We start from the raw sequence: 72,089 nt of genomic DNA, 5'->3' as shown, positions 1-72,089 counted from the left end.
GCTGAGACAAGTTTGCTCAAATCGAATGCACAGTTAGTTACAGAAAAGCTCTCCTTCAACTCTTAAATCATTCAGAGGAAACAGTGAGAATGACTTGGATGTTTCCAGGATAACCTGGAGAGTCTTGTTTGGAACTGTAGTGTGACCTCCAGGATAATCTCCTATTTTAATACACATTTTTATCTGCACCCAGATTAAAACACACCTCCTGCCGTGCTACAATAACCTTGGAACTGAGATTATACTTTCACATTTGCCAAAACATTTTATTCCCCTCCAGATGACACGTTCTGCTGAGGTCTCCATGTTCCCATCTGAGCAGATGTAAAGCTGTTAAACTATCAGTTTAATCTCTCAATGAAAGAGACATCACACAGTTAACAATCCCATGCCACTGTGATGGTCACATGTTAGACACAACCCATCCCATTTCCCTCCTACAGTTCAAAATCGATTCTTAAGTACAGCCTCTGCTCTGTGTTTATCGATCATCACGGCTGAAGTTATTGACTGGTGCTAAGTTAAGATGTGCAGTCAAAGACCCATTGATGTAAAGCGACTACATGATTGCTGAGGCATTACTGGGCTTCACTCCCAGACTTCCCAAATCAATGTACAAATTCAACACAAAGCCTTTTCCTCTGTGGTCAAGTCTGAGCACATTGTCTTGTTCATCTGGACACATATTTCACAGTCTTGTCTCATTGTCTAGGCTGTTATGACAACTGCAGAGAGACCTCATGTCAGCTATTTAGTATAACATTATTTAGCAGAAACTGAAATATGCATAGCAGTCTGTGGACAGGATTTGCATATTTAACGCTGATATGTAATCTCATGCTTTTTTAAGTAGTGTGGAAGAAACAATTTGAAAACACAAAGTAATTTAATGTAAAAATTTGAATTTGCAATTGCATCTTTAAAATATAATTCTATACTTATTTATGCTTTTCTTGGAATTTCCTGTATAATTGTAACAATATAATTGTATAGCTATTTTTGCACATTTTTATTGTAAGTAACAGAGCATTTGATGAAATAGGTTTGCATTTGTGTAATTTTTTGTATTAATAAATGCATCATCTAAAATATACTCTATAATCTTATAGTATACTCTTTTTTTTTTTTTTTTTTTATTCATTTGGGAAAATGAATAAATTTTGAGTTCATTTCGTTTTAGACTGCGTCAAAGTGGGGTTAGATCATCGCTAATATTAGTCCTCTATGCAGGGTGTGATCCACAGGAGACTCCAGCTTTATATGAATGTGATCACGATCACAGATTAAAGCTGAACATTGTCTGAGGAGTTGATGGGGGAGGGAAGGATGCTTGTATACACACATGATACACACAAACAATGCATAAGAAACAATAGTGGTGGCCTAAAGCTGCAGTTCACTGTTACGTGTACATGCGCATATAGACATTCGCACACACATGCATGCGCAAGGGCAGAGTTTATTTCAATATGGAACAATCAAGATAGCTTAAAGCATAATCCTCATTGTTTATTGTTTTATATCAAGGTTGAGGAGTGAAATCCCTGCCAAAACTACTCGCACACACAAATGGCGCAGTTCCTAATATTATCTCCGTTTTCATGGCCATCTCTACGACCTCCTGTTGGGACAAGCGTGATACGGACATTATGTGAACAGGGTTGGTAAGATCGCAACAGGATGTATATACATGTTCCTCGACATCCGCTTATTAATTTTTAATCAGCATGCGAGGGTGCGAGGACAAAGGGCAGGTTGAGGACCCAAGATGTTTCCTCTCATGTTAGCTTGTCAATCGATCGCATATGCAGCAAACCCTAAATTAGCATCCGTCGATATCTCAGGCCTCGCTGGTCTGAGTCTCAGACGTGTCTGCCAGCACATAGACCATCAATCCATGGTGCTGCCAACGAGCGCGTTTGTGTCCTCTAATAATATCCTTCCCTTTTTCTTTTTCCAGCTGTATTTTGGGAGATATCGCCTTGGACGAAGAGGACTTGAAAATGTTTCAGATCGATGGAACGATAGAGCTTTCACATCAGTCACATGGGAGACAGGGACACACGTCGGGTAAGATACGCATTAGATATCACAGCACTCCGGACTGCAGTTGTCCACAATCATTGAAAATTGTCCGATTTTCAAACAAATGACTCTCATGGTTTGTGAAAGAACCCTTAAACTCACAAACTCAAACTCAGTAAACCGTCTACTACTACAAACAGCTGACTGAGACTTAAATGTGTATTCTTTTAAAATATTAACAGATTTTTACAGATGTATTACAGAGCATTGCTTCTAAACAATCAGCTTTGTTTTGTCATTTGGCCTTTAAAAAGTCAAACAGCTGCTAAATGTTTAATGCTAGTCCTAGCCAGTCTAGTCGTTTTTTTTCTGTCTCGATCCTACATCACACTTTAGACATTATAAATCTGTCACATAATCTGGATTTAAAAATGAAAGGTCCTCAGTTTGGTTTGAGGTTTTAATGCACATGTTTTTTCAGCTGAGTTCAGTAGCAGATGTGCAGCAGACGAGGTTAAAGCTGCAGTCGGCAGCTGCTGAGGGTTGAGGGTTGTTTCTGGTGCAGAACAACAACAATGACTCTTTCTACAGTGAGGTTCAAGGTTTGAGCTTCTGTTTCGCTCAGTCCTTGAAGCTGGCCATGTGCTTTTTTCGTCCCGATGTCATGTTTGAAGTCAGACCTTCCTCTAGGCGTTAAATGCTCCGATCTAGTGCTGGCCTCTGCGCAGTTTCGACTGCAGGGTGACACACAGAAACGCACACACACATACAGTAGTCTCTGTGGATTTTGTAGTTAAGATAATTGATCTCAGTCTTGATCAGTCTGAAATGCTGAGTTGTCGTAAGGATGCAATGAATGTCCATGACTGTTGTGTGCTGTGGATGATTTAAACGTATTAAAGTTGTATTGAAGTTGAAGAATGCGTGGGGATATTGGGAGTTTATAGCTTCAGGTGATTAGACTTGATAAATGCTCCTGTCTCGACTCCGCTGCACCATCAGCAAACAACTGTGTGTGTGTGTGTTTGCATAGCAAGGTCTTTGTCTTTTACTCCTTATGCAGTGGGAAAAGTGCACAAGCATATGTGTGTGTGCAAATGTTTGTTTCTTTGTGAGTTAGAATAAACATTGTTAACAAAATCCTTCCACGCTGATATCTAAACTGACCGAAGTCAAAATGTGCGTGCGTGTGTATTTCCCAGTGCCACATTGTTCAGGTAAACTCTCAGTGTCTAAAACAGGATACAACCGCTGCTATGAGTAATGGCTACTCGCAGACTAGCAGCCAAGTAAGAGAACTTTACCTTGCCGGGTAGCAGCATTGTCAGCAACATCACCTTTGCATCACAAAGATGGAAGTGAGGCCAAAAAGACGATAAGGATTCAGCTTTGTGTTTCCGTTCTGCCTGGGGTTGTTACAGGATATGCCACCGGGGCAGAAGGGCAAGCTGCATCAGGACCAGGAATAGCAAGAGAACTGATGCGTGTTCAAACCAGTCAGGACAGGTCTCTCTTGGATATTTCCAGATTCATCAGGACACTGTTATGGAGACAACAGCACACACTTGTACTGTATACCTGACACTGTTATGTGCATGAGATGTGTGTGCGCGTGCATCAAGCCCAAAGCTCAGACTTTTCCTGTGTCTCGGATTCAGAGTATTGTTTGTTCCTCATTTTCCTGTCCCCATCAGAGAAATTCCAGAGAAAGAGAGAGTCAGTGTAAGTGCAAAAGTAATATAGTAGAGGAATTGACATGTGTGAATAGAGATGTACAGTGAGAACCCTGGGAATGAAAGACAAGAGTAGGTGAGATGTCGAATGAGGGAGAAGAGGCGAATGGGGGAATGAGAAGAAGTGAGGACAGATGAAATAGGTGTGATAATGGCATAGAGCCGGTGATGAAAGTTTCTTGACTCACTGGCTGTGTTCTTGTAACATTAAAATGACACCAGTTAAACTTGATTTAAAGGGATAGTTTACTCAAAAAAATTTAATTCTGTCATTAATTACTCACTCTCACATCACTTCAAACTCGTAGACCTTTGTTCATCTTCGGAACAAAAAAGAAGATATTTTTGATTAAATATGAGAGCTCTCTGACCTTGCATAGACAGCAACATAACTGAAATGTTCCCAGGTTCAGAAATGCAGTAAAGACATTGACAAAATAGTCTGTAACATCAGTGGTTCAACCACAGTTTAATAAAGCCACATATAAGTCACATTGCTGTCTATGCATGGTCAGAGAGCTCTCAGATTTCATCAGTAATAAATTCATTTGTGTTCTGAACAGGATGAAGGAAGGTCTTACTGGTTTGGAGCAGTTAATGGGAATTTTCATTTTTGGGTGAACTGTCCCTTTAAGGAAAGTTTACTCAAACGTAACAAAAACACAGTGTTCTAATAAAATTAAAATATCCCTTTCACAGCATTCTCAAAATAACTTCTTTGTATGTTTCTCGCTCTCAGGTGGTCTAGGAGAGCATGATACCAGTAAGAAGAGAGGTTCATTATATCTGTTGCTGGACAGAATACGACGGTTAGGTTTTGGTAAGTTCAAAACACTGGATTATTTTTAAGCTTTTTTTCTTAAAGTGCTGTTAACTCCACAGCACTATTAGCAAAGCTTCAAGTAACCCAAATGGTGTTTGCATTTTGATTCAGTTTGAGGAATGAAGAACCTGTGTTTGTAAAAATGTGAAGCAAAATCATCAACGTTAATTACAATTGGTTATTGTGCATATGTATGCGTGCATACTCTCCCAAAAGGCTCTCAAAAACGAGAAAAGAGAAAAGTACAAATGAAATGGAAGAATGCAAAAATGCATTCTTGTAACATTTAATGCCTCCTCCATAAGATGTTTTCTATCATTCTACTTTTTCTGTGTAGAGTCGTGGCCAGTGAACAGCAGTAAAGATGTGTCGAGCTCCAAAGCTGGAGGGAAGAGTGTAAACAGCGGCAGAGGTGTGAAGTCTCGAGTGCCACGTGCTGCCACATCCCGAGCTGAGAAGATCTGGCCAGGTGGCGTCATCCCTTACGTCATAGGAGGCAACTTCACTGGTAAGGGCACCAGAGTGTCTGTGTGCTTAATATCAGTATATGAATGTGTGAGAATTACACATAACAATTTCTGCATGTGTTTTTCAGGAAGTCAGAGGGCCATGTTAAAACAAGCAATGAGACACTGGGAGAAACAGACATGTGTGACCTTCATCGAGAAAACTGACGAGAGAGCTACATCGTCTTCACCTACAGACCCTGCGGGTTTGTGTTTGTGTGTTCTCTTTAATTACATAACATTTTAGAATAGCAATGCGCTCGTTGATACTGTTTCATCCATCACAACACTTGTGCTTCTGACACCAAGCTACTCAGTAATGGTCCTTAAAGTTGGCGTTGGAGTTTACATCCCAAGTAATTAAACTTAGTACCGTCTTGACTCCACTATATACATTTGTTTATTGATCAGAAGTTATAATGAATCAGTTTACATTTACAATATATGAAAATGGAATCATTGAATTGAAGCCAGCATGAAATAAATATTAATCTTATCTATTTTCTAAATGCATGTTATAGATCTTATTGTGAATGATTATAAAATACATTACACGCTTCAGCGTTGGCTAAATCTAAATTAGAGATTCTCTATCTCTGGCCTCCATTAGTAGTTTAGATGCATTGGAGGTAAGAAAGGTTGAATGAAACACTGTGGTCATTAAGGAACACACTCAGATACCCAGCTTTCATTGTTACGAGTGTATCCTGTGAAGTGTGTATAAAACAAAGGTATGTATGTATGCGAGATTGAGGGAGCGAGAATCGACTGAGATGACTACAGTCGGTTTGGCTTTCCTTCCTTCCCTGTTACCACGGTGAGCAAACCGCCCATTGTTCTTGGGAATGGAATCCTAACAGTGTGTTAACAAGGAAGAGAGAGGAAGAAGGGAAGACGGAAATCACATAAGTCTAGATAAACATTGTTAGTGATTGTTCGTATCTGAAAACTTGGCTTTTAATTGATTATTTGATCACATATAACATTGTTCAGTACGACACAACACCTGATAAGGAGGTTTTTAATTTCTAATAAAAGTTTTATCAGTTCATGAATGTTATTAAAACTGGAATGAAGAGGAAACTGAGGATGTTAAATATTTCTGTGGGAATGATGCTGATGGAAGGTGAGGTGAAATAATGAGTCAGATCCAGACAGATTACAGAGAAATAGGCAGAATGACCATTGACAGAAGGACAGGGCTAGATTAGAGTGGAGGGGAGAGAGGTAGGGAGAGTATTACATAATATTATCCATCTCAGTGCGGTCATATCTGTCATAATCAGCAGACGTCACTCAGATGTAAACCTGCTGACAGACCAATGCATGCTTGCAGTGTTACCTTCTACTCGACTCTCTGTGCTTTTTAAACATTTGGCACATAGCTTGGGTCCATGTGTGTATGTTAGTATTGTGAGAAAGTATCTGGTTGTCTGATTCTTTTGCACAAGTATGCATTAATTATAAGGATATCTGTTACTAATTCATTTCAGTTCAACTGAATTTATAATACAAAAGGTTCCAAAGCAGCTTTACAGGAAATTTTTCTTTTGGCTTAATGCTATTCTTTCTTTTTATGATGTAGATTGGTGCATGTGTTTTATTTTGAGTCTATCCTTTTATTTGTTTGTATATCTCTCTGTTCATGTGTGTCTCACTATCAATGTCTATGAAATGAGGGATTAAGGTGTTCTAATCCAAGTTATAAATAGTGAGCGAGTGGAATCGAGATTACTGCTTTGTTTGTGGGTCTGTGAGTGTCTGAGACATGCTTAATGGTGGACTATTGAGATTCCACCTGGATTCCTCGAACTCTGACTTCACAGGTTTGACCTTACTTTGGCCCTATTGTTACATGCTATTGTTATTCAAAAAAACAACTGAGAAAATCAAAACGAGCAGCGCATCAAATACAATAAGCGATCTGCATATGGAAACATAGCTGACCAGAGCACAAACTTTAGAGTCAGCAGATTTGTGAGGCTGCTGGCAATATTTCTGTTAATAATAATCGGATTTGCGGGCTTATACAAACACCAGCTAGTGAAACAATTCACCTTAATGTGCCAAATATTCTCACCTGATTAATGCAACACACACACACAACACTGTCCAACTTGAATAGTGCTTTGCCGCACAATCATGTTTTTCTCACAATATTGCATCAATACTTTAGAAGTGTGAGTCATGAATGCTACAAATAGGCCACATGTCTGTTCTGAGGGTCATGGACAGCAAGGAAAAAAACAAAAAACAAATTTGATGTGAAAGTGGCCGACTTAAAATCTGGGTTCTTAAGCAGAACTGTCTTTTGGCACTTATTTTGGGACCCACCTGTTTCTTTCTCTTTCATCTTTGTCTCTCCTGAGATTTATTGCACGTGAACATTGTGTGCTTATTTGTTGTTAGGGAAAAATCTGAAAGCTAACCCCAAGTCACCCTAATTACTGTTAATCAGCTCTCATCATTTCACACTGTCCCCTGTTCACCCCACACTAAACTATGTTACCCCAAACAGCTAAACAGTAGTTCAGCTCACTGCCCATTACCCCCTCATTACAAATATTGACACTTCTGTGATATAATCAAAAGGTGAGTTAATCAAGAGTGGGGTGAGCCAACAAGATGCTGATGTTTTAGTAATTACAGACTTTTAACATTTTATTTATTGGTTCTCAAGGTGCTGCTCTTACGTCGGTCGTCGTGGCAATGGTCCCCAGGCAATATCCATTGGGAAGAACTGTGACAAGTTTGGCATTGTGGTTCACGAACTTGGACATGTAATAGGCTTTTGGCATGAGCACACACGACCTGACCGTGACGATCATGTGACCATCATTCGGGACAACATTCAGCCAGGTACTGCAAGTCTTTGCACGTCTGGTTCAATATTAGTGCATTTACACAGCTGTAGAATATGGATTCAGTCTTGATTCATAAATACAGCATTGTGCCAAACATTTTTAATGAACATCATTGATAACCAATAGGCAATTGTTTTCCCTACATTTTCATGAGTTATGCCGAGTTCATATGGCGTGGTTTTCAAAAAGGTCAGGTCACTGTTTTCACACTGCATGACCGTCTGGGGTAGAATACACGATGCATCAGGTTACACACTTCATGACTTCCCAAAAGGAAAAATCGCAGACAACACTGCCTGATCCAGGTTTGCCAGGTTTTCAAAACGAAATGTGTTGACATAAAAAACAACCTGGCAACACTGGGCCATAAACTATTCATATAATTCCACCCTGAACTTCCTGCTGCCCTGTATCTTGCTCTCTCATTGACTGTAGGTTATCACCGATGTACGTTTCAGTCAGAACACCTTTCACATAGCAGGATTGTGATTCCAGATATTTATCATGACAAATAATTAATGGGCGTCTGTGACGCATTGTCGATTGCCTCAGATCGCATCTTTGATCATTCCCTGATCCTCTGATTTCGAGTATTTGTCAGTGATTTATCAAAATCTGTCAGTGAGTGAAAAACCATGGTAAAATCGTGAACTTTAAGAAAAGACAGAAATTATAAGACGTTATTTGTTCATGCAGATAATATTTGAGCTGCTGTTGTATGAACAGGACAATTCGAGAGTAAGAGCTATTAGTAAATCAATTCTATATGCTTGCTTTGTAAAAATAGCCTGTCTGTTTTAATGAGTGTATTTGTGCACACTCAGGTCAGGAGTATAACTTCATTAAAATGGAACCAGGGGATGTAAACTCTCTTGGTGAGCCATATGATTTTGACAGCATCATGCATTATGCCAGAAACACTTTCTCCAGGTAAGTGTGTCACATTTCACACCCAGTAATTTCATTCAGAACTTTCTCTACAAATATATATATGTTCTCCTTTTTGTCTTTTTTCTTTCATAGAGGAATGTTTCTGGACACAATTCTTCCCTCTCGTGATGAGAATGGCATCAGGCCTGCCATTGGTCAGAGAACTAGACTCAGCAAAGGAGATATATCCCAAGCCAAGAAGCTATACAGATGTCCAGGTAGGACCAAAGTGTGTGTGTGTGAGTGTGTATAAGAGAGAGAGGGAAAATTTAAATGAAGGAAACCAAGGGTGTTAACTACAGGAAGATGACCTCACTTTATGTGCAGATAATTGTTTCTAGCCAATATAGTGTCAGCTTGCATGAGATCATTTGTTTTTCTCAGTTTTATGAAGCTCGTGAGCTTCTTACAGTGGCTCAGTGGGTAGGACTGTCACCTTACAGCAAAAAGATCCCTGGTTTAAGTCCCAGCTGAACCAGAAGACCTTCCTGTGTGTAGTTTAAATGTTCTTTCCATGTTGGCTTGGGTTCCCCCCGAATGTTCTGTTTTCTCCCAAAATCCAAAGACATTTGGAGTAGATGCATTGGAGACACTAAATCGCAACCCTACATAGGACAAATGGGTCAGTGGATGGATGGATGGATGGATGTGCTTTTCACTCAGGGAAGAAAAGAGGGCCACCCTGACATTTTAGGGGACAAAGAGCATGATAAGACCCTCTCGCTCTACTGCTTATGTGTGTGTGTCCATGTGAGTGGCATATAAGTGTGTTATTTTACTGCTGTATTGTTTTGAGTTTATGCAGTACTAGTAAGGGTGTGTGTGTGTGTGTAAATGTGTGACGCATGGCCTACTTCACATACAAAGACAAAGCACTCTCTCTTCCACAATATTCACTGTCTGTGACAAAATTTGTGGACCGAAAGCCCACGTCTGTTGGACATTTTGCCAAAAAGGAGTAGTGTACCCAGACTTTGTAGGCTCCAGCAATTTTTCTGTGAAGCACATAAAAAGGTCTGCTTTTCCCCTTAAGGTAGGCGGAGAGAAAATGATCAAAGACAAAAGGATATTAAAAGTTTTATAAAAGTAACCCAAATTACTTATTTGGTCATTTTTGGTTCCTGACTATATAAATCACAATTTACTGTCTTTGTATGGAAAATGCAGTTTGGATATCATGTCTAACATCTGCTTTTATGTTTTAGGCAAAAAACAAAACTAAATTGACAGGATAAATTATTTATAAATAAAAAAAATCATGTAATTTTCAGTGCAAATTTTGTGAACTGCTGTTGTAAGTCCAGAGTTCCTGTCTCTGTTGCTACATACAGGTTGTGAGTCAAAGATTAGTCTGAAATAGGGGTGACTCTCTCCACCCAAGTCAAAGATAACTGCCGCACAACTCTGCATCGGATTGTTGTGTGACTTGTGAATACTTCTTTATATTTCCTAGAAACTGACACCCAAAAGCACCTCTAAAGCAATCACTGTCCAATGTGCCGTGATGAAAAATAGAGGCCTCTAAGACAAATGTTTGGCCAACCGCTACATCGCTAATTGGGAGGAACATTTGGCAAATGTTAGCAGATGATTTGGCTTCTCTTGAACAGGGAATCTGCTCTCCTATCCTGTACTCTTTGGCTCCTGAGATCTCATTAGAACAGTCAATAGGTCTTTGTTATTTCATTGTGTGTGTGTGTATCTGTTTCCTGCACTGCTATTTAGCGGTGGCGCTCAGCCACTGCTGACTATACGGTGCTACGACGCAATAATTTTTAGCCGAGAAGTGAACATCTTTCCATTCTGTTGTTTTCCCGGCTGCATGACTGTTGACTGTTGAGTTGGTTCTTTGAATGAATTTGTCAAATAATCAGTTTGCAAATCATGCACTGAATCTTTCAAAGAGGTTACTATCACGCATAAATGGAATTTTTTACATACACTCATTAATTATGTTATTGTGTTGGTCTCTATCCAGCGTGTGGTGAAACACTGCAGGACTCGGTGGGGAATTTCTCATCTCCAGGATATCCTAATGGATACCCATCATATACACACTGTGTATGGAGGATCTCCGTCACACCTGGGGAGAAGGTAAGACACTTCTGTGTATTAATTGTGTAACTTTACAAAGATGCATTGTACTGAACTGTTCCACATTTATTTGTATCTGCAATTTTTAATCTGTTTCTTCCTGTAATTGTCTTGACTGTGAGGTTGTAGATAAAGAAACGCTGATCTAATGTGTGAAGTTTGATGTATATGACAGCTGCATGTGTGCTGACCGTTACAGATAGTGTTAAACTTCACCACTATGGACCTCTACAAGAGCAGCTTGTGCTGGTATGATTACATTGAGGTTCGTGACGGATACTGGAGGAAAGCACCATTGCTGGGTACATATATGCTGGTGGACTCTCACTAGGAATAATATGGAATATATTAAGCAATAATATGTATTACCATTATAATGCATGCTTATGGGGCAATTTTATTTATTGTGTGTGTGTGTGTATTCGTGCAGGTCGATTTTGTGGTGATAAAATTCCAGAAGTGTTAGTCTCTACCGACAGCCGGATGTGGATTGAATTCCGCAGTAGCAGCAACTGGGTTGGAAAGGGATTCGCTGCAGTTTATGAAGGTGTGTGTGTGTGTGTGTGTTAGGGCTGTCACAATATAAGATTTTCACTATATGGTCATCTTGGCCAAAAGATAACAAAAGATAAAATTATTGCAATCTCCATAGAAATTTTGATAAAAAATAATGTGGACAGTGAATCACACTAAGTATGTAAGTGTAGGCATGTAGGGAAAGTTTGTACCCATAACACCTGGTCTTTTTGCAGAATGTAAAAAAACTAATTTTCTGATTTATGGTGGGTGAAAACCAGCATAAGCAGCACAATGTGGATTTAATCAATTATAATTCAATATTATTTTAATAAATACTATGGTTTTAAGACATGCATTGAAAAATTGCATAAATATTGTTAATGACAGAGTAAAAGTCATATGCTGATGATACACTGGGCAGCTTTTGCAAATGTTGTTGTCAGTGGGCAACCAGGTGAAACACAGGGATCAACAACCGATCTAAAATATCCAGATAGAGATTGTTACCCATTCACAGTGTGAAAAGGATCATTGCTCTAAAAAAGTTGCCCTGTTTATTATTAGCCTAATTCTCCCTCTTTCTTTACTATGTGTCTGGCAGCAATATGTGGAGGGGAGATCAGTAAGGACTCTGGGCAGATCCAGTCTCCAAATTATCCAGATGACTATCGTCCATCTAAGGAATGTGTGTGGAGGATCACAGTGTCCGAGGGCTACAGCGTGGGCTTGAGCTTTCAGGTTTTTGAGGTGAGGTTGTCTCCTCTCTTTTGGCTGTGTTCTCTTTATTTATTTCCAGTTAAGTTCTGTTTTCACTTTAGCCTTCCTCCTTCCTTTTTGTAGCTATTTATGTGTGCGCTGTATAAAGTTAAACATATGTTAATGTTTATGATATACATGCCTATATAAACACACATCTTTGTCAGCTTGAATTTCCTACAAGATTGCAGGTACGTGAGGCCAAAAGAAAGGCACGTTTGATTATTTGTCTTAAGTCATACCGTAAGTATGTATGCAGGCCATTGTGTGTGTCAGTAGGTCAAAGGTGTTGAATTGTTCAGAGCGAATGAAAACACGCTCTCTGCCTTTGCATACACATATTCACACTTTCTTTTGCACGCATGCAGTCTATAAAGAGCAGGACGTGTACCAGACCTGAGAGCCTGGCATATAATATACACAGAGACGCCTGAGATCCTGTTTTTATTGGATTGTTTCCTATGAACTAACACCTAAGGTGCCATAGACATGCTAATGCCATTAACACGTATTGTATTGTGCCTGTGTTTGTGCAGATCGAGAGGCACGACAGCTGTGCATATGACTACCTAGAAGTTAGAGATGGACTAACTGAGAACAGCCCTCTAATTGGTCGATTCTGTGGCTATGATAAACCTGAAGATATCCGTTCCACCTCTAACACCCTCTGGATGAAATTTGTCTCTGATGGGACGGTTAATAAAGCAGGCTTTGCTGCCAACTTCTTCAAAGGTATACACACACGTAACAAAATAGTGCTATCAGATGCTGATGAGTTGGCTCTCGCCCATTCATCTGATGTTACTCTGTGTCTGTGTTATTAAAACAGAGGAAGATGAATGTCTGAAGCCAGATAATGGGGGCTGCGAACAGAGATGTGTTAACACATTAGGAAGCTTCAAATGTGCCTGTGATCCTGGATACGAACTGGCCCCTGACAAGAAGAGCTGTGAAGGTAAGAGAATGTTTGTGTGTGAATACACTGCACACAGGTGCTTCCGTCTGCCTGACTCAATCATGCTCAGCGGATACTCAAGCCATATTGAATGGTTCAGGAAAACATCCGCAGTCAACAGGAAAACAACAAGAACAAACAGCACTTAGTCGACACTCGCTCTGCCCAGAAACCATATGATTTCTGTTGTTAATAAAGTAAGATGGGGTTTTATTTGAATGCTTATTAGTCTGTATACTGCCATAGAATTTTGTGTTTTTATAGTTGTAAGATTAAAAGATGAAATATTTTAATTGATTGACAGCCCTAATATATATATAGTTTCCAAGGCAGCATTTCTTATTTCAATATAGTTTATTGTGACTAAAATAACTATAACCAAAACGTAGTTAAAAATTTTAAACATTATGTAGATACATAACCAGCACTAACTAAATTAAATAACATAAAACAAAAAACAAATAATATGACATGCAAATTTACAAAAAAAGTAACTGAAATTAAGATGACAAGAGAAAAAGCTGAATAAATAATAATGGTTCCCATTCTTTTTCTCTTTCAGCTGCATGTGGTGGCTTGCTGACTAAGTTGAACGGCACAATTACTACCCCCGGTTGGCCTAAGGAATACCCTCCTAATAAGAACTGTGTGTGGCAAGTGGTGGCTCCCACTCAGTACCGCATCTCCATGCAGTTTGAAACCTTTGAACTAGAGGGAAACGAGGTGAGAATCTGTGTGTGCATGTAAAATTTTGGGAGAGTTACTGTTGGAAAGAAATGGAAAGACAGAAAGATGGATGTTTAACATATTTTATTTGTGCAGGTGTGCAAGTATGACTATGTTGAATTGCGGAGCGGTTTGTCATCTGACTCGAAGCTTCATGGGAAATACTGTGGTACGGAGGTTCCTGAGGTTATCACCTCCCAGTACAACAATATGCGAATCGAGTTCAAATCTGACAACACAGTCTCCAAGAAAGGCTTCAAGGCTCATTTCTTCTCCGGTAAGACCACCGTGCCAGCGCTTTTCATTTGAAATGGAGATTTGGAGGTCTTTAGTTATGTTTTGACACCTCCACCCAAATTCATTTGTATATATGAATTTCATAATGGAAATTTCAAAAAGCTTTTCAAACATTTACAGAGGTGAAACACCCCCTTTCTTTCTCACGCGACTATGTAATGAGAAGTTCTGTGGGTTTGGTCAGAAATATTCAGGCCCTACAAAGACGTTAATCTAAACACAGGAATCTGGATTTAAGCACAGTTATGATTTTAATCTGTCTGGTTGTGTGATTGTCACTTGTAAATGTGAAACATAGATGTTTTGGGTTAAATAACATCTGGAAGTGTTTGTAAACTCGTTGACTGTGTAATTTGTAAAATGAAAAGTGCACTGAAACTTTAAATGTGTGTGAATCAGGGCATTCTCTTCCACAGACAGGCCTGCTCACTGCAAAGAGCACCTCTTTATATTTTTGTCCTGCCAGGACGTTGATAATGATGTGCCAGATTTGATTGGCCAGCAGGTCATGTCAAGGCGCGTTTCAGGTACAGCCTTCTCTCCCCTGATCGATTTTTTTTTGCAATGGATTTGCCCTCACATCTAAGGTGCCTTTACGAATCCATTCATCTTCTTGGAAACTGGGCTCTGTCTCTGTGGCAACAAATGTCCCATTTGTTGAACTTGCATGATAATAAGATTGCAAATGGTTAAGTATTATTTGCAACCATTTTTATTCTACTCTTAACATGATTCAGTTTTGTCTAAAGAGCTAACAATGTGATATATGTAGAAGATTCATATAACAGTATTATAATGTCATGCGTTATAGACTCTACAAGAGAAATGAAAAGATATATTAGTTTGTGTATGTTTTTAATATATGCTGATAATAGATCCAAAGTAAATATTCCAGTTAACATCATGAAACAAGCACATCAGTTGCCTCCCCCATACAGTGAATCCCTTTTTTTATTATTATTTCATAATCTCACACCCATGAGATGCAGAAAATATGAAAAGACTCAAATAGGTTGGCAAAGGTACAAAGAGAAAAAGATTTTCTGATTTCAGAAGATGAACCAGATAAACAACACGACTGCAATTAAAACTAAATCATCTCTTTGACAAGGGGATAGCAACATTTCATGTATTATTTTGAATAATAATAGGATTAATATTACATTTGAAATATAAAGGTGCTTTTGTCCTCATAACAGCACAGCATCTTTCCAGAAACCCACGTATTCAAAGACATATCAGTTAATCTAATCAGTGTAAACCCGAAAGACGCAAACATTTTCCTTGATAGCTAGTTTTTTTGATCACAAGGATCTTATAGTGCTTAAGCTGAAGCACAAGCAGGATCAGCAGTTTCATGATTCATCTGTTTATATTTGGATCTTCTGGGTGTATCTGTCCTGCATAAATGAAACGATCAAATGAACATTTAGCACACACACGCATGGTGAATGAGTAACGCTGTATCTGGGTGAGAGAAAGAATAAGCTCAACTGTCAATGAGTTATAATAGCGTCACTCTCTCATTGTCTGGAAGTCCCTGAGGTTGGATTTTTGCTGGCCCGGTGCCGGAAGACTTAGGGAGGTCCCCAGAGCTCTCCCACACACTCCTAATCTGTATGAATGTGTACTGAGCCGAATAAGAGCACTGAACTGGAAACAGTGAAAGAGCTGATTCATTTCTTGTATATGCACAGTAAGAAAGCAAGGTTTTGATACGCTGGACTTTTACAATAATTTTTTTGGAGTAGGGTTGATTTTTAAAAGGATACATTTAATTCTTCTCTTCAGCTGTGGCAGTTCATTATAAGAATAGGGTGCTCTTCAACGTAACATCTTCACACTAACAGTGGGATATCGTTAAATACATGCTTTGAAAACAGCATTAATTATGAAAAATGTGTGGTGACCCACAAAGACTTGGGTCTCTTTAACTCTCTCCATCTGTCATTCATTGGGTTTGTATGATAAATATGCTGGTTTTGAGCAGTGGTTGAAGTGTGATAATTAGCTAAACCTGAGACTTACATGGAAATAACAGCTTTCATGAGGCTTCTGACTCATGGGACACTGGAGGCGTACAGATGCGCAATGAAAAAAAAACAACAACATTATAAGGAGTCGTTTGACTGCTTCTGAACTTTAAACCATTAAATGACAATTCACACTTATCAAGCACACAGACTAAATATTTCATAACTTTTTCTTAATTATTTAGCGCTTCTCCCAACATTATACAGTATGATTTCCTCCTGCCTTCTTTGTTTTTAAAGGGGAAAAGGGGGCAGTTGTGTCAAATGAAATCTTGAGTTATTTGCAAGAGTGTTTTTGTTGTCTAATTAACTGCAGGAATTATACAAATCAGATAATGGTACATCTATAATAAATGCATCTATAATGAGCCTAATTTACATAAAATGAAGGTGTGCTATAAATGCCAATTCCAATGGCTTTATTTAAATTGGCTATTTATCTGTTTCAGTTTATTTAGCATGTGGTTAAATGGATTGTGGCTGGTTGCAGAAGAAGATGCAGGTTTTTATGGTGAAATATCACAGATAAAAAAAAGAAATCTTTGAATCATTTTTCGTCTTTTCTCACTGTTCTTTTCAAGATTTTCCGCCTTCTTTTTTTGGCTAATGAACTGATACAGGCATGTGACCTCAATCACTCGCTGTAATTGCACTTAACAGAAAAAATTAAATCGAACAAAAACAAAATCTGACTCCAGATGTAAGAATTTTTTATTACATCGAAGAGCACATTAACATCTCTTAAGCATATTTCAAAATTCAATGAAAGGATTTAGTCGAATCTTATATCTTCCTTCTGTTTCAGATGACCTAACCGTTCATTGCTTTCTTCTTTTTTTGTTACAGATAAAGATGAATGTTCAAAGGATAATGGGGGATGCCAGCATGAGTGTATCAACACCATTGGCAGCTACGTGTGCCAGTGCCGCAACGGCTTTATTCTGCATGAGAACAAACATGACTGCAAGGAAGGTATGTACAGGTACTCGCAAAAGACTAATAGTGGCTAGAAAAGGATAAGTGAGGGTAGTCATCTGGTGGTGGCACTTCTAGCATGTGTAAGCATGTTGATTTATACTACATTCTGCTGAGGAACAGCAAAAACCCACAAACAACAACAGCAACAACAAAAAAATCTAATGCAACTTTCTTCTCAGCATTTAAGATGCAGAGTAATGTCATTTTTGTGCTGAATTTCAATCAGACCTTAAGATTTCAATGTATACTTGTCACAATTTAATGCAGGCTTAGACTAAATTTTGTTATGAAGAATAGAGCCGGTATTATATACAATGGAGCCAATAACAAACCTATAGTGCATAGTTGACCAATTCACGTCCAAAGAGGCCGTTTACACAGGGATCTTAAAGGCATACAAGCAAAAAAACAACCCCATTTATAGAGTCAAAGTGAGGTCAGATAAAAGGAAAACAGACTAAATTTGAAAAACATTTAGTCAAATGTTTATGATAAAACTGTCTTTGTGGTCTTGTTAGTTAAAGCTGCATTTGTGATACAATGAATGAGGTGACTGAACGTAAAGCGTTAAAGTAAACCGTAAAACAGTTGTCCTACAGATCTCTGCACATGTTGAAGCATTTAGATGGTCTGTTATAGTTAAACAGTGTCTCCCACTAAACCTTGCCTTTCATACAAGCACTGTCAACCTCCAGTGCAGCTCTGCCCTGCAGGCCTTTTAACATTTTTGTGGGCTTTGGAAACTTTAAAGCAGTGTGTGTGTTTCTCTTTGAAAAGAAAAACAGCTAGACCTGAGGAGAGGAGGATAGAGATATTACCCTTTAAGCTCCAGAGTCAGGGTCAAGGAGTTAAACCAGCGGCATCCTGGAATACACACACACACACACACACACACACATAACACACTCACTCAGTCTTTACTGTCTCTTCAAGACTAGCTCGCTGATTCTGATTTTAAACATCTGGAGTTTCACAAAGCTTCAAAGTCTTAAACCTGCTTCTGTTTTCATTTTCCTTTGTGCATGTACATGTGTGCGCGCAAGATGTGTAAAAGTCTCTCTGTAGTAACAAACAATAGACCAATTTTACTAGTTGCCTGTATTACTAGTGTATTTATACAAGAGTGCCAGTAATCTGTCTGGTGTTTTGTGCCTTAAATGATGGTACAGTAAAATGAGTAGGCCAGTGAAAGTAAAGAGAGGGGGAGCAACACAGATAGCCTATGGGCTGATATAACACACTTAGAGGATATATGACCTAAAAACACACACAAATAACGCTATTCAAGTCACCTTAAGTATTCACATTCAAACACATACTGTAAAACCAATAGCATTTGAAGCAGTCATAGTATCTGAGAAACGTGTGTATGTGTGAACACCAGAGGCAGAACACTGAAAATACCTTTGTTCACTAATGCACACTGACCTGAATTTGAGAGTGAAGAATAGAGGCTTAACCAGACTTAGCGCTCATGTGTGTTTGTGTGTGCGTGTGTATTGTGATAGCGGCAATACTGTACGTGATACAGTGAGGCCTGAAAGTCTGATACAACATTGAAAATTCAAACCTGGAAATAAATACACATTTTAAAATGTAATTAAATAAAAACAATAAAAAATAAAATAAAACAATGATATAAAGTCAAGAAATATTATTTACAGTTCAGAAGATCTAGGCCACTAATCATATAAGCAAATTTGTGCAGTTGACCATGTGGAACAAATGCTACTATTAAAGCACATGATCCTGGAACATTCTTATATCATGCTGGATAAGATCAGGGTAAACACAAACTTGTAGAGTTCATATAGTTTCACCTATACTGTCATTAAAACATAAGGCAAGGAAAAAACAAATAATAAAAATAATTATAATAAAATGGTGCATAAAAATAAAACGCTATACAATAAAAACCGTGTAAAAGTAATAATTAATTAATTGAAGATAAATTAAATTAATAAGTTACATAAAAAACTACATGTTTAAAGACAACTGTGCTCAATCAAATAAAGTCTTGCACATGAATCAATTCTGCTTTTCACAATTAATATAATGCTTAATGCAAAATACAAGCATTTTCCCATAGTGGTCTCAGACTTTGGTCTGTTCTTTATGTGGAAAGCAACAGCAGGTCAGATTGTTCTCAGTCATTCATATTAGATAACACTTAGCAAGAAAGTTGCACACCCATTCTCACATGCATACACACTCAGCAGGGTTTTGGTGAAAATGTTTGTCTAACCTGGTTTCTCAGGGTCATAGCAGGTTTACTGACAGCATGGATCTAGCTGTAATCACTTGGCATTTTGAACGCACGCACACACACACACACACACACACACACACACACACACACACACACACACACACACATACAGTACACACACCTGCAAACACACATTTGGCCATAAATTCGAAAAGAATATTTTGAACATTTTCTAGTAAGACAACTGAGGATACGTTAAAGGAAGCTAGTCTTTTATCAAAGAGAACTACTCTAGCTTATTAGAAAGGTGAGTCTCAGGTAAACTCATCAGCCCAGGTAAACACACCAAAAGGTTAAGCATTCTGTAATGGTCTTTCAGTGAGGTGCACACCTCACAACCGGGGCAAAGTTCAAAGTATGAGTTGCTACTCTTCATTTGGACAGACGTGTCAGCATTGTGACCTACAGTGGATCCTTATCACAGATTGCGATGACGTTTCCACAGTTATTAGCATCATAAATCTAGCTAGTTTTATTATTTTCGTCTAACTTTTATTACACTATATTTTGTGTTATATTACCTTTACATAAAATGTCTCAAAAAGCAAAAATGAACATTTTCCTGGATGTACTCATAAGTCCCTGTTATCTAAACTGTACCACTCACGTGTTATTATTGTGCTGCATTACTATTTCTAACGATCTTTACCCTCTTCACCCCATGCTTGTTTATCAGCTGAGTGTGAGCACAAGATTCACAGCACAAGTGGAACGATCAGCAGTCCAAACTGGCCTGACAAATACCCCAGCAGGAAGGAGTGCACATGGGACATCACCGCAACCCCAGGTCACCGCGTCAAGATTGTGAGTCTTTATAGAAAAGTTTTGTTAAAGAAAGTTTACATTACACACAAACATCTCCTTAAACTTTACACACACTTCAAACAAGCAGCACACGAGCAGACACAAACACACATGTAATCCTACTCTCCTGTTTAAAGGCAGATAATCTCACATAAACACACGTATAATCTCCTCTCAAGCTAACAAACACACATTTACGCATGCATCCAAACCCCTCTCTCCTTTAAAACTATGTCTCACAAACATGAAGAAGATACAAGAAAAAGCAAGACACTGAGTGAAGTGCATTGATAAAGCTTGAGCAGTGCCTGTTTGCTCATATACATAACAAATTTGAACCTATTAAAAAACAAGTTAGCAGACAGCCATGGCAGGGGTTTAGAGGGTGACCTCACAAGTGTCTCCCACTGCTATCTGGATCTGACTTCTGAGTCCTCTGTTAAGACCTCATTCTAAATGGCCCTTGTCAGAAAGCAAGCGAAGTCAAAAAAAGGAGAATTTTATTGTTTGTTTGGGTGAGGTAGATGTGTTTTGGGGATTGATTCCATTAGAATTAATATATCATTTTGGCATTAACGTTTGAAGCACTCATTTTACTTTTGTAGAGTAACTTTATCGCCACGCTCATGCTTTTATTGTTCTCTCTCTGCCGTAACAGCTGGCTTTTTACATAATGATAATGTTGTAAACACTAAAGGTACAACTTTAAAACATGTCATTTAAACTCGTGTGGCAGTTCAGGGCTTTGCAGATGCTCTAACACAACCCAGTTTGAGGTTTTGTGAACAAGGCAAGCCAGTTCACTCAGTGGCTATCTTGGCAACGCCCTTAATTTTTGGTTTTGTCCCACAAGGAACTTATTTCCACAGAAAGCTCTACAGTGGATACAGAATTCACACATCCTGATTCTTGCTTATTTATTAAATATGCATTCCAAATTTGCTAAGTGCATTTGTACTGCTTAATATTGTTTGTAAAAAAATGTGAAGAACCTTTTATTTTTGCAACAATGCAAGTCTTTTCCTGTCACTTTTGATCAATTTATTTGCGTCTATGCTAATTAAAAGTATTAATTAACTATTTTTTTTTATTATGATTTTCAAAGATTTTGTTTCAGTATTGTATTGCATTTAAAACAGTTATTCAGTTTATGTAAACCGCTTTTTATTTAGTCCTGCTAATGTACATGAAACAAAGAAGGCCTCTATAAAAGTTGTCTCTTTTAACTGTAGATTTTAATAGCCACTGCAATGAAAATTGGCTTGTCACAATCACAGCCAATCATGGTTTTTCTGTTTCTTAAATATGTCAGATGCGTCCAACGTTTATCTGAGGAGGTCAAAGAAGAGAGATCTCCTTTTCCTACAGTTGATTGGCTAGAATTAATGTCAGTAACTTAACAGTAACTCCTAATATTTTTTCCTCTGTTGTGCCTTTGTATCTCTAGTCTTTTAATGAGTTCGAGATTGAGCAGCACCAAGAATGCGCATATGATCACCTGGAGGCCTTTGACGGCGACTCAGACAAGACTCCTATCCTGAGCCGTCTGTGTGGCAGTAAGATTCCAGAACCGCTCATTTCCACGGGAAACAAGATGTACCTGCGCTTCATCTCTGACGCCTCAGTGCAGAGAAAAGGCTTTCAGGCCACTCATTCCACCGGTAACTACCCTGTCTTTTCGGTTTCTGTATATTTATACATTCTTTCTATATATTTACAAGGCTATTAAAGTGTATTATTTGCATGTATCGGATCAGGTGTAATTCAAGTGTTACAGAAGCAATGCAGATGCCATGCTGACGGTTGAATAGACCCCTCTAGTGGATCATTACTGCGTTGCATGTTGAGTCCCTAAAGTGTCGCCTTGTCTTATTTGACTTGTAGCTAAACTACGCCCACCCTGGTTATTGTTGCTCATTACAGTCAACTGAGAAGAGAGGATATATATTTTTTGTCAGCTATTACTACCAGTAACATTAGTTTAAGCGAACAGATTTTTAGTAAATCAGTGATGGTCAACAGTATGTGTCTTTGTGCGTAGAATGTGGCGGTAGGCTGAAAGCAGAAGCACGGCAGAAGAACCTGTATTCTCATGCTCAGTTTGGGGATAATAACTACCCCGGCCACACCGATTGTGAGTGGCTCATAACGGCAGAGTCGGGTTACGGCATCGAGCTCACCTTCACCACATTTGAGGTAGAGGAGGAGGCTGACTGCGGGTACGACTACATTGAACTTTACGATGGCTACGACACTGGAGCCCACAAGCTCGGACGCTTTTGTGGATCTGGGGTATGAGCAGTGTGTCCGTGTCTGATACTGTTAAGGATTTTCTTCTATCATAAACCTGACCCCTCTCGCTCTCTCTCTCTGTTTAGCCTCGTGAGGAGCTTTACTCTGCCGGCGATGCCGTGTTGATTCATTTCCACTCTGATGACACAATCAGTAAGAAAGGCTTCCATATCCGCTACACTAGCACAAAGTTTCAGGAGGCGCTACACACACGCAAGTAACATCTCCCCAAGAGGTGAAAGAGACTCCAGAGAGACTGAATACAGGGATAAAATGTTGCAAGGAGAAACAGACTCCAGAGAACTATTAAGATTGATTAATATCAATCAGAAACCCTGTGGCGATGTGTTTCCTGCATTGGATTTGCCTCTTAATGTTCAGCCACTACGGAAGTGCTGTCGTATTGACCCTAAACACCAATCAGCTGCTCTTATGTGTAGGATAGCTCCGCCCACCGGAGTGGTATCCTGCGCTCTTCTGACTGGACCAGTGTAGAAAATCAACCCCTGGAAGAATAAAAACATACATAGAAACTTCTGTTGGCTCTACAGATTCCAGTTATATATAGAGTTGCACACTGAAAAAGAGACAACGACAATAAGACAACAAGGAACTGATATTGTGTGTGTGTGTGTGCGCACTGGACAGCTCGGACAGTTTGGCTGCTGATGCCACACCACACTGTACCTCAACTAAACTATGTGTGTATGTGGATGTGTGTGTTTGAGAGAGAGAGGCCTTCAAATACCAGCCTGAACTCATTCAAATGTTTTTAAATGTATGTGGTTGTAATTTTACATTTATTCTGTTAGCTTTATGGCAAAACCCATTCTCGGAAGTGCAAAAGTAAATATGTAGCCCTATTTAACGGTAAGCTTCCTTACATAAATGTAGCCCATTGTTTACGCTGTGATGAAAACAATTTGAAAAAAGCGACACAACAGTGGGTCTTATTCACTAAACACAAAACATGCACGCGCACGAATCTGTGCGTGAAACGCAAACCTTCACACTAAGATTTATCACATGCTCTGGGTGGCCTTATAATCGTGTTGAAACGTTATGAATAGATGTTCGATCTTAAACAGATTTCAGCACATATCATGAAAAGCAGCATTATCAAGTCGAGAGGTTCTTTGTATAACCATATATGTACAGCTGGGTGTCGATCGTGATTGAAATGGTTTTGAGGATGGCACACTTGCTCTAGGATCTTTCTCCACATGCTTTTAAGTGACAAAAGAGAGTAAAGAAAAGGCTGTGTGGATGAAGATGAATTTAATGTGCTTTATGCAAATAACTCGTTTAAAAATGCTGGGTTAAGAACAAATTCATGTGCTTAAGAAACAATTCTGTGCTCACAAATTCAATATAATCCCTGCAGTTTCAAGTGAATGAGACCCAGTGTCTTGCGCTTTATTTGTGAAGAGGCCCACAAGGAATCTGCATTGCTGTTACTTTTACTCCACAGAGTTACCCATGCCTTGTGTGTTCACACTTTGCATTATTTGATAATGCTTTCAGCTATCAGTAAGTTTCCATTTCACACAGTATTTTCTGCGGGTTTCTATCGTTTCTCTAAAATGTCAGAAAGCCTGCAGATTCCATCTGGGCCTCCTGAGTTGCAGAAACTAAGTTGTTTGACAGAGGGAACTGATAGAATATTCTCTGCGGAAGAATCTAGTGGTTTTCTCACTCTTCCAGAAGAAGTGAACAATGAACATAATGTGATAAAGCCTTGCATAAGATGTCTGTTACAGCTGTGACAAGCGACTACAACCACCTTAACCCTGTGCGCTTTATATGCACTTAACACAGAAAGACTGTATGAACCGTGTGTTCTTCAATCGTGGAAACGAACCCGTGAGCAGTACCAATGAAGCTGAAAAAACTCACAGTGCGAGGAGATGTTCTCTGTTGCTATATTCCCAATGACAAGTTTTCCCTGCTTGGAAAAAAAAAGCAAAGTCGCTGTTGAAGGGAATTCCTACGGTGCTATTCAGTGTCTCAAAAACACGACAGGTCCCACAAGGCAATGCTCCAGCCATTCAGTGAATGCGCCGGCGCAATGGAGAGGCAGCGTTGAAATAATGTTGCTCATCTACACAGAAAGAACAAAATACTCACAGCATTGACAGCACTAGTGTTGTGGAGGAACAATTATTGCCTTAGAACCAAAATGTACATTGTTGCACATGATGTTTCTGTAGATAATTGTTTTTTTTTTGTTTTTGTTTTTTCAAATTATTATATTTTATTTGATATTAAGTTTAAAGAACTTGAACCTTTATGTTAAAAATGAAATTTAACTGACCTGAAGCCGTCCCTTTCTGTCCAGTTACACACACACACACACACACACACACACACACACACACTCGTCTGCATATATGCTTATACACGACCATGTTCACACACACACACCAACTAATGCTACAATAATGCTTTAACGTCAGCAGTAAGAGTGTGTGAACTGTGACGTGTGTGTGCATTTATTGGTCTGTGTGTTACACAGCACAGGTCATGTGACTGTGTTCTGACTCATGTGAGTATTTCTGTATGTGCCAAGTTCCTGTTGATTCCACTCTAGATGATCTATGAGAACTATGACGTATGACAATGTGAAACATGATTTATTCACCTGTTATATCATCAGCCTAATGATGAAGAAGGACTCTTCACTCTCAACAGTGATTAAACTCATGTCAGGTCAATTAAATGTATGGTCTCATTTATTCTCTCTCTTTCTATACACACACACACACACACACACACATATATATAAATTATTTATGATATACAAATCATAAGTATTTTAAAATTGATATTGTAATATTATATTTAATATTGAAAGTGAAAGAGGCCTTTATGGATGTCTCAAGTTGGCGTTTATTATTATTTTAATATTTAGGTAATTGCATTAAATTAGTGATATCAAAACTACTGGTATCAAAAAAGTAGATACAGATAGATTCTATAAATAATGCCACAGGACTCTAATGAGAACAAATTACTCATAGGATTAATCTTAATGTTAATTTATAAATATACTTTTCTTTAGTATTAGATCACGTCTATTATTATTGTGAAGCACAAGAAAATACTTGTGTAAATAGCCTGATGAAGGCTTCTAAAGATTCAGATTCAAAATGAATCATTTGGACAACTTTTGGAGAGCCACAGGCCTTCAGAAAATTCCAGCCTTAGCAAAGTTGGCAATCCTTGATCTTATTTTTCTGCACGTTGTCCAGATGTCTGCTAACATGTGTCTGTAATATCAGTGAACTACCACCAGATGGCAGCACACTCTTTAACATCAACGCCAGTCCAAAAGGACTCAGAAAAGATTGTCTAATTGTCTAATTTTGTATTTGTGCCCTAAAATTCAGATGAGTGTGGTCTGGAGAGGAATCTGAATTCCGAGCCTCATCTTTCCGTGTGTTTGTGTGGCTCGGTTTATTTAGCTGCATTGATTGGATTGTGTTTGTTCTGTTGTCGTATTGGCTCGAGGATTCTTCCTTTCTCTTTCCCCCTCATTCTTTCTGGGTAATTGCTTGGAGATAACATTGTGATTTTAATTGGATTTTCCCTCAGCACTAATAGGTCTCTTTTGATAGCTAGATTGGAGCCAGCGGACCATTTTAGAAGTCACATTGTTTTTTTGCGTTATTAAAATAATGCAGGGCCATAACTACTATATATTAAAGATTAATGAATACTTTTGGATTTATACATTTCGGTCTATTTCAACCACTACTGTTTGTATCACTTTCTTTGGCAGCATTGTGGGTTTTTTGTTAGTTTGCTTATTTGTGACTTTCTATAGTCAGTGATATTGTTACGCCACTAGGTGGTGTCAGGTGACATTGAATCACTGACGAGTCACTGAATCGCTCACCCCTCCGAGTCATTTAACACAAACGACTCGTTCAGGAATGAATCGCCAGTGCTGTGAGTTGTTTGGAGTCATGGCTGTCGGATTGGTCTGGGACTCGTTTCGCCTTCTGAACAAAAATAAACAAAGCAACTGCCCTAAAATGTAAGTTACTCAGTGTGAAGTTGTTTATTAAACACTTGTATAAAAACTATCGCACTTATCGTGCTGTCGATCCGAATGCAGCAACTGCGATACAGTTGTGATTGTAACTTTAAATACGAGAGGTTTTATGCAAGTGTAACATGAACTCCTTTTCTTCATTCTGTCGTTCTTTCTCGTTTTCTTTTTCTCCCCCACCTCTCTATTTGTGTCTGTCTGTGTCTGGTTGTTTCATTAGTTCGTATTGATGAATGGATCAGGAGATTTAAGTGGATGAGTTACATTGATCTGTACAACACACACACACACACACACACACACACACACACACACACACACACACACACACACACACACACACACACACAAAGTCACCTCTATAAACAACAGTTTGAGATGAAAACAACCTCTCTGCTTTCCTCATTTCTCTCCTCTCTTCTCCCTCTCTCTCTCTCTCTCTCTCTCTCCTCTCTCTGAGCACCTTCCTCTTTTTAATCATGATGATGATTACACTCTTTTTGTCTGCCAGTAAAAGCCTTTTATCAGCCACCTCTCAGATAACTGGAAAGCCCCATTATTCCCACACAATCACACACAGTAATTCCAGGAAACACACGCTGATTCTCTGCACACACCTGTTGTGTTAGGTTCAGTTCTTCTGTTGCTACGCCACATACCTAATTATTATTTGTTACATAGTCAATCAGTGGATTGACCTGCTTGACCCTTGACAGACACGGAAAACAAGACAACGTTAATCAAATTAGAACAACTGTCCTGAGCCTCGTTTTCAAGTGTGATGTGATATGGGTTGCGTTTTTGTCGGGCACAATTTTGAATGTTGAAAATTTTTTTATTATTCGTGAGAGTGAAAGTTGAACTGACTTTTACATACAGAATGTTGCATTGAAATTGAAATCAGAAGAAAAATAAAATAAAAATATAGCTTCAAGAAATAAACAGAACTGAGGAGTTCTGTTAATCACGTTTTGAGAGTGAGAGAATGAATTATTAATTTTGACTAAAACCTGTGTGTGTGTGTGTGTGTGTGTGTGTGTGTGTGTGTGTGTGTGTGTGTGTGTGTGTGTGTGTGTGCGTGTGTGTACGCGTCTGAAAAAATGAAATGTTCTGTTATAGCTATTATATAGATTTTGTTCTATTTTCATCCCTTACATTTTTTAGCCACAATTCTCTGTGTTCTGTTTGTTGCCTCAATTCAATTTCAGCAATACAGACAGAATTTGAAAAGAATCCCCAATTCAGTTGATGGCCTGGTTGATCATTTGAATGGAACCCATTTAGCATCTAATCAATTGTAAATGCAGATAATGTTTTCTTTCTCCCAGTGGCTCGTGTGGTCTTGGAGATTGCATGATGCAATAATTTTTTGTAAAAAAAAAAAAAAAAAAAAAAAAATGTTTTGTCTAAACCCAGGAAGTATCAGTGTGTCTGTCTCTTTAAAGGCTCAGAATTGGACAAAGTGGCATATGCTTTAAGTGTGCCATCAAGTAGTTACAAACTATAACTCTCCCCAGTCTTCTATTTGCTCTGGTTGCTAAGCAATGCTGGAAATAGTTTATTACCCAATGCAATTCCACCTCCATCAGTTTTCTACTGGGAACTGTAGACACACGCATACAGACACAAATAGATCAATATGACCCCTAGGGAAGGTTAGGGCCGGTATTTTACATTTACAGTAAAATCGGTGCTTGGGTAAAAACCCATTTAAAACCGTTCTGCTAAAAACTGCACAAGAAACGTGCAAAAATAACAGAAACGATGAATCGATGAGCAGCGGAGGAGAGTTGTGATGACCATGTGACCACTCAATTTTTAATGGGCTTCTTAAACGCTGATATGGGCAGAAAAAATCCGCCAGCTTGCTCCACGCAAGATAAGGGAGGTGGAGCAGTCATTGATCGAAGCTAATGATTTTCACATTAAATTGGAGGAAAGGACAGAGACAAAGAGTCAGAGCGAGCGAGGATGGGAGGAAATGTTTCTTCCTCTTCTAATCTTGCTGTAGAAACGACACATGAAGATAAACCTTCCAGCAGCAGTGTTCAACAGCGCTCAGTTAGCCAAAGTCAAATGTGCATATGCAAGAAATAGTTTTAGGGAGCTGTTTCAACCTGTGAAAATGACTGCTTGGTATAACAACAAAGTAGCTATAACAGTTTTAAAGGAATAGTTTAAACATATTTATTTATTTTTACCATATAGCGTTGCTTTATATATATATATATATATATATATATATATATATATATATATATATATATATATATATATATATATATATATATATATATATATATATATATATATATATTATTATTATTATTATTATTATTATTATTATTATTATTATTATTATATATATATATATTATTTTTTTTTTTTTTTTTTTTTTTGGAATGTAAAAATCCAGAAACAGCTTTTGCTATACAGTGAGGTGACTGGAGGTCAGCTTACAACAATCTTCACTTCTACAAAAGCTTGTGTAACAGCTGTGTAGCTTTCTTGAATATATCAAGAATCTTGTAACGTAGTACATGTCAAATTGAGAAATATTCTACCTATTTTTTACCCATCTATGTGATCCTGTTTTTTGTAGACAATTGTACTTTAGGGTTTGACAAGAGAAAATAATGGCACGCGGGTCTGAAACCGAATTGGAGCACAGAGACAGATTTCTCCATTTTGAGGTGGACTATTCCCTGAGCCACACTCTTTATATTATAATGTCTTAAAGGTCTTCAGCGTTGGCTTTATACGGCATATTTGGGTAGTATTGTTTCCTAAATTTAGGTTGCTCCTCAAAAGAGAATTCTGCAATGAAAAATTAATTTAGATCATGGCCTTGTGTGCGTGTTCCAGGAAAATGAAATAGGTCTTCATTCAGCTAAAGCTAAAAAGGCTAAATGTTGTACGTGTCGAAGCGAGCCGTGAGGTGGTTTTGTATTTGAAGCCGTTTGAGGCTGCTCTTTTTTATGTAAGAGAATTTCAATCTGAAGCCTCTGTCTCTGTGAGATTACGAGGAAAACCGATCTGATAATCGTGAAAACATGATGAACGCCGTCTCCTGTAAAAATAGACTGTTGTTTGTTTGTAAAAACTGCTTTGAAAACTTATGTCATAGAAATTCAATCTTTTGTTGCTTTTTGTGTGTTTGTGTACAATTAGTACTGCTCTCTTTGCATTCAGATCTGTCTGCATTCTGTATCGTTTGTGTGTGTGTGTGTGTGTGTGTGTGTGTGTGTGTGGGACTTCAATCCAAAGCCAGCAGTAGTGTGATTAGTTTTTTTCTATGACAGGAAGAGGAAAAGCTGTTGAATGAGAACACTTTCTGTTTATCCAGTTGGTTCCTTTTAGAGAGCTGTGGACAGACACAAACTAACACACACACTCGCACAGCTTTACATTACACACATGCATAATACCATTTAGTGTGTATTCTAGTAGTTCCCAAGCCAATAGTTCATCTATGCATCATATTTTAATGGAATTTTGCGTATGTATTTAAATTAAGCAAAAGATGAAATTGTACAATTGAACTACAGTGTAATTCTGATCCAGACACACACACACACACACACACACACACACACACACACACACACACACACACACACACACACACATCTTAGTTGACAGGCACATGCTTGTGTTTTAATGATTAAACAAGTGTTCAACCTCGCAGATGCCCCAGTTTACTTGTATATGTGTGTGTGTGTGTGTGTGTGTGTGTGTGTGTGTTTCAGTCTCTGTGTGTACAGATGAGAAATTGTGGTATATGAAATATTAAAATTGCATTTATACATAATGCAGCACTAACCAGACCAAACACACTGGATTTATCGCTCTCTCTCTCTCGCACACACGCGCACACACACACACGCAATTACTGTACAAAAACTCAGTTTTGGTCTGTGTAACTTTATTTGAGCAAATTATATGTATACTGTAAAAAACAAACAAACCAAAATGTGTTATCTCTATGACAACAGCTGGACAACACTGATAAAGGTGGTTCCTTTAACCTCGGATTATCATAAACTCATTCGACCAAATAACTTTTTTATTTCTTTTTCTTTTTTTTTTTTCAGAAAACACCACAATGCCCATAGAAGGAAATTTATATTTTCATATGCACATCATGAAAACAAATCTGACAGAAAATGCAAAAAGCACTGAGAGGGACGAGGAGAATAAGTGACAGCAGCAGCATCTATCGTATGATTTGTCGTCTACAGTAACATATGCAAACTAACTAATCATTTTCACTTTCTCCTATAGACCAAAACAACAGAGAACGTGACGCAAAAAAACTCTCTCTCTTTTTTTTTTTGAGATTCATATGGCAGTCAAGTTCTACATTCTAACACTAAATATCTTTTCTCTTAATCCCCAGACCTCTTTTTCGCCGTTCCTCCATGTTGCGTCAAAGGCACCTCATGCCCAAGGACTGCCAAAGTGTTTACAAGATAAGTGTGTGCGTGTGTGTGTGTGTGTGTGTGTGTTTAAGCCTCTGTAAATAGCATGACTCTGTCCTCTCCTAACATCCACTGCAGTCACATCTATTTTATTGTGTGGTCACTCCAGGCCGGGTCTTTGCATTTTCGAACAAGTTTGCTAGAATGTCCACCTTTACATATCAAAACACTGATACATTTTTACTAGTTTATCTGTAATTTGAAGTATTCATTCTGCTGACGAAATCAAAAATCAATGTAGGTGTGTGACTTATGAGAGGTGAATATGGATGTTGATTTCCCATGGCACGATTGAAAAATCCCATCCCGTCAGGTGCAAAGAGTTCATGAAATCATGTGCATGTTTAGAAGTGCAAACATTTAACCCTCAATAATCTCTCATCAAACCCGCTTATGAATTCCTGAACTTCTAGGTCTGTCAAAATACACATATTCGCTTTGGATGAATATAAGAAAAGTAATAAAAAATGAAATGCGGTTGAGTACTGATATTAATTTTGTACAAATGTTATGCGGCACGGGGGTAGATGAACCCTTTAGTAATGTTAGTACTGCACTCTGCCGAGATCACCTAGAAACGTGCTTTAAGACCAAATCAAAGTCTATTTATTTGGTTCCTTGTTTTTAAATGTTTTAAAATAATAATAAAAAAAAAGACGGCGGAAAATGGATTACGACAGGTAACCGTACTCGTCGTCGATTTGTTCATATTCGTCATCGTCATCTCCCATCTCCTCTTCATCATTTACAACATCGCCATCTTCGTCGTCTGAGAGCAGAGAGTCGCCGCTGCCGAAATCTCCGGAAGACTCCGCGGCTGAAAGGTAAAACAGCTGCTGTTAAAATCAATGCATTTCACGTGCATTTTTGCTGTTTTTCTTTTTAAAAAGTTTAAAGTTTTACATTTTTTTGTAATTTTGCACATTTCATTCATCAAAGAGTTTTGAAAAACACATATATAATCTATAAAATATATAAAGTAGCACATGTATAATCCTGTTTCCACAAAAATATTAAGAAACATAAATGTTTTCAACATTGATGATAATGAAATTTTTGATTGAGCACCAAATCAGGATATGTGACCCTGGACCATTCTGGGTCAATTTTTTGAAAATGTATACGTCATCTTAAAGCTGAATAAATAAGCTTTCCATTGAGGTATAGCTTGTTAGGAAGGAACAATATTTGGCCAAGATAATCTATAATATATCTAAAAAAAATAATATAATAATATATTGAGAAAATCGCCTTTAAACTTGTCTGAATGAAGTCCTTGCAATGCATATTACTAACCATATATATTTACTAAACTTTTCTTAATATTCAAATTATTTTTGGCATAAAAGAAAAATATAATTTTGACTATTGCTACAAATATTAGATATTACATATTTGACTGATTATTGGATGGTAAGCATAAGGGACTTTACAAAAACATACTAACTCCAAACTTTTGAACGGTAGTGTAGTACTAATGTTAAATGATTTAATAACAATTTAACCAGTCATTTGTTACAGTATATTTGGTTTCATATTTTCTTTTGAACTTTTATGGAATAGCACACACGACTCCAGACTGATGTATCAAAACAAGTTCTCATACACGGTGTATTGTAAATAGTTTTTTTGGGCTCTTTTTGTTAAAATGACACCTTCACACAAGACACATTTTTTTTTCCATTTCATCTTCTTGGCCGTTGTGTGACATCTCACGGTTTTATTTTATCTCACTCCGTGAACACCACTTAAAAAATGGTGTGATGTTAAAAACAGTGAGATGTGGCACAACTCTACAGCACACAATAATTAACTGAAGCGTTTTCACAAACTCTTGCTGTATAGTCTGATGGTCAAAATACCTACACTACTTATTCAAGACATTCCAGATAAATTCCCGATCTTATACCGTTTTGTTTTTAAATGGGATCTTTTTTTTGCTGGAATATAAACTTTACTAATTGAATCAGCCGTTCCAAATGGAAGGATTAAAACGCGGAATTAAAAATGATCGGTTATCGCATGGGAAGTCATCGAATCGCTACGCTGTACATATTAAAAGCATTGCATGTTTTCTTTTTTTGTGACGTAATGCACCCCCTCTTACCACAGTCAGCGGGGCCGTGGGTATGAGAGCCGGCGATCTCATTTCCATAGCGGTCCACACACCAGCACTGACCACTGCTGCCGTGACACTGGTGAGGCCTATAAAAGCCATCCTCATCACAGGAGGGGATGTACGGGCCTACACACACACACACACACACACACACACACACACATTAGCATCAGTCCTAATGTCAGGAAACATTACATCACAGGCAAGATTATACACAGTCACCGAGTGTGTCTCACAGCCACGCTCACACAGATAGGGAGATGATATATTCAACGTCAAAGAACATAACTGTCACCTCCCAGAACTTGCTCTATCTCTCTCCGCGCTTCTCACACGCATTCATTGCATTTCAACTTCACAGATTTTTTTTTTTTTCTACAGAATCACCATAGTCAAGCTTTTATGCTTTTTTTTATTTTTTCCATCTTTCTCTCTTTTTTTTGTCTTTTTATAATTCAGCGCCGGAAGCCATCGAGCCGTCACTGTGCGTTCTACTCAGGGGAGAAACAGCAGTTAAAAATATCCTTCTTTTCATGTCCAATTTCCCCTCATCTCATTCCCCTGCTCAAATTAAACACGCGACCTTCAGAGAGAGGGAAAGAAACTCTGAGTGATTTCTAGCTTTAATAGAATTAATGTTGGCTTCCCTCTGTTTGACACCGTGCTTGTACTGTAACTGTGTTTAGGTTGTGATGACATTGAGATGGTTATTAAATGCTAGAGCCTTCTTTATAAAAATACTGGTAACATTGCAAGTCTGGTGTTTATAGCTTAGGCTCATAAAGTATTAAGATGGTTTGAGTAACATAACAGATTTAATTTTTTTTTTTTTTTTTTTTTTGCAAGGTTACTGCATTTTGTATGTCAGTAAAGTATATTAGTTTGTGTGGCCTAGTCAGGTGTAAACGATGATGTTTACTTCTGTGTGTAGTGAACGTTCTATTCCATCTCTACTGTTATTTCTATGTATGTCTCCACTATCATGTATACACTTGTCCATATTTTCTTCTGCACTAGTATCTCCAGCCGTCAAGTCTGATTTATTTATTACCATCTCTATTTGGTTCTATTTGGATCTTTCCTTAAAATGAATGTTTTAAGCATATTAGAATATGCTGTAGGCAAATAACTCGATTTTTAATAAAATGAGTATATTGCTATTTATTTGGATAAGAAATGAACAGGCCACACATTAAACAATTATAATATTTAAATTAGCAATGTAAAGATTGATGCATTTATTAGCTCATATAGATAATAAAAATACGCAATAGATTCCTGCATATAAATAGAACTTGCGTCTACCAAGGCTGTATTAATTTAATTAAAATAGAGGAAAGAGGAGCAGTTAAATATGTTTTACAGTTTAAAACTATTTTCTATTAAACGATTCAAAAAGAAATTTATTTCTAAAAAGAGAACTTGTCTGCAGCCATTACTCCAGTTTTCAGTGTTCTACTGTATGAATCTTTAGAAATCAGTATGTTCGTGAAAATGTTAATTTTTTTTTTCCAAGTATATGAAGTTTGCAAAAAAGAGCATTCATTTAAAATTGAAATAAATGTTAAAAAAAATGTATTATTATTTTTTATAGTCACAAGTTTGAGGCATCCTTGATGCATCGTTAAAAAAAATCTTACTGACCCTAAACATTTGAACAAGTGCTAAGTGTATATTTAAAAGATTTGCTCTTAGATTAAGATGGATTTACTTAGATTTATGTTGGCTGCCGGCTGATTTTGGAACTGGGACAAGGATCACTCCAATAAACATGATCTTCCATTACAAACAAGTCATTTTCTCATTGACAAAGTGTTCCAGACACACAAAACACACAAGAGAATGAACTTACCCAGTAATTTCTTCCCAGCTTGCTGTTTGTGGATGATGGTGATCTCTGACTGGCAGGGAGCCTCTGAAACACATTGATTTCAGATACCTCAACCATTATTCCTTTGGTAGACACGTTTTAACTGCAGGCATTATGTCATTTAGTATATAAATATCTCAGAACTAGATTATCCCACAATGCTGCATAATTTCTAGAATGCCTTTCTGTTGTAACAGTTAATGATGTTCTCTCATGATGTCCTAATTTCTCAGATGAACTTGTACAACGGACTGTACTTTAATATAGCATATATTTTATAAAGTCACATATATATATATATATATAAATATATATATTTATATATATATATATATATATATATATATATATATATATATATATATATATATGCATATATATATATATATATATATATATATATATATATATATATATATATATATATATATATATATATATATATATATATATATATATATATATATATATATATATATATATATATATATATATATATATATATATATATATATATATATATATATATATATATATATATATATATATATATATATATATATATATATATATATATATATATATATATATATATATATATATATATATATATATATATATATATATATATATATATATATATATATATATATGTGTATATATATGTATGTATATGTGTGTATGTATATGTGTATATAAACAACTATTTGTGTCTGTATTATCTTGTTTCTGGTAATTTAATAAAAAAGACGTGGAAATGTAACACAGAAAGCTTTTGCTATTATTAAATATGAAGCAATGTAACTGACCACGTGAGAATCACAAACTCAAACCTCCATCGTGAATTAACCTTCACCCGAACGCATGAATTTTATCATTGAAGAGCAATGCAGGTTAATTTTTATAGATCTCGAGCTGAGAAACGAGTCTGAATTGGGCTGATTTTTACCTTGATATCTCTGAAAGCAAGAACACCACTCCTGGCTGGAAACGAGCCTGTCCCTGTCTGGGTCACATGACCGGAGGAAGGCTTTAGTGCACACATCGCTCTTCTCAGAGTTCAGGCTGGACAGCTCTGATTGGTCGAGCTGAAGGTCAAAGTTTGTGTCCAGTCTGGAGAACATCCAGCCCAGAGAGTCCTTACAGAGGGGCACTTTACTCATGTCGACCTCTGCGCAGACGAACAGAGAGGTCGCAGAAAGATCTTTCATTTGACATTGATTTCATTATCATGGTTATTAAGTTAGCATTAATTGGTAACCGTTCAGACGTGTGTGTGTGTGTGTGTGTGCGTGCTCACTCTTTTCTGGCTTCTGGAACTTGTATTTCTTGCTGGGATTGCCGCTCTCATGAAGAACTGTGATCCACTCTCGTAACCTGCTGACCACTTCAACCATCTCTGCATTACCACATTCTACACAGAGAAACACAGAACATCCAGCAGATAAATAAAACCACCTGACAAAGCAGTACAGTTACCAAAGTAAAACTCTCACTCTTTTTATCTAAAGACCAATCTGTTTTTGTTTTTTTAGGAATAATGTTTAAGGGCTGTGAGCTTTGTGTTCCTGTAGCGGTCACTAATCAGTGTGTTTTCAAAAAATGTTTAGTTGAAGAATTTCCTGTGGAAGATTAGAATACTTCCTGTTAATTTTGCAAAAGAAGCTATGCACTGACCACCCACTGCCGTATTTTACACTACTTGTATTAATTCACAGTGTATTTTGTTATTACAGAAGATCGGTGACCTGTATACTGTTCATTAAATACAACATTTATTGAGAAGAAGACAATAAATAGGATTTGATTTCACAGCCGAGTGATTTTGTGACTTTTATTCATTTATTTTTGTCTGAAAGAAGAAAGTCACATACACTTAGGATGCATGGAGGCAAGTAAAAGACGGGCTAAATATAAACAAATAATACAAATAAATGTCCTCTCATTCTGCTTTTATTTCTAGCAAATTTAGCAAATATGAAATAATGAGGGCCTGAACAAAGAGTCAAAATCAAAGTGACAGTGAGCATCCGTCGCCAGCAGCTGATTTAAGTGCATCTCATCCTCACAGACTGCACCAGATTTGCTAGTTTTTCATGCTTGCTCAATGAACCGTAAACCATTAATGCTTAGGCACTTGTGAAACAGTTCAAGACTTTACTAACGATAGGCAATGAATGTCACGCATTTAATAACTTAGGATGGTAGAGACACCTTTCTGCTGACAAGCAGCGGAAGAATGTCCTGATCGCCTGTGTGAAAACAACATAGTCGTTCAAGCCGTTTCCAATAAGGATTGTAAGATTATTTGGATTTTACAAATTATACATTATACACCGTTAAAGCACGCAGCACCCTGAAAATGGGATTTTGGCCCTTTGGCAGCTGTCAGATTTAACTTGACCCATGGTCCAGCACACCTTTATAGCTTCACTGATTGATTGCCAATAAAAGTTAGTACAAGCCAGACCAAACAGAGCGTAGTTTAGAGGTGTTTTAGAGTGTAAATAATACTTGCACTGTACTTGTTTGCTTAATAACATTTTTATAATGTCCAAAATGCCACGAGCATTTCCAAATTTTAAGAGGCCATTTTATTTTACCATCATTTCTGACCTGTTTAAATCATGACTTGAGCAGAATTTGAACATGCAGTTTTGTACCTTTGTGCATGTGTGTGTGTGTGTGTGTGTGTGTTTCGCACGCTGTTTAGCTTTGAATCAAAAGAAATGTGATTCATCTTTGAGCTCTCTGATTTGACTCGAGGCTTAGAACTCTTTAGTAAAGAGTCTTTTTTCCCCCTTTTTTTAAATGCCTAAGGAATACCAGGCATTTAATCTATTTAAATGAATGGGGAAAATTCTCAGGGCTGCTGAAAAAGTGTGCGATCATTGTTAGGCTCTATTGACTTTCAAGTATCGCATAGCTTTACAGATAAAAGCTAAGCTTGATTAGTGTTTAGGAATAAATAAAATATCCAGGTTCATTGCTGGTTTTTAATGAAGTGGAGAGCGACTGTTCACCTTACAGCTCACCTTTGTGTCTTTAAGGAAGGTACTTAAGTCGAGTTAACCCTCAGGGTGAAGAGAGCAATCCCTGCTATTATTGTCCTGTAGACAGTACATCCTGCCCGGTGACGCTCCAGGCTATAATATCGGATAACATCGGCAATAACTGTGCCTTCTGGAGAAATCTCTCCTTATTCAGTGTATAAATAATCTCCAGTTTACTTGATTGTATATTCTGCATCCAATGCGTTTTGTTTTGATATGTTCATTAGATTTAACGGTCTGTGTATATCTGTGTATATCTAGTAAGAAATCGAGTTAATTAATGAGCGTAACTGATTGAATTCTTGTAGAGAATGCATACATGTGTGCTGATTGTTGATAAGATGGCGTACTGGAAGGAAGGAAGGGTCGGGCTTTGGATTTAGAAACAGCTGAGAGGGTTTTTTTTTTATGTGTTCTAATGTTGGGTTTGTTCTTTTTCAATTCTTATGTGCAGTGATGAAATATTTCAGCAGAGACACACATCGGGCTGTTTTTTCTCTAAAATCTTGGATTTGTTTTTTTTTTGGAAAATCGGTTGGTGTTGCATATGCAGTATAATAATTGGATGTGTAAATGCGTAGATGTAAATGCATAGATGTTCTTTAATTAGCTCTAGATAATTAAGTCTGGGAAAACAGTCAATACGATTTGATGTTTCTTCATGGCAAATACAAGATGAACAAGATTGAAGCAATTTGTTACAGTGACTTTACAGCAAGTTAGAGTGCTCTGATAAATGGCACAAAGTATTTTAACCATGGTAAAATCACTGTAACACACAGCTTTAGTGGCTTACTGATTTCATCCAAGTCTGGTCTAGCAATCTGACAAAAGTGGAAAACTTTGAATAAAAGGTTAACTTTAAGACTAATAAAAGGAGTACTGACCTCAAACTTTTGAACGATTGTGTCTATGTAAAAAAAACTTTAATCTTGCTGACATTTGGCAACTGGAAAAACAATATTCATGCTTCAGATCCCTTCAAAAATCTATTGTGACTTCAGTTCCATGATCTTAAGTTTGTTTTTTTGTTGCTTTCAGCTCCAACATGTCACTGTCAATCTTTTGTTGGTGAATGTGAGTGAATTTCCTCTATAGACCTGAAGCCAAGCAGTTGAAGACAGGACTTATGTTCATAGGGATAATGATGAAAACAAACATTACTGTGCTGTCTTTCTCACACGTACGCGCATACACGCTCTGACACAACCAATCTGGAACAGCAAACATTTAATAGGTTCCTAAGGGATTCGGTAGCTTTGAGATTCTACACAAAATAAGACTAGTTTGGTGTATTGAAATCTCTTTGCTGTTCTTGCTGCAGATGAAAACATGCCAAGTACCCACCCTAAAGGGTACATATCCCCTCACAGCTACAGAGATGAAAGATCGCTTTCAGATATAGAATCATTCGTTGGTTCATCAAGTAATGACATGAGATATTCGTTATCATCTATTGTTTTTACTTAAAATGTTATTTCTTTTCACTTGATGGTTAAGTCACCTGACATTTTTAGAGATGTTTAATTAAAAATTATTGACCACAAATGGTTTTAAATCAACATTAATATCAGGTATTTTTCTTTTTTTGAAGTAGAATTTTAAAAACACCCTTATTTGTCTTTTGCCCCATATGTTTATCACATTTATAATGCATAATGCATGTTTAGCGTTTACTGCACCATACAGTACACGTAGTATGCAGTGCACATATTGCTTTCAAAACAAAGGCAGTGTTTGAGTGCACGTCCTTATGGGTCAACTGTATCAAAAAAAAATGTGTGTACCTCTCTTCTCTGCTGGATTTCCTGAAGGGCAGGGACACTGTCCTGGACACTTCACAGAAATCTGCTTCCCAGAGATGCAAGCTTGATATTCTAGTTTACACTACAACACACAAAGCTGAGATTAGAAAAGTAAAGTACATTGTCGATTGAGGATTAATCTCTTGGTTGAATACCTCTGTGACACAGCTTTATGAAAAGCAATTCAGACAGTATGCACATATAGAAACGCACAGGCAGCGTGTGTGTTACCTTGGTGGAGTAAGTGTGTCCGTCTGTTCCACAAACAGGTGAAGGGTGCACAACTGGACATCTTTTGCATTTCAGCAGTGGAGAGTTCATATTCATGTCCTTAAAACTGCACACACAAAGTAAAATAGCCCTTTGAACACAAAGAACCAAACAACGCTGATCTGCAGAAGTGCAGACAATTTTTATCAGTCCTTTTCCTGTCACAGGTTCTGAACTGGTTTTAACAGTCTAAATGTATTAACATAGCCTTCTCTCTCTCTCTCTCTCTCTCTCTGCCACACACACACACAGTTTGCACAGACCTTATCATAAGCACTAATGTGTTTAGCCCTACTCTGATGGTTTTATCAGCCACATAGTTTAACAGCCTAAAAACTAGGCTTCTCACAAGAGAGGTAACAACATCGGTGAAAAAAAGGAACTTAAAGATTTAGTTTAACATTTAGGACAAAAATCATAATTGTTGATTTACCCTTTAAAACGATTTCAATTTGAAAATGGTTCATAAGAGGGTTTTCTAGAACCAATGCTCTAATATCACTTTTGACATCATATAAAACGGTTTCTTTCTTTAAAAGGATGATTTAAACATTTCATTTTATTGTTTAACTATACACATTCATATAATAATCTGATTCCCTCATGTTGACAACCCTATATAACACAATCAGTTAAGACTGTAATGTTGTTTTCCTCCTATATTTCTGTTAAATATGTTTTTCTTTTTCTATAGTTCTCTCTAAAATCCCTTTGTTTCATTAGGCCATTAAAAAATTTAAAAATATATATATATTTGTATCATGCTATCACCCCCCCCTTTCCTAACAACATCGTCGTTAAAAACTGTAGCTTGCAAAATTCAGGTCAGCGTGTGTCTTATTTTCACTTCGGTCACAAACACACACACTCTTTCTCTCTATCTCTCAGAAGAACTAATTTCCCAGATTTGGCAGGAAAGTATGCCCAGTTAGTTCCAGTATAGGTTGACTGGGTAAGAACATAGAACAGCCCTTGTTTGCTCTCAAACCCTTCTTGCCATGTGCTGGAAATTGTACCATGTTAAATCAATGTTAACAGAAACTCCAAAAATGCTACAGCAAGTCCATAACTTTTGAAAATGTTTAGCCATTTACACACTCCATAGCAAAATCAATTAATATAAGCACATTTCTTCTGATAAACATCTAAATATAACATCTAATTGGTATCCACACGTGTATTTGTTCAGTTTGCAAGTGACTTGGCTTGGAGAAAATACAGAATTATTACAAACAGAAAACCGGACCAGCTGTTAATTTAATATTTGGTAGCACAGCCATTGTGGAGTTCCAAAACCCTACTGGCATTCAATGTTTTACTCAAACTGCTGTCTTCAGAGTTGGTATTCGATAGAAATTAGTTCTGGACACGCTGCTTTCCACTCTGTGTTTTGCTTTCAACCATTCCTGTGTGTTTTGTGAAGTGTTCTAGATCACTCACCCACGATGCACAACCGAGACATAGCTGTCTCCAAAATGTTTGTAACTCAAGATGTCATGCGCAGATTCAAAACGGCATGTTTAGCCACACCTGTATGCTGTTTTTACTAATGTTTAAGTAAAGAGCAGAAAGTCTGAGTCAGATAGAGTGGAGGAAGTTTACCTCATTCTACGTTGACTAACACAGGTGGGTGTTTGGTAATCTTCAGCCACACACACTTTATGGCGGCCACATTTTATCTTGAGGCACGGATCTTTGGCAGGGTCCAGAGCTGAAACACATACAAAAATAAACTTGTGTGACCTATGTATACAAAACTGATACACACGAAGCAAATATTGAATATGTGAATGCTGTTAGATTTAGTTTACATTGTGGGAACTCAACAAGAATGAACTGTAGACACTGATAGCGTTGTTTTCTGCAGTCTGTCTTGCAGTAAGATCCTGTAAGTCTGTATTGTTTTAGCACCAGATTTACTGGAACTTAACTGGGTTTTGTGACTGAGGCAAAATCTATAATAGCTATCCGAGCCATCCTAGCTGTATACAACTTTCAAATATGCATCATTTAAACGGAGAAACCGGAACTAAAGATAAACAAGATAAACGCAGATATATGAAATGTAAACAAAGCGGTGCTTGCTTACCATTTTGAATATCAGTAGAGCTGATAGCTTTCTTCATTTTAAGCGGCTCACATTGTTATGATAATATTCACCTATTGGAATGCATTGGTAAGATCTTGTAACATTAGAACAATGTTCTGTTTGTGCCGCCTTCATTTACTTTCACGTTTTCCTCACTGTCACTTGACACTGACTCATTCACCAAAGTAGGCATCCAATCAGAGTTCTTACTTTCCCGACGGTCCAGACTCCAATTCAACATGCAACACACCAAACAAACTAGCCTGACTAGCATCATCAGCTCGACGAGAGCCAACAGCAAACCAGCGGCTTGGTGTGTCCCGGCCCTCTGGAGGTGTATAGGTTTATAGTTTTATGACATATTTATATACGATTTATGAAGCTTTAAAATAATGGCCACTATCAACCAGCTTTACCAAGCTTAGAAGAGCCTGGATAAATTTGTAAAAGAAATTCTGACTGTGTTCGTTTAAAAGAAGAAAGGTATATACACCCAGAAATTATCGGGGCGTTTTTAATTTTTGGGCGAACTATTTCTTTAAGATTTTTTGAAGTGCCCAGCTTAGCCACCAAAGCGTGCTTTCTTTAAGTCATTATTTGTGTATTCTGGACTATAACCCTCATTATATTCATTATCGGTTACTCATTGTTGGTTCATTACTGTCAGCTGTTTATCATCGATTCATTAGCCTCACACTATCACCTTGTTCATTTTGTCTTTAGTTGCGTTCTGATCCTGTGTTGCTATCTTTGTTTGCTGTTTTCGCTCGGGTGGATTGTGTTTTTTGGACTCTGAAAATTAAACTGCAAATGGATCTTTTGTGGGAGCATTCCGTGACAAGAATGAACAAAACGGCATCGATCAGTTTCAGCTTTCCGTTTAAAAAGAAAAAAAAAAAAATCTGTATATTATTATAGCTCTCAATTATTTTTTAAGCTACAGAAAGACAAACATTTTGCTGGAAAACTGCACAATACCTGATCTTCCAGCCTGGGATGAAGTTATATACATTAATAATCATTTGGGATAAATATTATGTAACTTAATGGAAAACTATGTGGCACAGTGCGATGGAAGGCCTGAGTCATAGCTAAACGCCGCAGACAGTCTCTGGATGTACGTACACTCCTAGAAAATAATGTTTGATTTTAAAGACATGTCATGCCATGTCACACTGCTGCGCTTCTCGCCTACTGTCTGACCCTCTTGACAACTGGGTTAATTTGCCCCAAAATTATACATCAATTACTTCAATAATCTCATGTTCCAAACCCATAAGACCTTTTTTCATCTTCAGAATGCGAATTTTTTAATGAAATCAGAAAGATTTCTGTCCCTAAAGTCCTTTAACATCTACAACTGACACTTAAAATGTTCATAAATATGTCATAAAGGATTAAGTCTTTTGAAAATATCAATTTCTCAATTTTTTTCACATATAAACACTTATCAACACGTATAAAGCACATGAAATATGGTAAACAGAAATGCAAACATTCTCGCTTATGGCACAAAAACCAGTGAGTTTTGTTCTCGCGTGTGATCCAAACACATTTCATCTTTCACAAAAATGAAGAAGTTTTACTCTACTGTTTTAAGCAAGTATGGCTGGGCTTCTGTTTACCGTATTTGATGTGCTCTGCTACCATATTCTCACTGTGCACTGATTAGTGCTAAACCGATCACTTCATATGGATTACTTTTACAATGTCTTCATAAATTGTGTGATTATATGTATTACCGATTGTGTCTGCGTAAATAAGGATTCTATTTTTGTTTCAGCCTGAAATGGGGCAGTAGCTAATGCTGTGACGAAAAGTAAGCGAGAAGGAAGAATACAGAAGACAGAGAAGGAACGAATAACAGTCCTAATGTCATTAAGTGCTTTTATAGTCCTAAGAGGCTCACGCACATGCACATGCACAGAGGAAGAAAGACAATATAACAGACTCATCCTTTACCTTCCCCTTGTCACAGTACAAACACACACACACACAGCCACACTTTGAATGCTCTCTGACCTCACATGGTAAGAGCCTTAGTCAAATCCTGCACAGGCTTTAGGGCTTATCCAATCCCAATCTCCTCAGCACCCTCTGAGTCCATTGTCCGTGTGTGTGTGTGTGTGTGACAAAATTTGTGATTGATTTGTGCATCATCATCTTTGAGTTTGATCAGAATCCATTTTAAACTGCTCCACTTGCTCTTTTTGACTCACTCAATGCTCTATCAATAGCAATTTGCATAAATATCAAACTCGTGATGAATATTCAACGGGCTTCTAATGACTTTCGAATATGCATAATCTCGTAAGATTTACTGCATACTGAGAGCTTGATGTAATAGAGAGTCTTAAAAAGCAGTTTTCTCATTTTCTCTGACGGATGTAGCGTGATGATACGGGTATTAGGCCCCAGCATGTGACTGTGAATTAGCACAACAGCTGAGTTCTCATATATGCCTGATTAACATCCACTCAACACTGATAACCGACAAGATGCTATGGCTCAAAGGAGCAGAGATTCTGATCTTTCTATTTCCAATGACCTCAATAAAATGAATAGGCTATAATATAAAAACATTTTATCAGGAAGGCAAATCCTCTGCTACTTCTGTTACAAATAGAATTTGCATGTTCCTTTCCCATCTAATCCTTGGGAAAGTTGCTAATGTTGGCTTATTATGTTCTCACTGCCTTTAAGCACAAATCCTGTACGTCAAGTATACGGTATCGCAATCCTTTGTTATGACTGATTGACTGACATTTCAGGATGTTGATTACATTTCTATAACTGTACGTCTATGTATTTATCATATTGGAGCGGCCGTCTGTGCTTTGTGAAATAAGGATCTTGCAATAAGGATTTTATGTATGTTACTTTTAAAAGTAATGGATTACAATTTTGTGTTACTCTTTTAAAAAAAATAATGTTACTTAGTTACTTTTTATGGAAACGTTATATGTTATGTTACTTTGAATTACTTTTTAAATCTTGGCAGGGCTTACCTGTTCGTATGAAACGTTCCTCTTTTGCAAATGTAAAACTTTTTCATAACAAAAGTGAGATGAATACACCTCAGACTGAAGGAAATGTAAATCTATGTCTGTATAGTAGAGTGCGCAGCTCAAACTAATTGCGAAAGAATATTATGGCAGAGAAAACAATTCAGCAATATCAAAAATAAAACACAAATGTGTCATTTTTGCTTACTGTAGGTGAATTGGATCATCGCAGCTCGATAGCACAGACACTGGTTAATAAAATGGGATTCAATAAATTATATTTGTATTATTTAAAGGTCCCATATTGTCAAATCTAAAATTTCCTGGATTTTTTGAGGTCATAGACACGCCCATAACAACAAAAGACGATACTTTATTGAACCATTCCTGATAAGAAGTGTGCACACTCATTTTTGACGATCATTTCTGTCCAGTCCGCTCGTTTTAACGTGTTTAACCACAGCTGTCGTCTGTTTTTTTTGTCTGGCAGTAGCATCAGGTATGTGATCATATTTCTAATTTGAGGCTGTATTATGCCGATTCTGGCACCCAACATCACAACAAAGATGATATTTTAAGCTCCTTATGTAGCCGAATCTGTGCTGTTTTGAATAGGCCGCCTCCAGTCATCCCTTTGTTTTGCCTCCAGCCAGAGCTGTGACGTTGTTACATTTGATTGGCCTGGTTGTGCATCGCTCAGAAAACAACAGGCCAATCACGAATATTAATTAAACAGGCCAAAGTCAACCTGTTTACGGCAGAGCACCTGAAAGAAGAGCTGTAAAAATATTTTGAGATGTTTTTTGGTACTTATACTGCAAATATATATTGTTTAGGACATTAATATGGGGCCTTTAACATATTTATTGCAGGTTTGTATAATATTCTGAGCTTCATTTTTATTCATCTGTTTTTGCACAGGTAAAATGAGTAAATACAGGTTTATATTTAATCTAGAACTACAGTAACATCATGCTCACACGATGACTCTGCACTACTCCCGATTTCTCTCAACATGGCATGAGAGCTGTCAGTCAAGACATGGGGAATAAAGTAACCCATATATTTCCTTATAAATGAAAAAGTAATGCAGTACTATTTACTTTAAAAGAAGTAATCTTATTATGCAAACATTTCCCCCAACAACGATTTTTACTGCTAAAGGAGTCCACAAATTTTCACAGAATTATTTGCATAGCATGACTGTGCCTGCACATGAATAAAACATTAGATTGACGTAGGACGTGACATCGGGCAGATGTTGCATATTGGCTGAGAATGAAAATGAGGTTGCCATCAGTATTTGATGCATATGTGACGTTGACTTAATGCTGGATTCTGGTTAGGCTACAGAACCTAAAAACAACAAATATCAATGTCAGCTGATGTCGGTACTGGACTTCAAATGAACATTGATATCAAATGTTGAATCGTCAAACACTGAACTGACATTGCATTTTGTTGCAACCAAAATTTTACAGTGTTGTGTGCCTGCTGGGTGCACACACACAAATACAGAGGACTGTTACTACTATAGCTGCTTAGAAACGCTCAAGATTTTGCGTGAGGCTTTCAGACTAGCAAGGGCATCTTGTGCATCAGTGATGTTAAAAAAGTTGCACATGCGAGAGCGTTTTAAGAACAAAAACTTATATATAAATATATATATATTTTATAAATATATAAATGACTCTAAACCGTTAATAGAAAAAAATACTAAAGAACACTCCGCTGATCCGCAACTGGTTAAACAAACCAACAGTCCTGCCTCAAACTCACGCCATTGGTTAAGCAGTTGTTGCTGAGTCTGGCTGGTCAGGAGAAAGAATTTTACTAAAAAACAAAATATGACACACTTTAACTAAAGATTTCTTTGAACATATGAAAAATGCAAGCACATTCCTGTCCTTGTCTAACAGCCCTACCTTGATCAAATGGTTTTCCAGGGCTCCATGTTCCTGGTTCCTAAAACAGAAAATAAACGTTTATGAGCAGAACATTTTTCTCAGTACATAAAGTAATCAATGGTTTGAACTATGCGTTTTTACGCTGCTTTCTTGTAGTTATGCTTACGATCAATTACACTCAGTGCATTATAATATTATCATGCAACTACAGCAGTATCACGAACACATAACGTAAACTTGGAAGAATTTCCTGTCTAACAAACAGGAAGATTATAAAGACTCTGTTTCAATGAAAAAACAAATGCACGATCATACAAACCTCCACCTCCTGATTGTAGAGGAAGCATTGTGGAGAAAACAAATAAACATTAGACAGAACATTAAACACACATCACTTCAACAGTACAACACAAAATGGACCACAACAATATATGCCATAAACAAAGAGATAATAATGACATGCATTATATATAGCGTTTGTGCCTATTTATACTGTGCTATTTGTTACCTGTCAAATTCAATAATTGGTCTGCTATTGTTTTTATGCTTAATTAACTAAGACAGTTAATATGTCAGTTTTCATCAAAGGTCCATCATAGATTGATAGCACCATATGGTGATACACACGCGCACACACACACACACCGAGATATGGATAAGATATGGGAACAGTCGGGTCCTCTTGCAGTTACACATTTTGATCACTTTCATTTCTCTCTCTCCTTCCTCTGAGTGTGTGGCATGCATGCAAATGCATTTAGGGATAAACAACAGCACATGAAATCCATTACAGCGTCTCCATTGGTCATTCATAATATCCCTTCCATTCTTTCCCGCTCACAAAGAACTTTATCTTTCTCAGCCTCGCTGCGTGTAAACACTGTCATTGTTCTTTTTCTCCTGTTTGTGGCTCCTTTTCAGCAGCTAAACACAGCTGCCATCCAATCTACACCTAGATCTCTCTTGATTTTCTGCATTTGTTTTTCTGTCTTGCTATACGTCTCTGTATACAGTCATCTAAGACCTACACGGAGGGAGCAGGATAGAAGCAGAATAGTTTCCATTGTGCTGCAAGCATCCTTTTTACGAAAGCCACGTGATGGCATGGCTTTCAGAGTGAGCGGATGGGTCATCTGCTATCTTGCTTGTTGCTGGGGCTTTGAACATGTACATTCACCAGAAGGTAAAGTGACGCTTGGTCTAGTCATGGAAAATATTAAAAGTACCTCTTTATTTTGAGACATGCAATAATCAGAAATAAATAACAAAAACTGTAGTTTTAAAAAAGGTTAAATGTGAAAACAAGCTGTCTACAATTAATCAATTATTCATTTTAATTATTGATTTGATTGATTGTGTTATTGTAGCCTATTGGTAATAGGCTAGTTCATTTAACAGCATTGAACTGTTTACATGTCTTGCGTGTTTAGCTTTTTTCCTGGCTTTATAGGTAAGGGTCTCATTCTCTTCTGGTAAATGTGTGTGTGCATGCGTATGCTGCATGCTCCATTAAGCCATCGAACCTCTCCACAGCTCTTATATTGAGAGTAATCTGTGCTCCTCCATTGTCTGCTGCTTCACATATCACACAATCACGAACAGGAACAGCCTCCAAACCATAGTAAACATCTGCTCTAAAATCACTGGAGTGGGTTTACAAAGTCTAGACACTATGAAGAGCAGACCAGGAGAAGAGGCCCAAAACATTATGAGTGCCATTAAAGATGATGGCTCTGACTTCTCACCAGAGGTTCCCTCAAATTTCTATTTCTTAGCTGCTAACCATTTAACTTAAGCAAGAATCAGATTACAGATGTCATTACAGATTTATAGCACTTTCATTTGAATTTCATTCTGTTATGAGTATTATGTTTTCGTAGTAAGCATTGTGAAAAAGAGATGCACTTGTAGTGGACCTAAAATCTTAAAAGTACATTTCTAAAACTGTGCTTGCATATATACAATTAATGTAATAAGGCTAACTTATGTCTAGTTAAAGAGAGCATTGCTTTCTAAACACTCATTTAGAAATATTAGTGTAATAATTATTTGTAATAATGTAGATTTAAATGTAGTTTTTCAATAACATTTATTTTAATAGTATAGTTTAATAAAAAAAAGTCAAAGTAAAAGCATATGGCTTAACTTTGCATTTTAAATGTAGCGTGTTATTCAATAATACATTTAGGTAATATCTTAAACTGCAACTTAACTACAAATATTTAATGAAATACAAATCAATAGAAATAAATTTATGCTGCAGTTATGTGGAGAGACACGGATGAGACAAATTTTTGAATAAAGGTGTTATTTTTATTTTCTGTGCATACAAAAAGTATTCTGGACAGGCTGCTTTATAACATTCAGAGTGAACCACTGATGGCAGATGGACTACTTCTGACAATGTCTTTTATATGTGTCTAGACCTTGACAGTGTTTATTATGTGGGAGTCAATGGGACGGTCAAAAGCATCCCGGTTTTCATCCAAAATGTCTTAAATTGTGTTCCAAAGACGAACAAACCTTTGACAGGTTTGGAATGACATGGGGGTATTTAATTAATGACAACATTTTCATTTTGGGGTGGAGTAACCCTTTGAAGTAACTCTCCCTTCTCAACGTATTGACTTCCTGTGTCTTTACCTATAGCTCAGCGTCTTTTTGTCTGATCCTTCCTCGTCAAAAAAACAAACTTAATAAACTCAGGGATCAGATTATATTGTACAGTAATGCATCTAAATCTATAGTAAATAATTAAAGTGTGCAATACGGATCATTTTGTTTCATTGAAATATACTCTCTATCACTACAGTTCCCGTGCTTCACACACACACACACACACACACACACACACAAACAGATTAGCATAGTCTGAGCACTATAAATCATGATTATTTCCACCGTAATCACTTTAAGGGCATTTCTCAGTATACAGAGGGATTTTCTTGGGTATTATTAGAAGGATTTCAAGCATATGTTGAATGAATAACCAATAAAGAAACAGCAACATTAATCTGTTAATGCTAATACTAAGAGAAGTACAACATTAAACCATTGACACAGTGGATAGTGTGGACGGAAAAATCCCATTCTTATTATCACCATGCACATTTAGCATATTGAGGAACAGGTCAGTGTGTGTGTGTGTGTGTGTGTGTGTGTGTGTGTGTGTGTGTGAGAGAGAGAGAGCGGCCAGTATGACAGCAAGGCGGCTGTTCTCTCATGCAGAAAGTGCCGGAAGCGTCTCACCCTTCTGACATCATTCATTCTTTATGACTCTTTCTCTCTCTTTCTCTCTCTCTCTCTCTCTCTCTCTGTCCAGTCTTTAACCACATATGCATTCACAAGGGCAACACGAACCGGAACATGCAATCTTACAGATACAGCAGAAAGTACATAGAATCAGAACCAAATTAGTCCATGCCACTCTAGCACCAGATGCTACGTAATGCAACCAGCAATAAAAGCTAAAGCGTTCAAGCTTACACAGCGACTTACAGAGACAAAGTCATTCATTTTTAAAGACAGTTGACAATTTCCTGCAAAATGAGTGACAGCCACTCTTGGCAATGCTTTATGCAAATGAGAAGCAATTTGATGAGGTTACTCCCATTGGGACTGCAGACTATGATCAGTGCTCAGTAGACTCTAATTTGAAACTGAAGCTTCAAAGTTTAGTCATCTTCTATTTAGACTGCTATTTAGACTACAGTCAAGCTGTTCTTTTAAAAAGCAATCAGTTAAACCACAAGATAACAAAAAATGCTATGGCACTGAAGCTACTAGAACAGTTGATTTGAAGATGGGGTCAGAATATGGCATTCATATTAGTAAATATACTGTACATTTAATTATGAAAATAGCTGAAACAGAGAAAAAAAATTGACATCATATATATTATTTTAATTTGCTTAAAAAAATTAAGAATTAAAAAAACTGAAAAAATGGAAATGTGGACATTTTAAAAGTGTGAAAAATTTAACTTATACTTTCTATAACAAGTATAGATTTTCCTATTTTCAATTTCAAGCTCTAAAATATTTTATGTTTCAGAAACAACTGAGAAATTGCTTTCTGCATAATCACAAACGGACAATTTTATAAATTCACTTATTTTAAGAGTTTTAAACCAGAACAATATTCAGTTATTTAATATTTGACACTTCTAGTATCCAGAATTATCAGGGTGCCTTGAATTTATGAAGCACCACAGCACTTCTAGATCTTTTAAACTACCTACTATCATACTACGAAATAATGTATATCAGCATATCTGCAATCAACATCACAAAACTCCAGCTGCCTAGGAGTAACCACCACCACTTGAAGCAGATTGTGTTTCCACCATAAAATTGCATTGGTCTAAAATAAAAAGTTAGCTTCAAATAGCTTCATCATTGGTATCAGCTGCATTCAATTTTGGTGGGGGAAAATGAGTGTACATTAATAGCACTCATACACAAGTCTGCCTGTGTTTTTGTGTCCATGTGGCCTGTCCTAAAGGCTATTTTCATAAACATGGCAAAATTTCTCCTCTCTCTCTCTCCATTAGCTCAAGGCCTGGAGCAGACTGCCAACCTCCATTCCATTAAGAGGACAAAGAAAAGAGGGTGAATGAGAGAATAGAGCGATAGACACAGAGACAAAGCTGTAAGGATGAAAGAGAAAAGGGAAGATACAGAGTACAGAGTATGAATTAGTTATCTTCAGTTAATGTAAATTCAGAGTAAGAAACGCAACCCAATGGATCACAAAAAGTAAAAATGTACATTTAACCCTCAGTATAAAATTTGGAAGTAACATTTTCATATGTGGTATTGTAGCGTATCAATATTATTGGTAATGTCTTTGTAGGGAAGATCTAATAGTGAAAAAATGAATAAATAAATACACACACACACATATATATATATAAATTTAATATATATATATATATATATATATATATATATATATATATATATATAAAACATATTAACATAATATATATATAAATTTAATACACCCAGCTCCCATTGGATTATTTTGTGATTCTAGACATTTCAATAAGAATAACATAACAGTTGAAGGAGGAAAGAATTATGATTGCATTTTACACTTTGACCTTAGTGTACGCGTTTTAAGTTTTAATTTATATTATTAGATAATTGCAATACAGTAATAATAATTTACTACTTTAAATAATTTCAAGTTAGGCTGTACTTCTCTCATTTGCTGTTGTTTTTCCAGTGGAACGCAAGAATTTTTGGAACATTTAGTGCTTGACAGGCGTTGCTATGAAACGCTATGAAATGTTTTAATGTTTTTGTATAGAAAGCTACTTCGAAGATTTTCTTTTTGCGTTTCACACAGAAAAGGTGCATATTACAATATGTAACATAATGAATATGTAACATTTTATCAAAGCTAACTCTTAATCCAAATCTTGGTTGAATGGCAGTGTTATTAATTAACTCTGGCTTTTATTTTGAGATTTTATCAGCTATATTAAATGCTATAATAATCCATTAGTAATTAGCCTTCATAAAAATACCTTTGAAACATCCGACTGAGCTCAAACTAAATAAAATTTGGATTTGATTGAATTGGTATGTATAAACTTGCAATAATCCTAGCAATAAGGAAAAATAAGCATGTAAAAATATAAATCTCTGATTGTTTTTTTATTAAAAATACCTGCCATACATGTGCAGTGCCATGTGTACAGTAAGTTTACCTATGTTTGACATCCTTCAAAACATGTTTATTTATGTCTTACAAACATATGTCATCAAGGCCAAAATGACAATTGTATATGTAATATATGTAACTGGAATACGTGTAAATGAACACGACCATATATGAATCAGACTGCAAAACTTAAGAGTAAATAAATATTACATTCAGAATTTTGAAACTGAATCCTACCTACAAGTCTTTTTTAGTACTGCAAAAGCACTGCAGCTATTCCTTTTTGCGAGATAAAGTCCTTCCTGTCACTAGGATCCTTTCCAGACATGTCCTTTACACCAAAGTCAAACGCATGCTCGTAGATCGGCTGTGTTTCTCATTCAAGCCTCTCACAAAGTCATAGAAAATTCTCCGTACTCTTTTCCTACCTCCTCTGGCGACATTAGCCTGAAGTTGATAGAGCGTTAAAAATGCCACTATAGCACAGCTGACAGTGAAATCAAGAGTGTGTGTATGTGTGTGAGAGACACTGAAGATGTTTGACACTGCAGGGGGATCACTGATGGCCATTTTCAGCCTGTCAATCTCACAAAGCCACACGCATACACACACTTGGCCAAACAAAAGCTTGACAGCCTGTGCTTCCCCTACATGTGCAGTGTCTCAGAACTTAAATATGATTGGGGGGTCTGTGATTTTAGGGCTCAGAGTCTTTCGGTAATTGCTTTGCTGTAAGGGCCAGTTGATTACAGGAAAAAATCTTGTTGAGCCGCGTTTGCTGAACAACTAATCTGCATAAATCACTTTCTCTTTGCTGATGGCCTGAAGTGTCACATGGAAAGTAATCTTTGATGTGCCTTTAGCTGCGGAGCTGGAAGAAAAGAAGCACGGGGAGACGGCCGAGAGAGAGTTTTCATGTGTGCAATGCACCGTAAAATAAAAAGGGAATTATGTTTTATCCAGCATTAAAGAACTGTGAATCACTTCAACTTCTAAAACACAAAATTACCTAACAGAGTTGCCCAAACAGTTTACTATGAGCAATGCTGCTGATTTATTAAGGATTTGTGATTTGCCAAAATGCATTGGATAATAAAATTATCATATGGTTATTGTTACAAAATTATTGTTGTAATGTTTGTTCTTTCTCGTTCGGGATAGTTCACCCAAGTCAAAATTTGCTTTTGTCAAACACGTTTTCTGTAGAAATCCCAGTATTACTAGCAGCCGGTTGCCAGTAACTTAATGTAGGTTTATTTATTTACTGGCAACAGTTTGTTCAAAGATAAATGAACATTAAACAAGAACAAGTTTTTATCTTTACAGGAAAAAAATGTATAAAACATCAGCCTCATGCAAAGCATTTTTGGGAATACTTCTCAGAATACTTCGCATGAGGCTGTTTTTAACAGATTTATTCTGCAAATATAAAGAGTTATTTATGTTTAATGTTCATTTATATTTGAACCAACTGTTTGATAATAATAAATACAGTAAGTTACTGGCAAGCAGTTGCATAACTACAGTAATTATTTACAGTGAACCTGTGTATGTTTCTTTGTGCAGAAAACAGTTTTAGGTAAGCTAACCTTTGACTAGTTATTTGTTTTATGGCAATGCTAAAGCTTTTTTTCTAATGTTTGTTGATTGTCATAAGGCATTTTTTATAATTGTTGAGGCCAGTGCACATAATAATATCAAGTAATATCTTTGCTTTGCAAAATGTTGTTGTCTTTTGGAAAGAAAATATAAAATGAAAGCAAATACAAATCCAAGTCTCTAATTTAAAGTTTGTTGAACAAAAAGCCAGCAGTTGACAAGAACATGGCGCCCGAATGAAAGCAATGGAATCGAAAAGTATGGTATTATGAGGTTATTACGAATCTCAGGTATTAAAATGTCAGTGCTTCATGACTTTCTTGATACTTAAATAAACCTCAGTGTCATTGAAATTGTTTCTTGACTCTATAAAAGCGTTCCTGTATAGCACTCTTGATTAATCGGCTAAAATGAGAGTGTGTATACAGTAAAAGAGATGGGGAGAGAGACAGAATAATCAGGTAGTGAAGCGGTAATTTGTCATGCCCTGCGTTTGAGGCCTACGCCACCCATGTGACTGTCTTAACTACATCCCTTACATAAACAACATTACCGCAAATAGGCACACAGGAGGAAATGGAAATCCTCTGGTCCAGATGATATCATTACACTGAGTGTTCACTGTCAATTAACATCATGTTTATAAAGAACCTTGTTATGTAACTCGACACATCTTGATTGTTGTTTTGATGTTGATGTGCTTTCAGACAAGCTATCACGGCTCGTCACTTTTGGTTTGCCAGCTACTGTGTGCAGCATATATTGCTCTATGCATCTTATTTTTGAGTATTTTGGTGTAACGCAGAGCGTTACATCTTCAATAACACAAAACCAGAAATGAGCTCCTCCTAAATCATACACGTTTAGGTCCGATCTTTAAAATTAATTGGCGAAGTAGCTTTTTAAAAGCTTTTTTTTCCTTTTTATCTATTATTTTTTAAATAAAGCAAGGTTCGTGCGGAAAGCAGGAACTGGTTGATTACAGAACGCTTTAAATGGAGAGCGAAAAATGATCTATTATCTCATTTATCTAAATTATTCCAAACTAGCTTTTGCAAATGCTTGATGCTTTTGCTTATTTTTGGAACTATTTTGCTTATAAATAAGAAACACACGAACATAACTTGCCTCTTCCCCCCCCCCCATAATTTTGCTCAATATCTTCTACTTTATTGGTGGTTGTATAAATTCAACATTACACTCTCAATCATTGTTCTACCAGCCCATGTGCTGCATATTAATTTTAAAATGAGTCAATAAATAATTTTCTGTCGTGTAGCTATTTGCTTCAACAAAGCAGATAGCACTGGGCACTAGAAACACGTCTTAGGGTAAGTGTAGCAAGGTTGAAAATCACTGCACTAAGACATGCACGCACGCACGCGCACGCACGCACGCACGCGTCAAGCATCGCAACATCCGCAGGTGAAAGAAATACTTGTTATTGTCTGTAAATTTTTCATTTCTGGTCTTTGTATGTAACGAACCTAGTGCTCAGGCTGACAGACACAAAGCTAATATAGTTCAGACCTCGTCTTAGTGTATTAGCTCGGGGATGGTTAAAATAGCCGTTCAAAGCCCACTTATCGGCGCAGAAGTGACGCACTGGGTCTAATTGATTGGTGACCGTCCTCCGTAAAATACTGAATTAATACAAAACGGAACTCTAAATAGAGATTTAAGAAAGGCTTTATACAGACCAAACGAAATCGCGTGCCGCTTCTTACTAAACATTCGGCGTCTTGGCGTAAAAATACATGACACCCGCTCTCAAACAACACACACAGACCCGAATTACAAAAGCCGAGTGAGCTGCCTACCTAGTCAGCATCAATTCAAGCGCGCTTTCGATGCCCCAAAACGCTGTCTAGGTAGACCGCTCTCTGTATTAAGGGAACGAGCGACTGTTATGAAGGAGAGCAGCACTCACATCTCTGAATTTGTCCCATCTCCCGGTCAACCATTTGTCGTCCAAAAAATTGCCGTTGTCGTTGCGGGCAGAAGCTCCGGCGATCAGCAGCGCGCACACACCGACCAGCACAAGCATCTGCATCGAGACACAGAGAGAAATCAACACCCCGATGAACACAGCGACATAAACAACACCCCGATAAACACGGCGACGTGAAACGCCGAAGAACCGCTCCGGTAATCCCTTATGCGTCACCTTCAAGAGGAGGATGTAAGCGCTGTCATTGACTGAAGAGCTCCGTGCTAAGACTCAACTGATCTTCACCGACCAACCTCTCTCTCTCTCTCTCTCTCTCTCTCTCTCTCTCTCTCTCTCTCTCTCTCTCTCTCTCTCTCTCTCTCTCCAAATAAAGCGTATGCTAGAGAGGGCGGACGTGGGCGCGTGCGCTGTCTTTCCATTTAACGTTGAGTCTGTAATTATTTTTCCCTCTATAGGGGTTATACGAACGCCTGAAAAAGAGCATCAGTAATCAAAATAGATAAATTACGTAAAAATAGCTAAATAAATATTCAACTTAAATTATTCATATTAAACTTGCACAGTCGTGGCTAAATAAAAACACCAAGGTTCACAAATAAAACTCTTACGAAGGCTGTGGGACGAAAGAAGTTATATTCGGTATATGAAAAATAAATGGATTAATATCAACGCAAAAATTATTTAGAAATAATAATATGCCGTGGGACAAAGGTAATACCAATGCAAGTAAAAAAAAAAAAATCTTTCCGGACATGCGCCATAGGCCCCATATATGCAGACAGGTTGGTTTGTTTTTTTTAACACTATAATTATTGTCTGTTGTTATCAGAGATTACATGAGCTCCTAAAAAATTATTTAGATGAAAGTTACTGCAAGATGCATGTCTATTATGTCTCACTGAGAGTCTATGATATCTTTTGCCATTGTTTTTTATGCTTTTATATCTTGGGATGAGCATCCTGAGGTACATTAGCTCCTGGCATCGTTCATCCACACCTGTGCCCCATCTGCCATTACAGAGTCTCACTCAGCACAAAACTCATTCTTATTCTGCGTGTGTGCTTTATTTTCTTCAGATATAAGTAATCCCTTAAAGAGATCCCATAAATAAATAAAAAACATTTCTAAATAAAATTGCCCCTTGATTGGTATCTAGTTAGAACTCCTCTTATAGATCCTAAATTGACCTAAAAGTCCTACATACCTTCACACAGCATACACCATTTTCATAAATCACCAAGTTTTAGCATTACAATAAGTCTCGTGTCATACGACTTGAGTGTGTTCGCACTCATCAAACACAATTCTTCTTGTCATTTTCAATGCTTAGGCCTGTTTCACACATACGGCGTCTGTCATCGTGTGACCAATGCATATTCATTTCATAACCCATATTAAGAGGTTATAGCATTCCCACTGTGAGCACAAGCAGAGCTGCTCCTCAGAAGCCTCCCTGGCATGCCTCTGAACACAGAGTTTCTTGTTCAGCCTGTTTTTCTGTGTGTCACACTGAACACACGGAGGCAAGACATGCACAAACAGCTGTTTATTAACAGTCTTTTGCAATGTAGGCTTTTATAACATAAAATAATAGCACAAACCTTTTGTACACTGTATGAAAATAGGCTGGTTTTGATCGTTACCGGGGTCAGTGTAGTTCCATTTTGTGTAGTTCGGTAATTATCATTTGAGTGTATTCTTTTTTTCAGTAAGTTCTACTAATAGTTCTAAACGGACAACTGTTGATTTTTAAAAATGTTGTAAATTAATTATTTTTTTTTACATATAGGCCCCAAAAATGTAAGAACCACAATGTAAAAAAACATTTTTACACAAAGCATTTTTACTGACATTTTCTTCAACCCTGAAACACAACACAAACAATACAGTGTGAAATTTAACACATGAGTAAAAAAACTGTAAAAAATCAACACGGCAAATTCCTTTATATTCACATGGTACATTATGGCTGAAATTAGAAATCCCTTTTTTTTGCTGCCACTTTACTTTTATACTGTTTATGTTTGCATTGTGAAACATGCCTCAAAGGGATAATTCACCCCAAAAGTGAACATCTTCCATTACTGTGATGTTTCTTTCAGCTTCTTGAACGGTCATGCTCAAAACCATTGGTCAGGGGTTCCTTGGTGAGGAAGTGTCGTAATACTACATTTCTCCAAATCTGTACTAACGAGAAAGAAACAAGAAAAGAAAAATCTAAATCTTAATCTATCTCGAATGGCCTGAAAGTATACGCATTTACATTTAACTCTTCATATACAGGCAAACCTAAAAATAACATTTAACTCACTCCGCCGTGTGTAAAACATTTTTTATTCACTGGAACACAAAAGAAGATTTTAAAAAAATGTTGGTTATGCTACCTATGACCTCCATTGACCGTGGACAGATCAACATAAATGCATTTTATTATATATATTTTTTTAATGTTCCACAGCAGGAAAAACAAGTTTACGTTTAAATGACTATTTTCTCAGAATCTGCTGTCAGGACTTGAGTTGAGTTTATTGGGCTAGTAAAAATGAATAAGTAATGGTGGACAAAGAAAGTACTGCAGCATGTAAGAAATTAAGGAGTCTGGGGCACATCTAACTAAGACCAATAAAATATTTAAAGCAGAAAAAAATGGTCTAAGAGCTAGTGGGTCACCTGAATCCATGAGGGAGAATGATGAGGGTATAAGCTTTTAATGTATGACGGAACTATATTTCTTAGAGAAGGAAAAACAAAGGCCCAGTTTAGCACCCTCTGCTGTTTAAAAGAGAAGTCAAAAACAAATGAGATGGCATGTTTGTTTTATTTTTATTGAGTAGCAGAGATATAATGGGACGATAATGAATTGTTCTATGTTTGTGTGCCCAAACACAAAGTAATTCTGGATCAAAACAAAACAATTACATTAAAGTGCATTGCTGTTCTGCGCAAACATGTACCCACTCTGAACAAAAGACAAGTGTTCTGGTCATAGTGTGTTCTGTATTATTTAAAGCATGATTAAAAATGCAGTGCTGGGCTTCAGATGTAGCAAAGAGTGATTTTCTTCTGCTCACACACACACACACACACACACACACACACACACACACACACACACGCACACAAACACCTCTGTTTTCACTCTCTCTTACCACCTTTACAGTGTCCTGGCAGGTGGGAAAAGGGAGGTACACTTCCTCAGGGTTTTCTAATATATTTTTTGAGAGGACTTTTCAGGGGAAGTGACTGATTTCATTTCACTGTTTTGCTTGCCTTTAAATATATGGGATTTTTGGGGGTAAATGTATGTATACCTGCACTTTCTTTAATAGGGATCTGAAAGTGTGAACAGATGGCTCAGCAGACGAACAAAAAGAAGAAGTCTGCAAACACGCAGGACAAACGGGCCCACAAAACTTCTCCTCACTGTACTTGCAGTGGTTAGCAATTTGTCTAACGTTTCGTCATTAAAGAAATAGTTCATCCAACAATGAGCTAAAATTGACCCCCATCCATCCAAGATGAAGGCGTCTTGGCTTCTTCATTAGACCATGACTTAAAGGACAAAAAAATTACATCATTGCTCACCAATTGGCGACATCAAAATCTAAACATGTAATAATTCACAAGTAACGCACAAGACTGTATTAATGCTTTTGAGTGAAACCATCACTGTGGCATTAAAAATTGAAGCATGGGCCTAAATATGAGACCATATTCCATTATAACACTTCCTCCACTGTTGACCTCTCTTATCAAAATGCACCAATATTTGCTTAGAATTGTTTTGGACTGTCTTCGGTTGTAAACGGTGCTTGATCTGGGCATATTTTGGATTACTAATTCAGACGATTTTTACTGCAGAAAGCAACATAAGCTTTTCACTTTACAAGATATTAACTGATTGACCGGAGTGGTGTGGAGTACTTGTGGATTGTTGAGATACTTTTATTAGCCGTTCGGTCTCATTCTGACGGCACCCATTCGCTGTAGAGGATTGATTGGAGCAAGTGATGTAAAATTAAATTTCCCCAAATCTGTTTCGATGAAAAAACTAACTCATCTGCATCTAGGAAGGCCTGAGGGTATACATTTCCATTATGCAGGAATCATTCCTTTAAAATGACCAACATTTGACCTGTATGTACATTTTTCAATGTATGAGATCAAGTAATAATTGGCCTACAATATTCACATTTTTAATATTCACATATTAAAAAATGGACGGTGACTTTGAGTCTGAACGCGATCTATGTCAGACTTACCTCTGTGGGCGAAGCAAAAATGAACATTTACAGCGATGGCCTCAAAATCCCTCTTTCAGTTCTCAAATGCTAGGTGTCTTTCAGATCATTTTTAATTTAGGGCATTTTTGTTTCAGCATTTCTGCAGCCAGCAGCTATAGTTGTTGTTATGGCAACTATTTACAAGCTAATTTGCTGAGAGACGTTTTCTAATGAAAGTATCAGCAACTTGCAATGGCAAAGGAACAACGTCCTTCCCACTCACCACAAACACATCACCAGAGATAGAGATAGCTAGAAGGACATTGAGGATTTTAGCCAACAACTAGAACTGGGGCATATTATCATTTTAATTGACTGGACACCAGGACACACCTCGTCAAACTGGGACACCTGAGACTGGGACATATGAATATCTACATAGCTACTTAGCATTTCATTTACAATGCACAGATTGTAAAAGACACACAAAAACGCACATTAAAAATGGGGACACTATTCAAGTCAAAAAAATATTATTTAGCAACATTTATACATTCATTTATAAGCAAATTTATGTTAAATCAGGAAGAATAAGTTCTTTAATGTTGCAAACCTGTCATTATTTACCTTCGTTACTCTCATGTAATTCCAAAATGTATTTCTATTCAAAAAAAGGACGGTTTGGATTTTTTTTTTTGTTCTATACAGTCATCTGAAATTACTCACGAGGCTCGTTATGCAAATATATGTAGCACTTTCTTTAGGTTCTCAGGTTCAAGAGCATATAACCTGCACCATAGGTGCCATACTTCAGTTCACCCCACTTGAGAGAAACATGGGGTAATGAATTGCATGAATGATTTGATTTGAAGGTGAAAACGAGTTCAAAGTTATCCCATGTCTTTAAGAAGAGAGCACGTGAGTCTGAAAACCCTAGGATTTCTGCCTATAACTGTCAGCAACATCAAGGTTGTGGATTAAATTTTCAGCAAAAGCATGAACTAAAAAATGTATACTGTGAAATACTAACTAAATGCACTTACTAAACCTAAGTGAGAGCGAGTGAATAATCTTTTTTTCTAATTGGAAAGAAAGAATAATACAAAACAAGAGATATGCAGACGGAATGAGGGAGACAAAGGGAAAGCGGAGAACAAGTGTATAGCCACCAGGCTCAACAGAAAGAGTGAAGGCCTGAAGAGAAACGCATGATGGCTTATCTCAAAGCAGAAGGATTTTTACGCATGACAAGTTTGTCCTTGTGCACCTGCCCACAGAGAGGAAGAGAAAGAGAAAGTAAATGAATAAATCTTTAATTAAATCGAGCTTTCAGTGGACATGTTGTGCCTTAGGCTCGAGTTTTTCCTGATGGGTAACGATTTCACACTTACAGGTTACGAGTGCGTGCGTGTGCGCGATTGTAAAAGGGCTCCATTAGAAGCTATCAAAAAACAAATACATGTGTACACAGAAACAGGAAGGTGAGGGATCAGATTAATGAGAGTAAAAGCACAGGACGCCCATGTGAGAGCCCGGTTCCCTCGTTACGTGAACGGCATGAAAGGGAAAGAGAATCTTTTAGCAACTCTGCACTTCGCTTAGCAAGTTATTATCAACACTCATTGTTCTCTAAATGTGTGTGCATGTGTACGAGTGAACAGTTGTTCTCACGCGAAAGAGATTATGGCCATTCCTTCCTGAAAGGCGGATTTTTAATTTTTTTTTGCAAGCAGTTTTTTGTTGTGAGGTCCGAGAAATGTATTTAAAATAAAAAAAATATACGTGATTGTTAAATATACATGACTACAAATGTAGTGTATAATACCAGATCAGTTCTGTTTGTCATTGTTGTGAAATCCAAAGTTAAAAAAAAAATTATTAATAATTTTATTCAGCAAAGGTGCATTAAATAAATTGAACTGATTAAATGTGACTGATACATTTATAAATAGATGCTACTTTCATTCATCAAATAATCCTGAAAAAAATGTAGGCCTATCACAGTTTCCATGTCTATCTATCTATGTTTGTCTGTCTATACACATTAAACATGAAATGAAAGTTCCTCATCCTTATGGACATGTCTCCCTCTGCTGGTCTGTGATGGACAATACAGAGCAGTTTTTAAATGTACCTCTGGATACTATTCTATAGCAACGAAATAAAGCTCACTTTGCTTCATAAACCTGATATATGTTTAGCAATATACCGCTGCATACACGCTGTTAAAATAATTGAGTTTTTCCACTTTATGTCTGAGCTCAGTGAAAACAGACCCTGAGCAGCCTCATTATTTATGTAGGAGCTGTAACTAGTGGAAGGACATTCAAGTCTTGCACTTTCCAAATGCAATTTTAAAACATTCAGATGCCCTCATTTGTCTGGGCTTCATTTTATGTTAAATCAAACACAACCATAAAGTTTACAGTGAGATTCTCAGTCCCTTTATCAAATCTGATAGTAAAATGGGTCATTTGAAAAGGCTGCACTCTTAAATGACATCTCCACTCAAAGATTGTAGCATTTTTCTACTTCTGCTGAATTTTTATTGGTTTATTTTTTTTCTGGTTTGGAAGAATTTCAAATATTTAAATATTATTAAAAGTTTCTATCTTTCAAAACCATCTCTCTCTCTCTCTCTCTCTCTCTCTCTCAGTATATATAACATTTCTACAATTTTTACCATGTAAATTAATGCATACAGAAAGGAAGCAAAATTGGAAATTGCAGTGATAATCATAATATTTGTGCATTTTTAAAAACTTAAATAGGAGCATATCTTAAAATTAAACATTTGGTTTAAACTTTAGTTGATCTACATTTAAGCACATTTAAGTACTTTTTCAAACAAAAGTAAAATCATCATCAGTGCAAACATTTATATAAGTCACATACTAATATTTCATCTGAAAATATATAATACGTAATAATGCAGAAGGGCATATAATTAAATTGGATAGGTTTCATAATGTCGTAACCAGTAAAAATGGAAATAAAGATGGAAATAAAGAATTTGATTAACCTGAGCGGTCATAAAATCAAATGCACTTGTAGAGTAGAGCGCTTTTGATTTTGGTTGATTTTGTTTCATGGACTGGAATGAGAGGAGGCACAGTCATACAGAAGACTGGAAAAGTCTATAATTACTGATTCAAGGATATCTAGAATGAGGTTTTCGGCACCGTCGCTCCACTCACATACAGCTAACACAGCAATAGTCTGTTAACAGTTGTCGAACAACATTAAAAGTGAAGTGGAAGTGTGTATCTTGATAGCAAATCCCAAATCACGGGTTTGGTGTTTATCCAGCAACAGCGGCAAGGTGAGTAAGCACTGATGATCCTGAGATTATACACATGTGTTTTTTCTGAATATATGTTTACCCTAAAAATAAACACACTGTTAAGAGGATATCGGTTGAGTTGTCCACAAGTGTGTGAAAGGACGAAAACAGGAATAGTGGGTTTAATCAGCCATTTGTCTGTATGTGTCACTGTGTCTTCCTTTCCCTTTCTTGGGAGACACCGCTTATGAGAGCGTCTGCTTGTGGCCAAACAGTGACAATAATTCTGAAAATGCTTACAACAAAAAGGTAAAAATCTGAGCATTGATATAAGAGTTAGTGTGACACGGTTCACCATTTACATCACACTTGTCTGCACTCTCTCAAAAAAAAGGAGCTTAAAAGCGATGCCATAGAGGAACTTTTTTTTTTTCGACACTTTTTATTATTATTTATTTATTTGTTTCATTTGGCACCACAAAGTCTCTTTAAAGAACAATCTTTCTTGCCTTTTTTCTAATCTGAAAAACCTTTGTTCACCTCAAATAACTGTGAAACAAAAAGGTTCTTCAGATGTTCTTTATGAAACTATCAACACAGAAATGTTTCTTCTGTGGCACCATCGAGCGCCTTTATCTATGTGTTTCCAGGGCTCTAGACTCAGAAAGGTAGAAAAGCTGTCACCGGCGGGTTTTGTGTTGCTAGGTGACTTGCTGTTTCTTCTTCTCCTTGGCTTCACTAAGAACTAGTGTTTTCATTGTACATTAGACACATAATACAAAAAGAACTGGCCATACTATGTGTAACAGTGTTTACCTATCTAGTCAGACGGTCATTATTAATAACAATAACTGTCAGTCTATACTTATATATGTGGACATGAAATATGGCTTGATAATTGCATCTGTATGTTAACTGTATTGTCCACTACTAAAATACAACAGTAATATAATATTGTAGGCTAACTATAATCAGGTCCATATTTTATGTCTATAATTTTATGCTATTCATTTATATTTTATATTATTTGTCACAAAAACTTAATTTATTATTGTACTGTATAATTACCAGTGATATATTTAAAGTTACATACAACTTTATCTGCATACACACTCATGCAAAGCAATATATATGCTATATTGGAAATCTCATTGATATTGTGGTATATAAACTGTATATAAAGTTATACATATAGTATATTCAACATTATTCCCATACATGCATTATACTCAAGTAAAGCTATATATAGAGCAAATATGAACTACTTGTTTATATATATTATCACACAGCTTAAATCTGCTAAATGCACCTATAAACCTGAATATATTATAGATATTAGCGTCATGATTTTCTTTTGGAACAGTGTGCTGTGTGAAAAGAGCTGTGCAAATCAAATTCAGTCGACTTGATCATTTGAGACTGACAGTGATTCAGATACAACAACCACTTGAGCAATCAGTATCAATTCCTGCAATCCTGCTGTTGTGCTGAATATCTGGTGACTGATTTACAGTGCCTTATGTCATAATTGCTGTAAATATCCGATGACAACATTTTACTTGGCAACTCTATATTTTTAATTCCCAGTCAAAGCCACAATCAAATAGCAGTTATGCAAATGCTTAATAAACGTTAGTTATTAATTAATAAAGTTTATTTGTCTTATTTTGCATAACATCGGATATCACTTGTGCAGCTCTGTGCTATTAAACTGTATTTCGTTTATTTTATTGTATCATCAATAAATTCACAATAATCAATCAGTAGTAATCACTAAACAGAAATATCGCAAGAAGTACTAAATTTGGAGCTGCCACCATTTTGTTTTTTCCCGCATGACGTTTCAACAGTTGGAGCTCACAGAAACAAGTACGTTTAGCTCCAAGTTCTAGGAGGGCATGCTTTTTACTCTCATAATTCTGGTAATTCTGGCATCGCACCAATACGTAACTAGAAGCGCAGATACATTTATCTCCTCCTGTGTTATACATTCTCTGGACCTCAAACTAGACTTTGTACAAGGCTGCCTCTAAACGTGATAACAGCGAAACGTTATCCTCCGCAGCGGCTGTGAATGATTAAGCAGTTTGTGTAAACCACTCTCTCTCTCTCTTTCTCTCTCAGTTCTTCTGTCCTCGCCATTTAGCTCTTACATTAACCTTTTTTAATCGGTTGTTATATTTCAGACTTTTTTTATACACTAATATGATCATATTTTCCCTCTCTGTTCTCTTCCTGTGCTCCACTGTACTCTGCCAGCCACCCCTCCTCGCTCTATCTCTCAGTATCAGTTGGTGATTAAGTATTGATATCAGTCTCAAGTGTCTCATACGATACCAGCGACAGTACACACACACACACACACACACACACAGACACACTTACACACACACACAAACATACTACGCTAAAATTAATTAATTCTGTTTATGAAGTAAGTTGCCTTAGAGTTCATCCACAACATGGATGGTGTAGCTCATAAACTCCCTGTTTCCGTATGCCTTACTTTATTTGATGTTAGTTTCATTATATGTATTAATGTAGGTTTTTTGAAGAACAAAATACTTTAATTCTGCATTGCATTAAATTAATCAAACCCAACAGTTCACATTTTTACTGAAAATTACATTTATGCTGTACTTTTATTCATCAATAAATCCTAAAAAAGTACAGAGATTTCCACAAAACTAAGTGACACATCCCTTTTCCAACACTGATGATAAGAAATGTCTCCTGAGCATCAAATAAGTATATTAGCATGGGTTCTCAGAGATCATCTGACACTTGCATATTTTAAATATATTTTTAATATAATATTAAATATTTAGCTGTTTATTTCAATTAAAATAATGCAACCTTAGTAAGTATAACAGACTTATTTAAAAATATTGGTAATGCCCATTTAAGATTATTGAAATTATTAAAATTATAAATACAAAATTAAAAAAGCATGCACAACTACAGAATAATATAGAAAAGATTTTTGGCTTTATACAAGTGTGTTCCTTACTGATAATAATAATAGCACAAATTCAATAATAAGTGGTAAAAAAAAGAGTATTATAGTATCTAATGCACAGAAATTTAGGATAAAAAAATGAAGGAAAATGAAAAAAATGAATTACTCCCTATCAACAACACTCAATATAGCAGTGATAAAGAAAAGGAAGGCCAGATATTCAAATTGAACAATGACGCTACTTATACTAACAAACAGGACATGGAAAACAGGTGAGCATAATGAAACATGAGTGAATTTCAATTTGCATAATGTCAATACTACAGTACGCCAGAGTACTGACAAAATATGTTTTTTAATTTAATAAAAATAAACATTTGATTGACTAAAATTATTATATAACATACCTCCAAGCAAAAAATGACAGCTTTAGGTAAGCTAAATGGAAACAAAAGACTTTAAACTGGCAGGAGGATCGCTCTCAGTCATCAAGAAGTCTCTACCCATCGTCTTAGTCAAGTAATACCAGTTTTATCAAACTCACAATCAAAATAATTATTTCAACCTATTTAACTATATTGAAAAAAAATACCTAGGATAAAACTTAACACAGTCAAGACTTTCAGAGAGAATGAGAAAAGAAAATGTTTTTCTCCATTTCTCAATCTAAATGCAAAGTCTGTCTTTAATCTTAGGCATTGTTTAAAGGGAGATGTTTGTTCAACATGTTTGGGGAAAAAAAGTGTTTGTACAGATCCAGAAAAAAATGGTTACAAGTGGACTTAATGGGTACAACCAGTGATTATTGTTGGATGGGCAAATAGAGATTTACAGAACTTTGCTTTCTAGGTGTTGGTGAGGTAATCCCAGGAAACGTTGAGCAACTTTTGATGCAACAATGACTCTTCCTAGTAGTTACATTGCAACTAAGGAAATGTTATTGCCTATAATAACATTTGGTGAAACTTGTGAAGTCTTGTAAAGTCATAATGCGATGGTCAGCACAGGAAATGTTTATACGTCATACTTAACCCACTACTATATAATAATAAACAAATATAACATAATGTTATAAATATCTACTACCTGACTAATCTTGCTAATCTAACTTTGGTAAAAACAGTGCATAACAATCTAACTTTGTTAAAAACAGTGCGTAATACTGTAAGTAGGACACAAAGGGTTTGGAGCAGTTAATGATGACTACGAGTTATGGCATGCAAGGCAATTTAGATAAAAGACAGACACAAATGGTTAGGATTTTGCTGGTTAGCATTAACCAGTTAGCCCTGATGGACAGATGGCATTCTAGGACTAACTTAATCATTCAAAATTAGTATATATATGTGTTAAAAAATGGTCAACTCATGACATCATGACAATTGCCATTGAGATGAATGGAAATGCTAATCCACTTTGATATTATAAACGTCTACAAACCTATCAAATACCACGCCCTCTGTTAAGAACAAGCAAAGAACAGCAGAAATTCTAGTTTGCATTTAGTTTAACAGGTCAGAAGACTTAATTCTGAGTTAAAGACTTAATTATTAAGGTGTATTAATAAGCGGTGACAGGGAATTTTTTGTACCACGTGAATCGGTGAGTAGCTATTTTAGTTCACTTAATTACAGTTTATATGCTGAGGTAGTTTTCTTGGTGTGTGTATAAATGTCAATTGTCATTTACCTTTTTTTCTATCCACGTGAAAAATTAATTCAGCATACATTCAGCATCGGTATATTTTATTATCGTCTTATTTTTATTATTAAAAACAACTTCACATTAACAACACTTGCCTCGAGATAACGAATGAAAATATCTGCCAACTACAGCTCACCGCAGTGTCTACAGAGGCATTAAACCCATAATTAGGAGCCGCACTGCTGGGCTCAACTGTCACCACAGCTGAGTCCTTCGGTTTTCCAGGAATCATTACTTCCCAGAAGCTCAGATGGAAAGGTGACGTTGTCTTTATGACTAAATAGGCATAACATAGGTCGCACTTCCTGGGACGCCTCAAGAAGTTCATCATCGAATGTTCGGTGTACATAGTTCAGTCACAGCATCTGACTCCAGCGCACTGTATGCTCAAGGAAATCATCGGCTACAATCTGCCCATTTGAACCACACTTCAGAAAGTAGTAGTAGATCCCCAGTGATCTTTCTTCTAACCATACTTTCCAGCTGGTGCTCACTTCGATTACACGTGGCACTCTGTTATCATTTCAGCTGCTTTTTTGACCCTTACATATATATGCACGTCTAAAAGTTTGAGGTTCTAAACTGTATAACACCCCCAGAAGCACTGCAGAGAAATGTGAGCCGCAACTGAAGAGAATCATCAATGATTCAAACAATCCTCATGTTCTATTTCTCTCTCTCTCACTCACTAACACAAACATGCATAACACAAACACAAAGGCTTCATTATCCTGTGCCCATCTTCATCTAATCACTTTTCAGTTTTGGTGGAAAGTTGGGCTATGGTTTATTTCTATTTTAGAGACTACACACAGCGGGTTACTTCAGTTACTGTAGTTATTAACTAGCGATAATTAACTTCTAGTAGGCTAAGCAGCCATCGTGAACGGCATCTTCACTACTATTAGAAGAGAAGAAATGATTATGCACTCAAAGAGGCTTTTTCGTATTGTTTAATTGACGTTAAAGTTGGAACTAGGCTACTTTAAAATCCCAGTAAGTTGTGCCAGTGATCTCCGTGAGTCTTTATCGTAATATTTATAGCACAGCTCTGCCTAAATAGAAGCGCCGCGGTGACGCGCCTCAAATGCAAATATACCTGTGTCGAAAGAGCAAACAACGCACCTGACGCTTCCCAGGGGATTTGAGGGAAGGCCGTAGTCTGTCTATTGTTCTTGCGTTTACACTGCTATGGCTGGACCACTCCCTGCCTGTGAATTGAGGTTTCGCATATCCCGCCCTCCCTGGAGTTCTGATACACAACGCCCCATCGCTTAGCCATTGGGAAAACCACCTCGCCTGTTGTGGCAAACGGGCAGTTTTAACCGGCCAACACCATTTGTGGATTTATGTAAAAGCGTCAGAAGCTTAGGAGAGCGAGGGGACGTGAATTTCGCAGACTTTCGGGCACCGATCTACCGGGTTCACCTGTACAGGTAAGCGGGGAAGGGCGGCGTTTCAGTTTAGAAACAGGTGCAACGCTCGGTGGGTGCGGATAAATAGACTTGTCTATGTACAGGTAGCCGAGGCGCGTCCTTCTCTTACCTTTTGCTCACATTTAAAAATTCAGGCACTGCTGCGTGTGACACGTCTGGAAGTGTCTGTGTCCTTTCGAAACCGGGCTCGCTCTCATTATTTGGGTTTTGCGCGATACTGTATCATGATGTGATACAGTACCTGTCACATGATGTTTTTAAATGGTTTCCCGAAGACTGAGGAACAAGTGAGCGTTTGGGACATGATCTAAAGATTTACCTGCTCACTTTTACCGGCCCCATTCATCAATATTTAACCGGCGAGCGATAGTTTAGCAGGGGGCACCTTGCAGTAGGCTAGAACTGACATTCAATTCCTCTAAAATCAACTGAAATAAATAGATCATGTGAGTTCTGACTGAAAAAAACTCCTTCCTAGTCTCCATTGTGTTTTCATCAAGTTCTTTTAAAGAGCAACATGTTTGGGTTGAGCTGTTAAATATTGATGGTTAGACATTTTTACTTAATGAAAAGAAGGTTTCAAAACTCAAAAATGAAATGGCAAGTCCTTGCTTTGTATATGTGCTGCTGTAGAATTACACAATTGATAGACCTACAAAAATAGCTTTAAAAATGTCCTGTTATTAAACCAGTACAAATTGCTAAAACAAATGTACACTGGATGCACACTTTTAAATAGAAGTAAGACCAATTTTTTTAGACTTAAAATTATTTGACTTTAACAAAATGTGTAATTCCATTAAAATGCATTAAAAAATAACTTGGACAGGAGTTTAATCTGGTCTCTCTGTTTTAAGGATTTCTTGTCACATGACAACAAAATGGCTCCCTGCATGCATTATGCGACACTGATTAGGAACAAAACTTTTTCAAAAAATAATTATATTAATACTATATTTAAAATAATGCAAATAAAATAAATGATTATGCCAACATTTAAGTTAATAGATCCAGGCCAAAAAAAAGGATGGTCAATGCAATTATAATATTGCTAATATTAACTTAAATAATTTTTTTTTTTCTGTAAATCAATACCCTGTGTAATCACATCCCCCAGTCCCCACTTGAGTGTGGGACGAGTATCCTGTGTACTGTAATGTAAATCAAATCAAATAAAACTAAATAAAAACAATAAGTAATAATAAAAATGTACATTATCAAATCCCACCAGTTATCTTACAGCTCATATTTATCTTTATCTTTATCAATCTTGTTAAGTGTTAAGGATTTAGAGGGCATTTAGTAAACGTATGTGTGCAGCGGGGGAAGGGAAGATCCTGTTAGGCCAGTTTAAAGTCTGTTCCTCCATGATCGCCTGTTGTTTGGACTCCACCTTAAAATCAGCTGTCATGATACCTGTGTGCATTTATCGTACAATTCTACTGAATAGAACTAGGATTAATCAGAAAAGGTGTGATTGCAGAAGTCTAATGGCTGGGTTTATGATTATAAACTGTATATAACTATATATTAGTTCTTAGGACAGGGATTATTCCTTAACTCTTTGTGTGAGATATTATTGTCATACACACAATCCTATTTGTTTTGCATGACATTAGGATTAGCACTGTAAGATATGATCAGTTGTTTTGTCCTCTTGTGAATAGAGGACATCTTTTCCTTGAAAAGGATGTGGCCTAGTGGGTTTTGCATTTCTTTGCATACTGAAAGTCCATTCGAACTCGCCGACCACACGCAAAGCATCCATTAGCCAATCGCTTATTCTCACTAACGTCATTCTTTCCAGGTATGTAGTGTCTTCAGTGGGGGTCTTAGGTGGGGCTTCGTTCATTGAGCTAGGAATTAAGCACAGACTGTAAGAATACGTCCTAGAATACGTTTGCTTCTGGATGTCTGTAGTATATCATTTGTGCAGCCATAGTAAAACATTAGACATTTTAGATCTAGTTCATTTGTTGCCTAATTTAGCAGAAAAAGACCTGTGA

At 36.9% G+C, this 72,089-nt stretch overlaps 3 protein-coding genes across 9 annotated transcripts in view; 2 read left to right on the top strand and 1 right to left on the bottom strand.

Annotated features, from left to right (window-relative positions):
- The window catches only part of tll1 (tolloid-like 1), a 33,847-nt gene extending 8,539 nt beyond the window's left edge, over window positions 1–25,308 (top strand). The window contains 21 exon segments of the mRNA XM_043249903.1: window positions 1,975–2,070; window positions 4,498–4,578; window positions 4,919–5,089; window positions 5,177–5,254; window positions 5,257–5,293; window positions 7,768–7,946; window positions 8,776–8,881; window positions 8,975–9,099; window positions 10,860–10,975; window positions 11,175–11,277; window positions 11,406–11,522; window positions 12,096–12,241; window positions 12,787–12,982; window positions 13,080–13,205; window positions 13,768–13,928; window positions 14,028–14,208; window positions 17,108–17,233; window positions 20,185–20,312; window positions 21,760–21,973; window positions 22,354–22,604; window positions 22,691–25,308. Of these exon segments, the coding sequence (XP_043105838.1) occupies window positions 1,975–2,070; window positions 4,498–4,578; window positions 4,919–5,089; window positions 5,177–5,254; window positions 5,257–5,293; window positions 7,768–7,946; window positions 8,776–8,881; window positions 8,975–9,099; window positions 10,860–10,975; window positions 11,175–11,277; window positions 11,406–11,522; window positions 12,096–12,241; window positions 12,787–12,982; window positions 13,080–13,205; window positions 13,768–13,928; window positions 14,028–14,208; window positions 17,108–17,233; window positions 20,185–20,312; window positions 21,760–21,973; window positions 22,354–22,604; window positions 22,691–22,825 (2,873 nt within the window). The 3' untranslated portion in view covers window positions 22,826–25,308.
- A 5,258-nt stretch (window positions 25,309–30,566) lies between these two features.
- Window positions 30,567–56,835, bottom strand: spock3 (SPARC (osteonectin), cwcv and kazal like domains proteoglycan 3). Of its 7 annotated transcripts, XM_043236192.1 has the most exons (13): window positions 56,694–56,835; window positions 56,457–56,573; window positions 47,577–47,585; window positions 47,276–47,315; window positions 47,130–47,183; window positions 41,859–41,967; window positions 40,218–40,323; window positions 39,969–40,068; window positions 36,429–36,542; window positions 36,078–36,299; window positions 35,111–35,173; window positions 33,247–33,384; window positions 30,567–31,956 (listed from the first exon to the last, which is right to left on the bottom strand). In XM_043236192.1, the coding sequence occupies exons 2-13, from the start codon at window positions 56,571–56,573 to the stop codon at window positions 31,811–31,813; spliced, it is 1,218 nt and encodes a 405-aa protein (XP_043092127.1). In that variant the 5' UTR covers window positions 56,694–56,835; the 3' UTR covers window positions 30,567–31,810. The 7 variants fall into 7 exon arrangements, with proteins under 7 accessions (XP_043092127.1, XP_043092141.1, XP_043092120.1 ...); XM_043236206.1 differs by lacking the exon at window positions 47,577–47,585; XM_043236185.1 differs by lacking the exon at window positions 56,694–56,835 and having other exon boundaries at window positions 56,457–56,679.
- Window positions 56,836–69,761: 12,926 nt separating this feature from the next.
- Window positions 69,762–72,089, top strand: part of ugt8 (UDP glycosyltransferase 8) — a 19,455-nt gene continuing 17,127 nt past the window's right edge. The window contains exon 1 of the mRNA XM_043240943.1: window positions 69,762–70,083. The gene's annotated coding sequence lies outside the window, so the exon portion shown is untranslated. The remainder of the gene's footprint in view (window positions 70,084–72,089) is intronic.

The sequence above is a fragment of the Puntigrus tetrazona genome, chromosome 1 (assembly GCF_018831695.1).
Source record: "Puntigrus tetrazona isolate hp1 chromosome 1, ASM1883169v1, whole genome shotgun sequence".
Lineage (NCBI taxonomy): Eukaryota > Metazoa > Chordata > Actinopteri > Cypriniformes > Cyprinidae > Puntigrus > Puntigrus tetrazona.
Note: the sequence above shows the minus strand (reverse complement) of the source record. Positions and strands in the feature narration are given on the sequence as shown.

Excerpts from the sequence above, each read along its gene's own strand:
- spock3 (XM_043236185.1), bottom strand. The coding sequence starts at position 56,579 with ATGCAGATGCTTGTGCTGGTCGGTGTGTGCGCGCTGCTGATCGCCGGA. Across the intron at positions 47,184-47,275 it reads TGGAAAACCATTTGATCAAG|TAAAATTCTTTCTCCTGACC; the intron begins GTAGGGCTGTTA and ends TTTGTTTTTTAG. Across the intron at positions 36,300-36,428 it reads GTTCCAGAAGCCAGAAAAGA|AGGTCGACATGAGTAAAGTG; the intron begins GTGAGCACGCAC and ends TCGTCTGCGCAG.